Genomic DNA, 72089 nt, shown 5'->3' on the forward strand with positions numbered 1-72089 from the left:
TTAGACTGTAGATAGTTGTTCTCATCGAGGACTATCGTTGGGTTTGCATTCTTCAAACTGTATGTTTATAGTCCTCTTTACTTTTGTTTATTCGGAGGCCCACTTATTATTGTAAATTAAATTAAATACTTTGGCTTACTGTATTACAGTATGTATGAATTTATTTAACTTTTACTCTACAAAAATTATTTACGTATAACTCTAAAAATATTGTTTTATAAGAAAATAGAATATTTTACTTAACATTTCTTTTATTTTGTTATTATATCCAAATAATCGAAATTTCATTTTAAATGAAGATTTTAGACTTTAAAACTCACTTTTGATTATGAATTATATGTTTTGTACTTGCATATTACATTTTAGCTAGTTTCGAAATTTTTGGAAAAAAATGACTAAAATACCCCTGTGAGACGAAAATTATTATTTTATTTGTTTTGAGTTGAAAATAGCTTAAAATCTTCTAAAACATGATTTTCGACAACGGTTACTCACAGGGGAAATGAGATACTGATATAAAGCCTTGCGGAATCTCGATTGGCATTCCGAGAAATGAGTGTCTATCGGGGTACCGCGACGGTTGTCACTGGCTCGAGGGGAGTACCGGGTCATGACAATTCGATTGGTATAAGAGCTTTTGGTTTTAAAGATAAGAGTTTTTGGTTTTAAAGTAGTTTTTTAAAAAAAATTTACAGTATCAGAGTGGCCCCGGATTAAGTTAGGTAAGGTTGAATAGAATGCATGCATCTGCATATAGAGCCTAAGGTTCCCTAAATTTGCTCGTTTTCTCTTATAGATTATTATGCCTCCTTGACGCGGATGCCCACCTCTCACTAGATCGGTTAGGAGGGGAAGAGGTCGTTCCCAACGTCGTCAGCTAGATGCAGTAGGGGAAGAATCAGCTACGTCTACTATTCGGGTAGCACCTGCTGCTGAGCAGGCCGAGACTCCTCCACATCCTCCACATCCTCCATCACCTATTGGTATTCCCGCCATGCCTACTGAGGCAGCACAAGCATTGACAGCTTTCTTTACCACAATGGCTGGTCAAGCTCAGACTGGTTAGGCTCCACCTATAGTGCCTCCAACTACTCTTTCAGTTTAGCTAGTACAAGATGTATCCATTTCCAAGAAGCTGAAGGAGGCTAGACAATTGGGTTGTGTTTCTTTAACGGGTGAGTTGGATGCCACCGTGGCAAAAGACTAGATTAATCAGGTTTCGAAGACACTCTCTAATATGAGGTTGGATGATGATATGAAGCTAATGGTGGCTACGAGATTGCTAGAGAAGAAGGCTCGTACCTGGTGGAATTCAGTGAAGTCCCGTTCCACTACTCCTCAAACATGGTCTGACTTTCTCAAGGAATTCGATGGTCAGTATTTTACTTATTTCCATCAAAAAGAAAAGAAGAGAGAATTTTTGAGCTTGAAACAAGAAAATCTAACGGTAGAGGAGTACGAGACTCGTTTTAACGAGTTGACGTTATATGTGCCAGATTTGGTGAAATCTGTGCAGGATCAGGCCAATTATTTTGAGGAAGGGCTCGTAATGAGATTAAAGAGCGAATGACAGTGATCGGGTAGGGAGCCACATAAAGAGGTGGTACAAATGGTTTTACGGGCTGAGAAGTCACGATTGAGAATAAGAGGATTCAGACCGAGTTTGCAAAAAAGAGAAATCTTGGTATATCTTCTAGTCAGCCAGTAAAAAGAGGCAAAGACTCATCTGCTTCAAAGAGTACTACCTCTGTTTCGGTGACATCTCATCGACCTCCATTTTCACAAACACAGCATAGGCCTCTAAGATTTAATAGATCTGAGATGACTACTTTTGGGAAGAGTTTTGGAGGTTCTGATAAATGTAGGAAGTGTGGGAAGAATCATGTTGAGCAGTGTAAGGCACCAGTACGATGTTATCATTGTGGTCAGTCAGGTCACTTTAGGAGTGATTGCCCACAACTGAGATGGGCTACTGCAATTACTCCATCTCCACCAGCTCGTACGGATATACAGAGGAGAGATCCTTCTGGGTTACCACCGAGGCAGAGAGTGGCTATACAGTCTGGTGTAGAGAGTAAAACCCCGGCATATCCACCTTCGAGACCACAGACTCGTACCTCGACAAGAGTTTTCGCAGTGATAGAAGATGGGGCACAGGTTTGACCTGAAGTAGTGATAGGTACTATGTCTTTATTTGATAAAGATACTGATGTTTTAATAGATTCTGGCTCAAATAAGTCTTATGTGAGCACATCATTTGCATCAATTTCTGATAGAAACCTATCACCGTTAGAGGAAGAATTGTAGTTCACACCCCTTTAGGAGAAAAGCTAGTTAGAAACAGTTGTTATAGAGACTGTGGGGTAAGGGTAGGTGAGAAAGAATTTAGCGGAGACTTGATTCCTCTAGAGATCCAAGATTTTGATTTGATATTGGGCATGGACTGGTTAACTGCACATCGGGCGAATATGAATTATTTTAGGAAAGAAGTTGTTCTTCGAAATTTGGAGGGAGCAGAGATTATATTTGCAAAGGAACGTCGAGTATTACCATCTTGTTTAATCTCGGCCATCAAATCTTTGAAACTAGTGCAAAAAGGGTATCCAGCTTATTTGGCTCACGTGATCGATACTTCAAAGGGGGAACCTAAGTTAGAGGATGTCTCAATAGTAAGTGAGTTTCCTTATGTATTTCTTAATGATTTACCGAGACTATCTCCTGATCGAGAGCTTGAGTTCCCTATTGATTTACTTCCGGGTACTGCACCTATTTCTATCCCTCCGTATCGAATGGCTTGGGTAAAGTTGAAGGAACTGAAAGTCCAGTTGCAAGATATGGTGGATAAGAATTTTATTCGCCCTAGCACTTCTCCTTGGGGAGCACCAATCCTATTTGTAAAGAAAACGGATGGCACGCTTCGATTGTGTATCGATTACCGTCAGCTAAACAGAGTGACCATCAAGAATAAATACCCTTTACCCCGGATTGATGATCTTTTTGATCAATTACGAGGTGCTATGGTGTTCTCTAAGATTGATTTGAGGTCTGGGTATTATCAGTTGAAGATTAATGAGCAAGATGTACCCAAGACTACTTTTAGGATGAGTTATGGGCATTATGAGTTTTTAGTGATGCCGTTTGGTTTGACTAATGCCCCGATAGCTTTTATGGATCTCATGAACAGGGTGTTCCATCTATACTTGGATAAGTTTGTGATAGTAGTCATAGATGACATCCTGGTTTATTCGAAGAATGATGATGAACATGCTACCCATTTGCGCATTGTGTTGCAAACTTTGCGCGAGAGATAACTCTATACTAAGTTCTCTAAATGTGAGTTCTAGTTAAAGGAAGTGGTTTTCTTGGGACATGTTATGTCTAGAGTGGAATTTATGTTGATCCCAAGAAGATTGAGGCCATCTTACAATGGGAGCAACCGAGAACGGTAACTGAGATTCGTAGTTTTCTTGGCTTAGTCGGTTATTATCGGAGATTTGTTCAGAGATTTTCTTTGATAGTAGCTCTTTTGACTCGTTTGACTCATAAAGGAGTTAAGTTTGAGAGGGATAATGTTTGTGGAAATCGATTTCAGAAGCTAAAGAATCGGCTAACCTTCGCTTCTGTTTTAACACTTCCTGTTAATGGAAAAGAATTTGTGGTGTACAGTGATGCATCTAAGTTGAGATTAGGGTGTGTGTTGATGCAGGATGAGAAAGTAATAGCTTATGCTTCCCGACAGTTGAAGAAGCACGAGACGAATTACCCTACTCATGACTTGGAGTTAGCAGTAGTAGTCTTCGCATTGAAGATTTGGAGACATTATTTATATGGTGAGCGTTGTCAGATTTTTACTGATCATAAGAGTTTGAAATATTTGCTCACCTAGAAAGAGCTTAACTTGAGACAAAGACGATGGTTGGAGTTGATTAAGGATTACGACTTGGTAATTGATTATCATCTTGGAAAGGCAAATGCTGTAGCGGATGCTTTAAGTCGTAAATCCTCATCTTCATTAGCAGTACTTCAGAGTTCTTATTTTTCGATGTTACTTGAGATGAAATCTCTAGGGATCCAGTTGAATAATGGTGAGAATAGAACCCTACTTGCTAGTTTCATTGTGAGACCTTCATTGTTGAATCAGATTAGAGAATTGCAGAAATCCGATGATTGGTTGAAGTAGGAAGTTCAAAAGCTGCAAAATGGAGAACCTAGTGAGTTTAGACTTAGTGATGATGGTACTTTGATGCTTAGAGACCGAATTTGTGTCCCTAAGGATGATCAGTTGTGACGAGCTATTTTGGAGGAAGCTCATTTTTTCGCCTATGCTTTACATCCCGGAAGCACCAAGATGTATCGGACTATTAAAGAAAGTTATTGGTGGTCGGGTATGAAACGAGACATAGCAGAGTTTGTAGCGAAATGTCTCACATGCCAACAGATCAAGGTAGAACATAAAAAATCATCAGGTACTCTTCAACCTTTACTGATTCCTGAATAGAAGTGGGAACACGTGACTATGGACTTTGAATTGGGTTTGCCGCAGACACAGAGTGGGAAACATGCTATTTGGGTGATTGTTGATAGATTGACTAAGTCCGCCCATTTCTTGGCTATCCATAGCACGTATTCTATTGAGAAACTAGCGAAACTTTATATAGATGAGATTGTGAGGTTACAAGGAGTTCCAGTTTTTATTGTGTCAGATCGAGACCCTTGATTTACTTCTTGATTTTGGCCTAAATTTTAGGAAACTCTCGGAACTAAATTGAGATTTAGTGCCTTTCATCCGCAGACAGATGGTTAATTTGAGAGAACTATTCAGACTCTAGAAGATATGCTACGAGCTTGTGTCATTGACTTTATTGGGAGTTGGGACAAACATTTGTCATTGGTAGAGTTCGCGTATAATAACAGTTTTCAGTCTAGTATTGGGATGGCACCATACGAGGCTTTGTATGAAAGAAAGTGCCGAACTCTACTCTGTTGGGATGAAGTGGGAGAGAAGAAATTGTTTAATGTGGAATTGATTGATCTGACAAATGACAAGGTCAAGATTATTCGAGAGTGATTAAAGACAGCCCAAGATAAGCAAAAGAGTTATTCTAATAAACGAAGGAAATATTTGGAGTTTGAAGTCGACAATAAAGTTTTTCTTAAGGTTTCTCCTTGGAAAGATAATAATTTGAAAATTTCAAGTATTAAATCTTATTAGATTATACTATTGTGATAATTTGTGGTATTTATTGGATAATGAAAGGTGTGATTCGATTCGCGAAGCGGGGAAAGCTTAATCCGAAATATATTGGACCCTTCCGTATATCGAAAGGATTAGGCCAGTGACTTACAAACTTGAATTATCCCCGGAGTTAGATCGGATTCATAATGTCTTCCACGTCTTGATGTTGAAAAAGTATGTTCCCGATCTTTCCCATATTCTAAAGGCACCTCCAATTGAGTTGCATGAAGATTTGAAGTTTGAGGTACAGCTGGTACGTATTCTAGATCGAAAGGATCGAGTGCTGAGGAACAAGAGCATTCCAATGGTGAAAGTATTGTGGAAGAATGCTCAAATGGAGGAGATGACGTTAGAAGTCGAGCACCAGATGAGAAGCCAATACCCACATCTTTTTGTCGAGTCCAGTAAGTGAAATTTTGAGGTCAAAATTTTATTTAAAGGGGGGTAGTGCTGTAAAGCCTAACCTTATAAAATACTTGTCATGACATGCATGTGATGGATAGCATGTTGCATGCTAAGAAAACCCCGAAAATCGTTAATAGCTAGTAGTGTACTTAATAGTATAACTAAGTTGAACTAACCTTCGAACTAGATCAAATAAAGAATTTAAGGTGAAATGGAGAATTTTAAAGTCCCAAATTGACTTAAAATGGTGATTCGGAATTCGAGGATCGAATTGGAGTCAAATTGGAAATTTCGCTATCTAGGGGTAAAATGGTAATTTTGCCACTCGAAGACAAAATGAGAATTTTTTTGAAAGATTTTGATCATATTTAACTTATTAGAGTAAAATTTGAGGTTGAGAAGTGAAAAATTGTAATCTCGGTATTTTTCAAAGCATAGGGGTAAAATGGTAATTTTGCCACCCCAAGGGCAAAATCGTAATTTTCCACCACTAGGACACTTGTCCAGCACATGGTCTTCCCTTATCCTCATTTTGACCTTTGACTAATCATGTGGTGGAGAATGGCAGCATAATTATTAAAGTATAAAAAAAAATGGACTAATAAGCATGTGACATGTGTCAAGTAAGGATATTTTATTATTTTTCATAAAAATCAGCCCATATGTATCCCATTTTCTTTTCATGTGGTTGGCCATAGTAAGAACAAAGAGAGGAAAGGAAAAACACAAAACCTAGGTGGGAAAATTGGAGAAAAAGTGTGGGATTTTAAGGAATCAAGCAATCAAAGGTAAAATTTCTTGATTTTGACTTGTGATCTACCTTTCCCATGCATTTTTCCTTATTTTCCATGATTAAATTTCATGTTTTCATGGTGAATTCATGGCTGACCAAATTAGTATGGAGAGAGAATGAAGTTGGATTGATTTGATTCTAAGTTATGTTTGTGTTTTTAGTTAGTTTAGCATATTTAGAAACAAAACAACAAGAAAAAAAATTCATTTTCTCCCATTACCCATAAGAGGCTGAATTTTCTAGGGAGAATATTGAGGCTGAAATTGATGATATTTCATGATATTTTGGTAGTATTTGATGTTTGGTGAGGCTAGAAATTAAATGGGAAATTTTGGTGTGAAAATCTGAATTTTTGCTCAATGTATAGACATGTGTGATTATTGACCTGGGACTGATAAATTGAATCTCATTCACAGTCACTGAGGTAATTTAGGTATAATTGGAGTGTAGAAAGTGAAAAGAATTGATTTGGAGTTAAATTGTAGATTTTAGCCAATTAGACCGAGTATAGTGTGACTTAGGTCGAATATTACATTTAAGCGATTAATCGGACATTTTGCATTCCATATCATGCATTAGTAGTCTAAATTAGTTTAATTTCAATTTAGTACCAATGTGGTGAATTTCTCGATTTTGTACTGTGTCAAGGTGGTGAGTCCTCCGATAAAGGCAAGGGAATTGTACCCGAGGACCAATAGTCTGAGTATTTCAAAAATCCCCACTCTAGACATTGTGAGTAACTTTACCATCATTTTAATTATCTAAAGTATGTTTTTATTCGGTTTTGGTGAATTTTATGAAAATGAGTTCAAATGGTAAATTTTTATGTTTTGTAAACAAAATGTGTTTAAATGAAAAGACTTTATAAATTGTCTTGAAACGAAATAACGATTTTGAAAATAAAGTAATTGGAGACCACTGGTATGTTGTAAATTTATGATTGGAAATTGATGGCTTATATTATATTGTTATTGTGTTGGCATGACTGGTTAGGCTGTGTTTTATGAATTATATGAATTGTTTTATTTTACCCTTGCAGGCTGGGTAGTATTATATTAGCCCTGTCATGCTATTAAAATTTTATTATATGGTGGGTTTAGCTTGCTGCAGTGGGCGAATTCTGTGGACCAGCCTATTAGAGCGGCACAGAATCTGGATATAAATATGTACCTCGGTCGGAGAGACGTGTAGGGTATCTCCTGAGGTATGATTAGAGTCCACGTCACGCCGAACCACCTCGTGACGATGAACTTCGCTAACGCCAAGGAACGACTGTGTTTTTCAAACTAAAAATATGTTTTCGTATATACGAAATTTTTACAGCCTTGGCGGACTCGGTAAGATGCCTCGGCCAAGGTATCCTCGAGAATGATTTTGACAAGAGCCAAGTTTTTTTTTAAAATACTCATAAGCCATGTTGACTATTTAAATAAAATGAATACATATGTTATGAAAAACTTATTTGGATGAAATGTTTTAATAGTCTCATTTTACTCGGACTTTAGATCTTTTGAATGATGTTTGTTTACTCATTGGGATTTTATAATCTCACTACCCTCTTTTTCCTCCATTTCAGGTTCAGATTAGACTGTAGATAGTTGATCTCATCGAGGACTACTGTTGGGTTTGCATTCTACAAACTGTAGGTTTATAGTCCTCTTTACTTTTGTTTATTCGGGAACCCACTTATTATTGTAAATTAAATTAAATACTTTGGTTTACTGTATTATAGTATGTATGAATTTATTTAACTTTTACGCTACAAAAATTATTTACGTATAACTCTAAAAATATTGTTTTATAAGAAAATAAAATATTTTACTTAACATTTCTTTTATTTTCTTATTATATCCAAATAATCGAAATTTCATTTTAAATGAAGATTTTAGACTTTAAAACTCACTTTTGATTATAAATTATATGTTTTGTACTTGTATATTACATTTTAGCCGGTTTCGAAATTTTTGAAAAAAAATGACTAAAATACCCTTGTGAGACGAAAATTATTATTTTATTTGTTTTGAGTTGGAAACAGCTTAAAATCTTCTAGAACATGATTTTAGGCAACGGTTACTTACAGGGGAAATGAGATACTAATATTAAGCCTTACGGGGTCCCCGTTAGCATTTCGAGAAGTGAGTGTCTATCGGGGTACTGCGACAGTTGTCATGGGCTCGAGGGGAGTATCGGGTTGTGACAAAAGTGATTTTTGATGATCCTTGTTATTGTAGTTGTGACCCCTCTCTCGAAAAAAATGCTTGTAAAATATTTCAAATAATTGTATATATTAAAATTAAAAAAATTAAAAATTTCGTTGAAAAATATAACAAGTTTAACAAGATAACATACCTATCCCCAATAGGAGTTATACGCAATCTGTCTGATGGATCTACAAGAGTCTGTAATCCTACACTGGGTCCCCTACCTCCTGATCTTGACGATTCCTCATTTGCATTTCCACCTAAATCAAGAGATGAGGATCTTGTAATATCATGTGTAGATGTCTCATTTTCTACTTGCTTTGCAAATGCATTGTACAAAGACTGTGTCTCAAATGGCACATCATTATTATCCTGCTGCACCTATTGTGGAATGGATATATGTAAAACCCGACCCTATAAATATATGTCATGACATACATGCATTGAGTAGCATGTTATTACGCTAGAAAAGCACCTAAGAATAGACGAAACCCGATATTGTACCTAACGGTACACTTAAATTGATTTAGCCTCAAACTAGTTCAAATAGGAATTGTAGGATGAAATTTAATATTTTATAGTTCAGGAATGACTAAAAATGATTGTTCGGAGTTCGAGGGTTCATTCGGGGTAAAATTAGAAATTTTGATATTCAAGGGCAAAATCGTCATTTTGCCACCTAAGATAATAATTTGATCATGGAGTGAAATTTTTTACCAAGATTAACTATTTGGAGTATAATTTAATGATAGGAAGTGAAAAAGTTTAATTCTGATGATTTTTGGAGTGTAAGGGCAAAATCGTAATTTTGCCACCCACGAACAAAATATGAGATTTTGAGAGAATTTAGATCAAATTTGACAAATTGGAGAATGGTATGAGTATAAGGGATGAAAAATATGTCTATGGGCAATTTTTCAATTTTTGGGGCAAAAATGTAATTTTTGACTTTTACGGGGGCAAAAGTGTAAATTTCAAAAATTACTCCACCGAGACTTTGGATGTGTCTAAGAATTTTATCTAAGCTATGAATATATGAGACAAGTGTATGGTGAAAATTTGAAAACAAATGGATGAAATTTTAAAATTGGGCCAATGGGAAAGTGACATGTGGTATTTTTTTAATGATATAATATTATTTTAATGAAAAGTCAGCCCATTTAAACCCATTTTAAGTGCTGGCCGGCCATAAGGAAGAACAAGAGAGGAAATAGAGAGGAAAGGAAGAAAAAAAGAAAAACCAAAGAGAAACAAGAAAATTCAAAGGGAAATTCGCGGTTTTCGATCGTTTACGCGTCTAACGGTAAGATTTTTCGATTTTAACTTGATTTCTACCTTTCCTGTGCCTTTATTTCCATTTAGCATGCTTGAGGAGTGAGATCAAAAAGTGATATCAAGGGCTGGATGAAATTCTAGGGGAGAGAAATTGAAATTTTTAGGTTTTAATTTTTAGTTAAATTGATAGTTTTAGTTAGTTAAATGTGTTTAGAAATTAAATTGGGCAAGAAATCATTAAATTTTCACAATACCCACTCTTGGCTGGATGCTCAATGCTGTACAATGATGATGAATTGATTTTATTCTAAGGGAAATGAAGAGAAAATGATGAAAAATGACTAAATGTGATAGAAAAACAAAGTAGAAAATTTACCGAGTTAATGTCCCATTTTTGGCCGAATTTTTCAAGGAAGGGAGTGAGCTGATTTTGGTGATTGTAGAAGGTTATTGGCTGATGTTTAATGGTTAGAAATGTTGGAGAGAGAATGGGACAATTTAGAGCTAAAATGGAGCGCGTTAGCAATTTATCGGGTAAAGTACCAAAAAAAGGTTAATACCGCATTTAAGCCATTTTAGGCTATTGCATTTCATACCATGCATTAGTATAGGATTTAAGTCAAATATATAGTGATTTAGCATCAATGTGATGAATTGTGTAAATTTTTGCAATGTGTCTAGGAGGAGAGGCTTCCGGAAAAGGCAAGGAAATCATACCCGACGAGTAGTTATCGGGGCACTTAGAAAGCTTTTAGTTTGTACAAACGGTGAGTAAACTTATTATTATTGTAAATTATCTAGAGTTTATTTTTAAATGCCCTTTATGTATTTTATGAAATGAGAACGAGATTAAAACGGGATTTTTGATGTTTTAGGAATAAATGTGACAAATAAAAATATATTGTATTGATTATGAAATTGAGTAATTGGAGGCTGCAAATTGACTTGAAAAATATATATTTTCCTAGGAATGGCTTATGAGAAATGAGTATATGTGGCTATATTCTGTGAGTGCATTGGGAAATTTATGTAAGTTGTTTTTACTATGCAGGCTGGATAAATAAATAAAAGCCACGTTATACTGTCGAAATTTTATTAAAATTGGTGGGTTAGTCACTCCAGTGATGGGTTTTCGTGGACTGCTTATTAGAGGGGCACGGTAAACCCAGTTATATAGTTACTCCGGTTGTAGAGGCGAGGAGGGTAACTCCCGGGGTAGTATTAGAGCTCACTTCACGTCGAACCTCCACGTGAAAGTGTAACTCGGCCAACGCCAAGGAACGGCTGGTTTTAAAAATAAAAATGTGTTTCACGTGTGAATATTTTAACACCCTTGGCGGACTCGGTTAGATGCCTCGGCCAAGGTATCCTCGAGGATTAGTTTTGGCTTGAGCCTTGTTTTAATAAAAGACATAAGCCTTAACAACTGTTTTGGTAAATTACAAATATTTTATGGTTTAAGAAACAAATTGAAAACATTATGAAATGGGTTGAAATTTGTTGTTTAAACTTGCCTCCATTTTACTTGCCTTTAGATATTTATGATAATGTCTGTTTACTCATTGGGATTTTATAATCTCACCACCCTCCTTTCCACCCATTTCAGGTTCAGTATAGACTGTAGATAGCTAATCTCATCGAGGACTACCATTGGATCTGTATTTTCCAAACCGTAGGTTCACAGTCCTCTTTACTTTTGTTTATTCGGGGGCCCTCTTGTTATTGTAAATTAAATTAAATATTTTGGCTTACTGTATTTCAGTATGTATAAATTTATTTAGCTTTTACGCTATAAAAAAATTATTCACGTATAACTCTATAAATATTGTTTTATAAGAAAATAGAATATTTTCCTTAATATTTCTTTTATTTTCTTATTATATTCAAATAACCGTAATTTCGCTTTAAATGAAGATTTTAGACTTTTAAACTCATTTTGAATATGAATTATGTGTTTTGTACTTGTATATTACGTTTTAGCTAGTTTCGAAATTTTTGAGAAAAAATGACCAAAATACCCCTGTGTGCCGAAAATTTTATTTTGATTGTTTTTGATCTAAAATAGTATCTATTCTCTAAAAACTCGATATTTAACAATGATTGCTCACAGGAAAGGAAAGAAACTGATATGTAAGCTTTGCGGGGTTCCGGTTGGCATTCCAGATAATGAGTGTCAATCGGGACGTCACGGTGATTGTCATGGGCCTGAGGCAGGTTTCGGGTCGTGACAATAAATCATCACACGCTTAGGAACTTGTAGGCACAGCCATACTTGCCGATGCATATGAAGACCTAGGTCTCGGTTTTGATTGCTTCCCTTTAACCATCGTTCCAGCAATATTGTATTGTTAAAATCCCATTAGCAATTATTATTAATTTGATTATTATTATAATAGAATAAAAAACATCAATTCACAGCAATGACACATATAATTCTTAATTATTAGAAGCAAAGCATCAATTATATATTAACTAATTTCAACATTTATATATTTATTTTAACTCAAACGTTATAATTTTACATCATGTCAAAATACTTTAATATTATAAAATTAAAGTTAAATAATATCGTTAAAAGAAAATATGAAACCAATATCGTACATGCCTACCGTCATCATTCACTTTCTGAATAATCAAACTCATGTTCTGCATTATTATCACTATCATCATTATAAGTTTCACAATCGTCGTGCTCCACATGGTCTTCATCTTCATCTTCATTATCTTCTCTTTCCATGTCATCTTTTTTATCTTCATCTTTATCGATATCATCTTCTTCATCCTCAATCGATAGATTAACCTCTTCATAATCACCACTCGCTAACTCTGTTAAATCAACTTCTTCTGATTGAGTACTAGTAATTGAATTGGACACATCTTCTTGGTATACTCTTTCATTCAAATCACTTTCATTTTCTTTATCACCACTAATAGGAATTTGAAATATACTCCTAGCTTTTGTTTTAAATATTACCCACCAATCACGTCGATCTCTTCTTCTTGATGGATAACTACTATAATAAACTTGGTGAGCTTGGGCAGCTAAAACAAATGGTTCATTACTAGCCAGTATTGAGTTGTAATTCACATCAACAAGACCATGCAATCGATCTACCTTTATTCCTTTTTCAGTATCAAACTAATGACACTTGAATAGAACAACTCTATTTCCTATACCAAAATACTCCAACTTGATTATATCCACTAAGATGCCATAAAAGTCACGCTCATGATCATTGTAAAAACTCTCTTTTAAGCAAACCCCACTATTTATTGTCTTACGATTTGGGCTGTAATCTAAGGTGTGAAACTTGAAACCATTTACAAAATATCTACTGTAACACCTTATCATACGTCTGGGACCATAAGAGATTTCAATTATACATTGGTCTATTTTCTCATTATGCTTTGCAACCTACGAACATGAGATACAAGAGAAAAAAATAATAAATTACATAATTTATTCGTCAATGATTAATTAAAAGTTCACTTGTATGTTAAAGAAACTTACATAATTTTTAAACCATTTAACGAATCTCGCATCACGTACTTTCTCCAATTCCTCTTCCGAAATTTCCACAACATCTCCCTTCACAATTTCATCAAATATCCTATCATAATATCCACGACTACGTGATTAACTTCAATCTTATTATAGGGTATAAACAAGTTAAAAAAGTAATGGTACTTACTTTATATATGGGAGTATCTTTTCACAATTCATTAAAACATATAACTCAGCAGCATAAAACTCATCCTCATCTAAAAATTGAGATTTATCACATGGACCAAAAGCTCGCCCTAGGTGAGTGAAAATTGAAAGATGAACCATAGGGTCTACTTTTCTCCCATCATCATTACGTGGCACTCTATTTACTCTTGTTTGCGCAACAAGTTCAAAATACCATGAGCAGAACGAGGAAACTTCCTCGATAACATAAGCTTCACATATAGATCCTTCAACAAAGGCACGATTTTTTACTTTCTTCTTCAACTGTTGCAAAAACCTAACAACCACAATATTCATCAATCTTATGATGTAGTTTAAACTCTTCAAAAGAAATATATGAAAACAAATAACAATTATTTTACCTCTCAAATGGATACATCCATCGATACTGGACAAGTCCACCAACCTTGGCCTCGTAAGGTAAATGAATCGACAAATGCTCCATAGAGTCAAAGAAACCCGGAGGAAATATCTTCTCGAGTTTGCATATAGTTTCACATATTTTTCCTTGCAACGTTTCCATATGATCAATAGGTATTTCAGTTGCACACAAATTCCTAAAAAATTGAGATATCTCAACAATTGCATCCCAAATTGTTTGAGGCAGCATATCACGGAATACAATTGGGAGCAATCGTTGCATAAAAACATGACAATCATGACTTTTCATCTCATAAAATTTTTCATCAATCTCATTAACACATTGAGAAATGTTTGACGCAAAACCATTTGGTAATCTCAATTGTTTAACTCAAGCACAACCATTTCTTATTTCCTCCTTATTTAATGTGTACGCAGCCTTAGGCTTGTACAGTTTTTCATTATTTTCCACCAATTCCAATTCTGGCTGCTTGCAATATACCTTCAAATCTTGTCGTGCCTTTATGTTGTCCTTTGTCCTTCCTTTAACTTCCATCACTGTGTTGAGTATATTCTCAAAAAAATTACGTTCAATATGCATAACATTTAAATTGTGATGAATAAAAAGCGTATGCCAATAAGGTAGAGCCCAAAATATACTCTTTTTCACCCAATTATGATAAACACCATATCCTGAACTATTTCGCTCACCACATTTTGTTCCGAATGGGAGATGACGAAGCAAATTCAAATGTGTCAATATTTCTTCGCCTGATAATCGAGGAAATGGTAAGTCATGTTCAACTCTTTTTTTAATAAATTTGTCTCTTTGCCTCCTAAAAGGATGATTAGCTGGCAAAAATTACTGATGACAATAAAAAAAACAAGGTTTCCTACCATGTTCCAATATGAAAAGATTTAGAATGTTCCATGCAATATGGACATGATAATCATCCATGTGTACTCCTCCCTGACAACATACCATAAGCAGGAAAATCATTAATTGTCCACAATAATATTAGCCTCATATGAAAATTTTGTTTCCTATATGCATCATAGGTCACAACACCTTCTCTCCATAATAAAGTCAACTCATCTATCAAAGGCCTCAAGAAAACATCTATATTTTGACTTGGACTTTTCTTACCCGGAATAACCATGTTAAGAAATATATATTGTTGTTTCATACATGTCCATGGGGGTAAATTATACACAGAAAGCATTACTGGCCAAATAGAATAAGGCTTGGCAGTCGATTCAAAAGGGTTGAAATCGGTAGCACTTAACCCAAGTCTTACATTTTGAGGTTCCATTGCAAAGAATTCATGTGTGCGGTTGAAGTGTTGCCAAGCCTCACCATCAATAGGGTGTCTAAGGAGTCCATCATCACTGTGGTGTTACGTATGCCACGTCATATGTTTAGCAGTTTTAGATGATGTCACGACCCGGAACTCCCATCGAGCCCGTGACAACCGCCGCGAAGCCTCGATAGACATTCTTCCCCCGAACGCCTCTCGAGACCTCGCAAGGCTTTTGTACCAGTTTTTCCATTCCTCTCTCTTTTTTTTCCTTTTTTTTTTTTTTGAATAATAAAATAAACTAAAAATATTAATTAAAATAATCTATTTTAATGTAAAACAATATATATATATGTTTATTTTTAAAACATCAAAAAATTAATTTTCTGCACATAAAAACAAAATAAATTTATACATACTATAATATAGAAAACTAGAGTATGCACTTTAAATTACAATGACACGTGAGCCCCCAAATAACTGAGAAGGTTTAAGTCTATAACCTTGCTTTCTAGGATGCAACTCCGAAATTTACTTCTCGATGTAATTGACAGTCTACTGCCTATTCTGAGCCTGAAAAATGTATAGGAAGAAGGGGTGAGATTATAAAATCCCAGTGAGTAGACAAACATCATCAAAATAATCTAAAGCCGAGTAATAGGAGACAATTAAAATAATTCATCTCAACCCATATAAATAATTGGATTTCATCTAATTACTCAACATGGCTTATGCACTTTTTAAAAACTTGGCCCTTGCCAAAAATCCATTCTCGGGGATACCTCGCGAAAGCATCTTACCGAGACCGCCAAGGCTGTTTATTGTCACACACATAAACACATTTCACCTCTGACAACACAGCCGTTCCTTGGCGTTGGCTGAGTCCCACTTTCACGTGGTGGCCAGCGTGAAGTGTACTCAAATCCTACCTCGGGAGTTATCCTACGCGCCTCTCCAATCGAGGTAAGCTCAATAATTGGGAACCGTGCCCCTCTAATTAGGCTGGCCCACGGAACCCCCGTCACTGCAGTGCCCACTTTATAATCCACCAACCAATAAAATCACAATAGTATGACATGGCTCACTTAACACATTCAAGGCAAATAAAGCAGTTCACATATTCTTAAAATCATAAAAATAACCAGTCATACCCACATTTATCATAAGCCATTAATGTAAAATCATGGATAAACAACACAATCATAGTATAGGTCTCCAATTACTCTACTTTTGAAATCATTATTAAATTTTCAAAAATATTATAAAATTATTTTATAAAATCCCATTTTACCATAAAACACAATAATTTTCCAATTAAACCATTTTTTCATAAAATCACACAATTAAATAAATCTACTCTAGATAATTAAGACGATAGTAAGTTTACTCACTGTACTAGGAGTAGATATACTCCTATTCTCGGTCCTCGGGTGTAGTCTTTTACCCGTATCAAATAGCTCACCACCTATCCACAATACATGACACAAAAAATTCAATAATTTGTGTCAAATCAATATATATTATTTCAGGCTCTTATCCATGCGTATGCACTAGATAGGGTGTGAAATGTTTGGACATTCGCTTAATCACAGTGTCCGACCTAACTTGCCTATATACGGTGTAAATTTCTAAAATCTCCAATTCAATTCCGATTCCATCCATTTCAATTTCAATTATCCAATTATATCCACAATACCTCAATGACTATGAATGTGGTCCAATTTATCAGTTCGGATCACAAATTACGCTTTTACCCCTAGTGGGTAGAAATTTCAATTTTTTTGCACCAAAAATTCCCATTTAATTTCCAACCTCATAATTCATCATTTTTCCATCTAATTCTCTTAAAATAAAGTCAACCTCATCCTCACACACCATTGGCTAGATTCGACCTAGAGAAATTCATGGAGAAAATGAATATTTTTCTTGTTGTTTTACTCATAAACATGTTAAACTAACACTAAACACTAACATAGTTCAAAATCAAATTAATCTAACAACTTTCTCTCTCTAAACCCATATCATCAGATTTGAATCCATCATCAAAACACATAATTTAACCATAGAAAATAAGGAGAAATGCATGGAAATGATAAATCTTAAGCTAAGCTTGAAAAATCATACCTTTAAACACTTGATTCCTTGAAAAATCACACTTTTTCTTTGAATTTTCTCACTCTAGGGTTTGTTCTTATTTCTCTCTCTCTCCTGCTGGTTTTGGCTGACCCTCCCAATGAATAATTCTGGAATTTTCAAGCCTTTTAATAGGCTTAATAAAATATTATTATTTTATTTACTTTTTGAATATTTTATTATTTTATTTTTTTCTAGTCATCTTTTTTACTTTATTTTTCTACCACTCAATCCTCTTCACTTATCCATGTCTTCCATGAAATTTCTAGACTTTTCCAAAGTTTTGGTGGGATAAATTTTTAAAAATTACACTTTTGCCCCCGTAAAGTGAAAAATTACATTTTTGCCCCAAAAATTGAAAAATTACCAAAATGCATAATTTTCACTCCTTATACTCATATCATGCTCCATTTAATCAAATTTGATCTAAATTGTCTCGAAAAATTCAATTTCGTCCTCGGGTGGTAAAATTACGATTTTGCCCCTAGATAGTGAAAATTCCGGTTTGACTCTGAATTGATCCTCGAACTCCGAATTACCATTTTGAGTCATCCCTGAACTGTGAAACTCTTAATTTCACCTTAAAATTCCTATTTGAACTAGTTCGAGGCTTAATCGACTCAATGGTACCATTAGGGGCAATATCATCATTTAACGATTTCTCGAACTTCCTAAATATACAAACATTCTATCGAGCATGTAAATGACGTTATAATTATTTTACAAAGCAGGGTTTGACAGATGACATATAAAGCCTTTGAAGCCTCGGCATAAGTGGCAAGTAACGCAAAATCTTGTAAGGAATTTTCTTCTGCCTTCTCACACTTGAAATCTTCTGTTTATACCGAGGATGTCCACATACCTGACAATACTCAAATGTAGCAAATTGCTCATAAAATAATATGCAATTGTTCTTGCAAGCATCAATTTTGATATATCCCAAACCAAGGTTTGCTACCTTCTTCTTCATCCTATAAAAGTCTATAGGTAAATTCTCATCAGATGCAACATATTTTTTATTATCTCCAACAGTCGATCAAAACATGATTCACTCAAATTGTACTCTGCCTTAACTTTTAAAAGTTGAGACACAGCTGAAAGCGTTGTGTACTTTGTGCAACCTACCCACAAAGGTTCCTCTGCATTGCTTAACAAAGAGTAAAAGGTAGATGCATTTGGATTGGGATCTTCTTCCACGAAGCTCGACTTATTTTCAGAACCATGGTTGAAAGCAACTTCGGGACGCATAGCATCCCTAACCATTTTTGTCACGACCCGGAACTCCCATCGGGCCCGTGACAACCGCCGCGACGTCTCGATAAGCACTCATTACCCCGAATGCCGATCGAAACCCCGCAAGGCTTAGCATCAACTTCCGCATCTCCCCGGTGAGCGACAGTTATTAAATCTCGCATTTCAAAAAATCATAAGTTGTTTCCAACTCAAAACAATAAAAATATTATTTTCTAGCTCACTGGGGCATTTTCGTCATTTTCTTTTTTTTTTTTTTTTTGAAATTTCGAAATCCGAAAAAATGTAATATGTAAGTGGAAACACATATTTCATGAATTAAATTAAATTTTGAAGTCTAAAACATTCGTTTAAAGTAAAATTATAGCTATTTGAATATAATAAAAATATTAAATAAAATATTCTATTTTCTTAAAACACAATATTTTCAAAGTCTTCCTAAAATAACTTTTGTAGCGTAAGAGTAAAATAAATTTATTCATATAGTAATAAAGATAATTAAAGTATGAAATTTCGTTTACAGTGACACGTGGGCCCCCAACTAACCAAGAAGGTGTAGAGCTACGAACCCTTACTTCCTATGATGCAACTCCGAGATTAATTCTCGTCTTAATCAACTATCAACAAACTGTCCTGAGCCTGAAAAATGGATAGGAAGAGGGGTGAGATTAAATAATCCCAGTGAGTAAACAATTACCATCAAAAGCATCTAAAGCCGAGTAGATGGAGACAATATAAAAACGTTATATCTCAATAATGTTCATAACTCAAAATTCGTTTCAATCTATACCAAATAATTTCTTTTCATCAAAATTTCCCCGACTTATGAATTTTTTTAAACTTGGCCCCTGCCAATATCATTCTCGCGGGTACCTTCGTCAAGGTATCCCACTGAGACCGCCAAGGCTGTTCAATGACCCATACCCATAAACATGTTTTCACATCTGACACACAGCCGTTCCTTGGCGTTGGCTGAGTCTCACTCTCACGTGGTGGCCCGAACGTGAGGTGCACTCAAATCATACCTCAGGAGATACTTCACCCAACATCTCCCCCCGGAGGTAAGTATATAATTGAGTTACCGTGCCCCTCTCATAGGCAGTCCACGGAAACCCCCACCACTGCAGTGACCGTTTAATATACCACCAGACCCATAAAAATTCCAGTAGCATAATATGGCGAATAAAATGTAATCCAGTCTACCGAGACCAATCCAAAATTGTTCATATATTTCATGCCAACCCCAAAAATTTAGCCATCATGCTACCATAGTGTCATAAGCCCCAATTTCAATAACATATAAAATCATAAATTTCAACACAGTCTCCATATACTCAATTTTCCCCAAACAATATTAGTTTTCAAAACCAGTAAAAATCTCATTTTTTTTATTAAAAAACATTTTAATTGGAAAATATAATATTTTATAATTTAAATTCACCATTCAATAAAAGCATCAAACAAGTATAATAACTCTAGATATTTAAGACGATAAATTGTCCACTCACAGTTCTAGGAGTCGATGTACTCCTAATCCCAGTCTTCAAGCACAATTTTGGTACTTTTACCAGTGTAATTTGCTCACCACCTATCCACAATGTACAATACATAATTCACCACATCAATGCTTGACCATTATAAAATCAATTCAGGCTCGATATATATGCATGATATGACATGCAACTTATCCGACTACCGCTTAAATGCGGTGCTAACCTAATTCGGCCTATTACCCGATTAAATTACTAACGCGTCCAATTTAATCTCAAATTAATTTTTTTCAGTTTCTATACCTCAATTGCACCCAAATTGACTTAAAGTCCCTCGGTGTGGTGCAAATTATCAGTCTTGATAGCAAATTACGAAAATACCCCTAATGGGTAAAAATTCATATTTTTGCTCCAAAAATTTCCATTATTTTTCTAGACTCATAATTCATCATTATTCATCATAATTCCTCAAATAAACATCAAGATCATCAGCCAATATTCCCCTAGAAAATTCAGCCAATAATGGTAATGGAGGAAAATAAATTCTTTTCTTGTTGTTTTGTTCCTAAATATGCTAAACTAACACTAAACACTAACATAGCTCAAAATCAAATTTATCTAACAACTTTCTCTCTCTAAACCCATATGACCAGAATTCAAATCATCCTCAAATCACATGATTCAACCATGAAAAATGATGGAAAAAGCATGGGAAAGGTAAAGCACAAGACAAATTTAAGAAATGTTACCTTTTTTTCACTTGATTTTTGAATTTCCACCTATTTTCCCTTTAAATTTCTTAGCTAGGGTTTTATTTTCTCCTTTCTCTCTCTTGTTTCTTGCTTGGCCGAATGTTGAAGAAGAAGAATGGGTGGGCTGATTTTTTTATGCCTTTTTTATTGTTTAATGAAATAATATTATTTTATTCATATTTTAAATATTTTATTAATTCATTTTTTTTTTCTAGCCATCCATTTGTCCTACTTTTTCCACCATGCATTCCCTTTGACTTATCCAAGTCTTAAGTGAAATTTCCAGATTTTTCCAAAGTGTTGGTGAAGTAATTTTTGATATTTACACTTTTGCCCCCGTAAAAATCAAAAATTACATTTTTGCCCCAAAAACTGAAAAATTGTCCATAGACATATTTTTTATCCCTTATACTCATATCATTTCCCAATTTGTCAAATGTGATCTAAATTCTCTCAAAATCTCAAATTTTATCCGCAGATGGAAAAATTACAATTTTACCCTTATATAGTGAAAATTTCAATTTGACTCCGAATTGATCCTCGAACTCCTAATTACCATTTTGAGTCATCCCTGAACTGTGAAACTCTTAATTTCACCTTAAAATTCCTATTTGAACTAGTTCGAGGCTTAATCGACTTAATGATACCATTAGAGGCAATATCGTCTTTTAACGATTTCTCGAACTTCCTAAATATACAAACATTCTATCGAGCATGTGAATGATATTATAATTATTTTACAAAGCAGGGTTTGACAATTTTAGTATATGGATTTTCTATTTCATCTTCATATGTAGGTTTTCGAAAAGCAGCATCTCCCTCAAATCTAAGGGATGGTTCAACTCTAGATCTACTTCTTGATGATTGTCCAACATGATCTTCCCCATGTAAACCTCAAATTATGTAATCCCCAGTAAAACCCCGGTTTAGGATCTGTTATGTGACTTTATCTTTATCTAAGAACTTGTTGTTACTATATCGTGTGCAAGGGCATCTAATTTTATTCTTCCACATAAATGTAGTCTTCGAACATGCGAAATTAATAAATTCAGTAACTCCATTTACAAATTTAGCTGTAATGAATCCATTTTGTAATCGATGGTACATCCAAGAGCGATCTCCCGACATTCTGTAATCCTAAGTGCCATAGAATATCATTATCAAGACTAATTTGTATTGATGGTAACAAAACAATTTGTTAAACCCTACATTCCAATATATATATATATATATATATATATATATATATATATATATATATATATATTCAAAATTACATTGTAAGATGCAAAGTAGCTCTTATAGTATAACTTATTGCATACATGAATTATCAAAAAACCTAGGAAGATGGTTTATATTTATTAGGATAAAATCAGATTGAACAGCATGAGTATTGTCGACAGGTTAAAATATATGTATTATTATCCGTTGGAAAGGCTAGTATCATTATTTATAAAATTGAATAAAAACAGGGGTGGTTAGTTCTCAAATACTAACATTTAATTGCTTGTGTGTTTCTCTTACTCACCTGCAAAATTAGACCAAAACCCAATCTCGTTTTGAAGTAAATCGAATACTGCTTTGATGCTTCCAAAGCTAACCTTAGCCTTTGACTGAAGTTAAAGCAATGAAACGTTTAGGCTTGTAACCCTAAATAAAACAATTAAAACACAATAACATCATTAAAAATACCTAGGTCGCATCAATTGATAAACAAATATTGATAAAAATCAAATAAACAAGATATACAAAATTAACCCCTAGGGCTAGGGATGTCAACGGGTCGGGTACCCTATAATTTTGAGGTACCCGAACCCTAATCCTATAAAAAATCAACTACCTTAACCCTATTAACTACCCGTATAATTTTAAAATTACTACCTTATAATTACCCTAACCCGTTTAAAAACCCAATTATATTAAAAAATTATTAAAATCTTCTTCATAAAATTTCTCAACATATACCCGAATCTGTATACATATATAATAATATTTCTCTACGTATTTTATAAAATTAAATAATCAAAAACAAAAATCTTAAACATAAACTTAAATAACTAAAAACAAATATCTAGGGAACCAGAAAACAACATTCTCGCCAAAAGTCAAGTCTGAAAGTACTAATTGTAATCTGGGGTAATGGAAAACTCTTGAGTAAACTAATGACAACATCGACATTGGCATGTTCCATTAATTCTCAGGGTATCATTTTTCAGTAACAGACAATACTAATATCATTAAGATATTAACAGACAACAATAGCAACACATCAACTCCAAAAAACTGTATGAAGCAATCAACAAACTAGTATCGTTTTTCAGTAATAGACAGCACTGATTGAAGCAGAAAATCTTGTTTGCATAACAATTATTAAGAATGAACCTAGTTTAACAAAATCCTATATTAAAATCTCAACTGGGGAAGAACAAAGGCGTGGGGCTTGGGGCGACACCGAGGTAGCAAGCAGGGCGTGGCTGTGGTTGGACGGCTGGGGAAAAAAGAAAGATGAACCAATGAAGGAGCCGAGTGTGGTGTGGTAGGCCGGCAGCTAGGGAAGAACAAGGCCGTGGGGCTTGGGGCGACACCGAGGCAGCTAGTAGGGCGTGGCTTGGCGGTTGAGGAGAAAAGAAAGATGAACCGATGAAGGAGCCGAGCGTGGCGTGGTAGGCCGACAGCTAAGGAAGAACAAGGGCGTGGGGCTTGGGGAGACATCGATGCAGCCAGCAGGGCATGGCTGTGGCTGGGCGATTGGAGAGAAAAGAAAGATGAACCGATGAAAGAGCTGAGCTTGGCGTGGTAGGTTTGTAGCTGACGAGCGTGGCGTGGTAGGCCAACAGCTGGGGTTGGGGAAGAACAACAGAAAGACTCGACTGAAGGAGGCAAGGAGCGACTACCGATTAAAAGAAAAGAAAGAAAGAAAGAAGAAGGGTCAGGTGTGGCTAGGGTTTTTATTTTTTATTCATTTTCTCTTTTTTTTAACATCAATTACTATTGCATAAACATTTCACATTTGGATTAATGTCCAAAAAACACATTTTGTTATATAAATTTTATAAGTTTATAAATTATCATTTTTATAATATTAATATAAAATAAAAAATAAATATATTTTAAAAGTATTATAGTGTATATACAAAATAGTAATTATATTTTTTTAAATAAATCAAATTTATATAAAACATAGCTATTAAAAGACCTTATAATTTAATTAATAATCATAATTTTATTGATTATATGAATTTGTCCTTAGTTACATGAAATTTAAAAAAATAGCTAATTTTCAAAACTATTCTAATCTCACAACTTCTTTTTAAATGATTAAGTTTATATATTATAAATTTATATAAGCAAAAGTATATATATTATTTAATAATTAATTTATACAATAGTAATTATATTTTTTATAAACAAACATAATATATAATATAAAGTGTATGTGTTAAAAGACATTACAAGTTTTATATTATAAAGTATATATATTAAAAGTATTATAGTGTATATACAAAATAGTAATTATATTCTTTTTAAATTAACCCAATGTATATAAAGTATAGATATTAAAAGATATTACAATTTAATTAATAATTATAATTTTATTAATTATATGAATTTGCCCTTAGTTACATGAAATTTAAAAAAAATAGTTAAGTTTCAAAACTATTCTAATCTCACAACTTATTTTTATATAATTAACTTAATATATTATTTAGTAATTAATTTATACAATAGTAATTATATTCTTTATAAATAAACATAATATATAATATAAAGTGTATGTATTAAAAGACATCACAAGTTATATACTATAAAATTGTATATATATATATATATATATTGCAATTAATAATTTTACAAGTTATAATATTTATAATATTAACACAAAATAAAATATAAATATATTTATATTTAAAGTATGTATATTAAAAGTATTGTAGTGTATATACAAAATAGTAATTATATTCTTAATAAATGAACCCAATGTACATAAAGACAGTATGGATATTAAAAGACATTACAATTTAATTAATAATCATAATTTTATTAATTAATTTAATTAATTATAATTATTTGCCCTTAGTTACATGAAATTTAAAAAAAAGAACTAAATTTCAAAACTATTCTAATCTCACAACTTCTTTTTAGATAGTTAACTTCATATATTGTAAATTTATATAAACAAAGGTATATATATTATTTAGTAATTCATTTATATAATGGTAATTATATTCTTTATAAATAAACATAATATATAATAAAAAGTGTATGTGTTAAAAGACATTACAAGTTATAGTAACTATAAAGTGTGTATCTATATATATATATATATATATATATATATATATGTATGATTTGGATCCTATTACATTAATAATTATAATCATCTAAATGAAATTTATTATAATCTTACATAAATTATATATTAATATATATATGTAGAACCTTATTTAATATATCTCATATAGATATATATATATTCAGTTATAAAGTTATATCAATTAAAAAATATAACTTGTACTTTAATTTTAATACAATTATATATTGATTTTTTTCTTAAATCATACTTGTTTATCCATATATATATATATATATATATATATATATATATATATATATATAAATTTATATATATTTTCTATAGCTCTCGGTCAGATTTGCATGAATACACAGATATAATAAAATGATATTTTTTAAGCACAAATATTAATAAGTTTAATATAAAACTTCAATCTTAATTTACATATATTAGCTAATTACAATTAAAACGTAAATAAAGTAATATATATTTTTTATATGATTTTTATATCTTATCATGGTTTTTTATAAAATATAAAATTTTACATAGTTATTTTTTTCAATTTGGAATAATATAACATTACCCTAATTTGGTATTATTAATCAATATTGTATGATTCATTAAAGTTAAAAAAATTATACAAAATTATTCAAAGGAAAACATATTTAAACTTTAAAAAAATTTTACTTCAATAACTATGTATTTGCTTTTAGTAATATCTAATTTTTAAAAAATAATTAATAAAATTTATAAAAATTTTAAATTTTATAATTGGAAAAATTATGATTATTTCCAACGGAAAATTCCATTGGAAAGTTTAAAAAGTCATAAACGCTTTGATGCATTAAAAAGTTACTTTCCAACGGAAAATTCCGTTGGAAAGTTACTTTTTTCAATGCATCATTGACTCTTTAACTTTTCCAACGGAATTTGTCATTGGAAATTCTGTTTGAAAAGTTAAAGATTACATAGGAAATGTTTAATGTTCCAACGAAAATTTTCAACAAAAAATTTCGTTGGAAATAATTAACAGTAAAACGTGTGTTCTGAAGATGAAATTTTCAACGGATTTCCAACAGAAAATTCCGTCGAAAATTTCTTTGGAAATTGTCAAGATTACACCCTTTTTTTTTTTGAAGTTTAAAGTTTCAATGGATTTCCAACGAAAAATTTCGTTGAAAATCCATTGGAAATATTAAATAGTAATATATGTGTGTTGTACAAATCAAATTTCCAACTGAATTTTCCGTTGGAAATTTAATTTCCAATTCCAACGGAATTTTCCCTTGGAAATTTAATTTTCCAACGAAAATTTCCATTGAAAAATTTTCAACAGAAATCCGTTGAAAATCCGTCGAAACAAGTATTTAAAAATTTTAATTAAATTTCGTTGAAAATCCATTGCAAATCCGTTGCAAATCCGTTGGAAATACAATGATCTTTTGTAGTGGATGTGATGTAAAAAGTGCAAATTGTACCATTAACTAACGGAAGTGACAGTAAGATGGGCTTATTTGACTTAAAATAAAAATTCAAAGGTTTAATTGAATGTAATAAAATGATAAGAGTTTAAATGACTATTTTTGTATAATTTAGGAGCTTATTTGATATTTAGCCTAAGAAAGACTTATTTTTGACAAAATTCGAATTTATCGAAAATACTTTTTCGATGAAATAATTTCATTAAAAATATTTAAGTCGGTAATACATTTTGTTGGAAATGAAAAATTAAATCATTAAAGGCCCAATCACTATCGATGAAAAATTTCATCAGTAATAGATTTTGTATATTATTAAATTTCATCGAAAATCTATCGAAAATAGTCAATATTGATTTTCTAATATTATATTTTTAATTTGTTTTCTAATTTTTATATTTATTTTAAGTACAGTTAAACCTCTATAAATTAATACTCTTGGGACCTTGAAAATTTATCAATTAATCGAGATATTATTTAATAGATAAATTAATAATTTATTAATTTATACATCAATTAATAAAAAAAATTAATTTATCAAGGTATTCTTTATTTTTTTCAAAATATTGAACTTAATACATGTATTGTGTATAATTTTTTCTTACAATACGAGAACACTATACCAAAAGTTTTTAATGTACTAAGAAAAGTTAGAGATGAGGTCCAAAGAGATATAAATTTTAAGAGGAAACAAATAACATTTGAATCATATTTTATAAAGGCATTATAATTGAGTCAAGTATATATATAATTTTGATGTATAAAGAAATTATTAATTTATATATCAAGTGGGACCTATGTATTTATTTAAAATTTATTATTTTATAAATTTAACGAATTATTTATTTATCACATTAGTCCCAAGTTGAGATCGGCTAAAAATATTATTTAATCGAGATTATTAATTTATCGAATATTAACTTATAAAGGTTATACTGTAATTACATGAAAATAACAATATATCTAAATAGACAAAAATAAATTAAATAGAATTCTCCATTTCATTTATTATAAAGTAATAATTTATAAAAATTAATGTGTTACCCGCTCGTTGCTTAGACAAGATATTGCTATGCTGCGGGCTTTAACTAAAGCAATGCGATGAAGATTTTACATATAAAAATAATAGTACGAAAATGCTTTTAATATAAAATTTTGTAATAAACATATATACAAACAAAAGCATTTCAACCGGTAGCTTGACAAAAATTTCAAAGCGTTTTTTAAGGCTACAAACAAACTTAGAACTCTGATATATGTATATCACTGTTACAAAAAAAAATATTATGAGAGCTATGCGGTGTTTGTTTTGACAAAGTTTTGTTTTACCAAAAAAAAAATATAAGCAGCCTATATGGGGAGTTGACAATAAATAATGTGTCCTGTCATCAACAACCTAAAAAAGTTTAAATAACACTCAATTCATAAATATACATGAACAAAAAGATTTCTTCCAAGGTTGGGAGGTTCTTAACGTCTTTTCTTCGACATCATCCTGCTTAAAAAAAAAAAAGGAAAAGCTGTAAATAGTAAGTTCCAATTTCCATAATATGAAAGATTTGAAATATAGCTTCAAAATAATAATCACAAATACACATGGTAATGTTATCTCTTATTTATTAAGGGTATTTGTTAAGATGATATTTATGAAAGTATAGTTATTAACTTTATTGTGCTCTATTTAGACGAATAAGTTTAATTTAACATTATAGCCTATATAGATATTGCTCATAACTCTATAAATTTAATACGACATAAAATTCTTAATTTGTGCTCTTGTAACACTTTTTAGCAATAAATATATTTATTTATTTTTCTTGTTAAAGGTCAATGACTATTTAACAGCATCCAAATCAATTTAATCTAGAAAGATTAAAGAAGAAGCTTAGCCAATAAATGTCCAACAAAAGACACAAAATAGAAAGATGTTTTTGAAGAAACGACTTCGATTAAAGGGACAAGTAGGTCGAGAGGAGTGAGGAGGTGATAACCGCCGCGACGTCCCGATAGGCACTCATTACCCCGAATGCCGATCGAAACCCCGCAAGGCTTAGCATCAGCTTCTGCATCTCCCCAGTGAGTGACAGTTATTAAATTTCACATTTCAAAAAAAATCATAAGTCATTTTCAAATCAAAACAATAAAATATTACTTTCTGGCTCACAGGGGCATTTTCGTCATTTTTCCTCGAAAATACCAAAACTCGTCAAAAACATGGTGTAAAAGCTAAATATATTCATACATACTTTAAATCAAATAACTGAAGAATAAAATTACTTTTTCAGTGACACGTGGGCCCCCAACTAACTAAGAAGATGTAGGGCTACGAACCCTTACTTCCTATGATGCAACTCCGAGATTAATTCTCGTCTTAATCAACTATCAACAAACTGTCTTGAGCCTGAAAAATGGATAGGAAGAGGGGTGAGATTATGATTACATAATCCCAGTGAGTAAACAATTACCATCAAAAACATCTAAAGCCGAGTAGATGGAGATAATATAAAAACGTTATATCTCAATAATATTCATAACACAAATTTCGTTTCAATCTATACCAAACAATTTATTTTCATCAAAATTTCCCAGCTTATGAATTTCTTAAACTTGGCCCCTGCCAAAATCATTCTCGCAGGTACCTTCGTCAAGGTATCCCATTGAAACCGCCAAGGCTGTTCAATGACCCATACCCATAAACATGTTTTCACATCTAACACACAGCCGTTCCTTGGCGTTGGCTGAGTCTCACTCTCACGTGGTGGCCCGAACGTGAGGTGCACTCAAATCATACCTCAGGAGATACTTCACCCAACATCTCCCCCCGGAGGTAAGTATATAATTGAGTTACCGTGCCCCTCTCATAGGCAGCCCACGGAAACCCCCACCACTGCAGTGACCGTTTAATATACCACCAGACCCATAAAAATTCCAGTAGCATAATATGGCGAATAAAATATAGTCCAGTCTACCAAGACCAATCCAAAACTGTTCATGTATTTCATACCAACCTCAAAAATTTAGCCATCATGCTACCATAGTGTCATAAGCCACAATTTCAATAACATATAAAATCATAAATTTCAACACAGTCTCCATATACTCAATTTTTTCAAAACAATATTAGTTTTCAAAATCAGTATAAATCTCATTTTTTATTAAAAAACATTTTAGTTGGAAAACATAATATTTTATAATTTAAATTCACCATTCAATAAAAGCATCAAACAAGTATAATAACTCTAGATATTTAAGACGATAAATTGTCCACTCACAGTTCTAGGAGTCGACGTACTCCTAATCCCAGTCTTCAAGCACAATTTCTGTACTTTTACCAGTGTAATTTGCTCACCACCTATCCACAATATACAATACATAATTCACCACATCAATGCTTGACCATTATAAAATCAATTCAGGCTCGGTATATATGCATGATATGACATGCAACTTATCCGACTACCGCTTAAATGCGGTGCTAACCTAATTCGGCCTATTACCCGATTAAATTTCTAACGCATCCAATTTAATCTCAAATTAATTTTTTTCAGTTTCTATACCTCAATTGCACCCAAATTGACTTAATGTCCCTCAGTGTGGTGCAAATTATCAGTCCCGATAGCAAATTACGAAAATACCCCTAATGGGTAAAAATTCGTATTTTTACTCCGAAAATTCCCATTATTTTTCTAAACTCATAATTCATCATTATTCATCATAATTCCTCAAATAAACATCAAGATCATCAGCCAATATTCCCCTAAAAAATTCGGCCAATAATGGTAATGGAGGAAAATAAATTCTTTTCTTGTTGTTTTGTTCCTAAATATGCTAAACTAACTTAAAACACTAACATAACTTAAAATCAAATTAATCTAACAAGTTTCTCTCTCCTAACCCATTTTTCCAGAATTGAATTCATCCTCAAATCACATGATTCAACCATGAAAAATGATAAGAAATGCATGGAAATGATAAATCTTAAGCTAAGCTTGAAAAATCATACCTTTAAACACTTGATTCCTTGAAAAATCACACTTTTTCTTTGAATTTTCTCACTCTAGGGTTTGTTCTTATTTCTCTCTCTCTCCTGCTGGTTTTGGCTGACCATCCCAATGAAGAATTCTGGAACTTTCAAGCCTTTTAATAGGCTTAATAAAATATTATTATTTTATTTACCTTTTGAATATTTTATTATTTTATTTTTTTCTAGCCATTTTTTTTACTTTTTTTTTCTACCACTCAATCCTCTTCACTTATCCATGTCCTCCATGAAATTTCTAGACTTTTCCAAAGTTTTGGTGGAGCAAATTTTTAAAAATTACACTTTTTCCCCCGTAAAGTGAAAAATTACATTTTTACCCCAAAAAATGAAATATTGCCCATAGACATATTTTTAATCCCTTATACTCATACAATTCTCCAATTTGTCAAATGTGATCTAAATTCTCTCAAAATCTCAAATTTTATCCGCGAGTGAAAAAATTACAATTTTGCCCCTAGATAGTGAAAATTTCAATTTGACTCCGAATTGATCATCGAACTCCTAATTACCGTTTTGAGTCATCCTTGAACTGTGAAACTCTTAATTTCACCTTAAAATTCCTATTTGAACTAGTTCGAGGCTTAATCGACTTAATGATACCATTATGGGTAATATCGTCTTTTAACGATTTTTCGAACTTTCTAAATATACAAACATTCTATCGAGCATGTGAAAGACATTATAATTATTTTAGAAAGCAGGGTTTGACAGACAATGACCAGCATGGCGACACAACAACAATCTGATGATCAAAATCTTGGCAGAAGGAGGGTGTCATGGTACCAGAGTTCAACCCCAACAACCATCGGGCCAGCAACAAATGAGGGTTGTCGTGTGAAGCAGTGAGCTGGGTGCACGAGGCCCACGTGCCTAGAGGGCACGTGCATGGGGATTGTCTATTAGGGTTGGGATTCTTGTGTAACGCTACTGGGGAATGGCAGCTAGTGTAGATTAGTTGAGTTCTATTAGAAATAGAACTCTTTCCTTATTAGTTATTTATTTTACTTGTTTTTCAAGTAAGATTAGGATTAGGCAATTTCTTTAATGTTGTTGGACCATAATTCTACTATGGTTAGTAGGGGTTATCACACTATAAATAACTCTTTCATGGTCTCTTTATAAGGCCCCAAGTTTGTCGCTAGACAATTAGCATAGGTCATAAGTATTTTGTTTGCCTTTGAGGAATAATATAATAATTGTTTCTATAAATTCCTTTCTTCTTTGTTCTTGCACTACATTGTTTTAAGAGTTAGTGTTTGCATGCTAGGAGAGTCTCGAAAAAATTTATAAAAGTCGGTATTGTACCTAGAGGAACAACAAAGTTGATTTAAGCCTCGAACTATATCAAATAGAGATTTTAGGGTGAAATTGAAAATTTTACAGTCAATGAATGACTTAAAATGGTGATTTGGAGTTCGATGATTAATTTGGAGTCAAACTGGAATTTTCACTATCTAGGGGCTAAATGGTAATTTTGCCACCTGAGGATAAAATTGGAATATTGGAAGAAGTTTTTGATCAAGATTGATCACATTTGACTCATTGGAGTATAATTTGAGGTTGATAAGTGAAAAAAATTATAATCCCGGTACTTTTCGGAGCATAGGGGTAAAATGGTAATTTTACCACTCCAAGGGCAAAATTGTAATTTTACACACCCGACACTTGTCCAGCACATGGATTTTATCCAATATTATCATGGATATTTAAAGGAAATTTACATGGAGGAGAGAGAAAGCTTAATAGTTAAGAAATTAAAAACGGGCCAATGACATGATGCCACGTGTCATGCCTTTATTAATTTATTATTTTTCCTTTTTAAAAGGCACAAAAACCAGCCCATCTTCCACCCCATGGTTGGCCAAACCAGCAAGAAGAGAGAGAAAATAAAAACCAAACCCTAGAGAGAGAAAATCAAAGAAAAAGTGTGAATTTTCAAGGAAATTAAGTGAAAAAGGTAAGATTTTTTCTATTAAGCTTGAGTTTTCTTATTCCCAAGCATTTCTCCTTATTTTCCATGATTAAATTGCATGTTTTCATGGCTGGTCATATGGGTCTAGAGAGAGAAAATTGTTGGATTGATTTGATTTTGATATATGTTGGTGTTTAGTGTTAGTTTAGCATGTTAGTAAACAAAATATGTAGAAAAACATTCATTTTTCCCATTACCTAGCCTTAGCTGAATTTTGAAGTCAATGGTGAGGAAGAATGTGATGTTATTTTAGGTTATTTGATTATGAAATCATGGTTTTTGATATGGAAATTAATGAATTATGGAAAGAAAATCAAGTAGGAAAAATTGTGACAATGATGCACCATTTTGGCCGAATTTTTCCAAGAAGGAATATGAATGTGGCTTTGCTGATTTTTGGGTTATTTGGCTGGACATTGGTGATTTGAAGCATTAGAAAAAGAAATGGGATCAATTGGAGCTAAATTGGATGCGTATTTCAATTTATCGGGTAAAAGACCGAAATAGGTCAATACGGTGTTTAGGCAAAATTTAGACCTTTTGCATTTCATATCACGCATTAGGAGTCTAAATTAGTTTAATTTCAATTTAGTACCAATGTGGTGAATTTCTCGATTTTGTACTGTGTCAAGGTGGTGAGTCCTCCGATAAAGGCAGGGGAATTGCATCTGAGTACCAATAGTTTGAGTATTTTGAAAATCCCCACTCTAGACATTGTGAGTAACCTTACCATCATTTTAATTATCTAAAGTATGTTTTTATTCGGTTTAGGTGAATTTTATGAAAATGAGTTAAAATGGTAAATTTTTATGTTTTGTAAACAAAATGTGTTTAAATGAAAAGACTTTATAAATTGTCTTGAAACGAAATAACGATTTGAAAAATAGAGTAATTGGAGACCACTGGCATGTTGCAAATTTATGATTGGAAATTGATGGCTTATGTTATATTGTTATGTGTTGGCATGACTAGTTGGGCTGTGTTTTATGAATTTTATGAATTATTTTATTTTACCCTTGCAGGCTGGGTAGTATTTTATTAGCCCTGTCAGGCTGTTAAAATTTTATTGTATGGTGGGTTTAGCTTGCTACAGTAGGCGGGTTCTGTGGACCAGCCTATTAGAGGGGCACAAAATTCGGATATATATATGTACCTCGGTTGGAGAGGCACATAGGGTATCTCCTGAGGTATGGTTTGAGTTCACGTCACGCCGAACCACCTCGTGACGATGAACTCCACTAACCCTAAGGAACGGCTGTGTTCTTTTTTTTAAAACTAAAAATATATTTACGTGTATACGAACTTTTTAATAGCCTTGGCGGACTCGGTTAGATGCCTCTACCAAGGTATCCCCGAGAATGATTTTGGCAAGAGCCAAGCTTTTAAAATACTCATAAGCCATGTTGAATATTTAAATGAAATGAATATTTATGTTATAAAATACATATTGAGATTAAATATTTTAATGGTCTCATTTTACTTAGACTTTAGATCTTTTGAATGATGTTTGTTTACTCACTGGGATTATAAAATCTCACCACTCTCCTTTCCCTCCATTTCAGGCTCAGATTAGACTGTAGATAGCTAATCTCATCGAGGACTACCATTGGGTTTGCATTCTTCAAACTGTAGGTTACAGTCCTCTTTACTTTTATTTATTCAGGGGCCCACTTATTATTGTAAATTAAATTAAATACTTTGGCTTACTGTATTACAATATGTATGAATTTATTTAACTTTTATGCTAAAAAAATTATTTATGTATAACTCTAAAAATATTGTTTTATGATAAAATATAATATTTTATTTAATATTTCTTTATTTTCTTATTATACCCAAATAATCGAAATTTCATTTTAAATGAAGATTTTAGACTTTAAAACTCACTTTGGATTATGAATTATATGTTTTGTACTCATATATTACATTTTAGCCGGTTTCGAAATTTTTGGAGAAAAATAACTAAAATACTCCTGTGAAACGAAAATTATTATTTTATTTGTTTTGAGTTGGAAACAGTTTAAAATCTTGTAGAACATGATTTTCAACAACGGTTACTCACGGGGAAAATGAGATACTGATATTAAGCTTTGCGGGGTCCCGGTTGGTATTTCGAGAAATAAGTGTCTATCGGGGTACCGTAACGGTTGTCACCTGCTCGAGGGGAGTACCGGATCGTGACAATTCGATTGGTATAAGAGCATTTGGTTTTAAAGATAAGGGTTTTTAGTTTTAAGTGGTTTTAAAAATTTACAGTATCAGTGTGGCCCCGGGTTAAGATGGGTTAGGTTGAATAGGATGCATGCATCTGTATATAGAGCCTAAAGTTCCTTAAACTTGCTCGTTTTCTCTTATAGATTATTATGCCTCCTCGACGCGGACGCCCACCTTTCACTAGATCGGTTGGGAGGGGAAGAGGTCATTCTCAACGTTGTCAGCTAGATGTAGTAGAAGAGGAATCGACTGCATCCACTATACGGGCATCACTTGCTGCTGAGCGGGTTGAGACTCCTCCACATCCTCCGCCACCTATTGGTATTCCTGCCATGTCTCCTGAGACAGTCTAGGCATTGGCAGCCTTCTTTACCGCTATTGCTGGCCAAGCTCAGGCTGGTCAGGCTCTTCCTATAGTGCCACCAGATGTTCCTGCAGTACCACCACCCCCACCTCCAGTTCCACCGCCAGAATAGGATGTACCTATTTCTAAGAAGTTGAAAGAGGCTAGACAGCTTGGTTGTGTTTCTTTTACGGGTGAGTTAGACCCAACCGTAGCCAAGGATTAGATTAATCAGGTCTCAGAGATATTCTCTGATATGAGATTAGATGACGATATGAAGCTAATGGTGGCTACGAGATTGCTAGAGAAGAGGGCACGTACCTGGTGGAATTCAGTGAAGTCCCGATCTACTACTCCTCAGACTTGGTCTGACTTTCTCAAGGAATTCGATGGTCAGTATTTCACTTACTTTTATCAGAAAGAAAAGAAGAGAGAATTTCTGAGCTTGAAACAAGGAAATTTAACTGTACAGGAGTACGAGACTCATTTTAACGAGCTGATGTTATATGTACCGGATCTGGTGAAATCTGAGCAAGATCAGGCCGATTATTTCAAGGAAAGGCTCCGTAATGAGATCAGGGAACGGATGACAGTGACTGGTAGGGAGCCACATAAGGAGGTTGTACAGATGGCTTTATGGGCTAAGAAGCTCACGATTAAGAATAGGAGGATTCAGACCGAGTTTGCAAAAAGGAGAAATCCGAGTGTATCTTCCCGTCAGCCACCAAAAAGGGGCAAAGACTCATCTGCTTCAGGGAGTACTACTTCTGTTTCAGTGACATCTCCTTGACCTCCATTTTCACAGATACAGCATAGGCCTCTAAGATTTAATAGATCTCAGATGACTACTTCTGGGAAGAGTTCTGGAGGTTCTGATAGATGCAGGAGATGTGAGAAGAATCATGTTGGGCAGTGTAGGGCAGTGTAGGGCACTAGTATGATGTTATCATTGTTGTCAGTCAGGTCACTTTAAGAGTGATTACCCACAATTGAGATGGGCTACTGCAACTGCTCCATCTCCACCAGGTCGTACGAATATACAGAGGAGAAATCCTTCTGGGTTACCACCAAGATAGGGAGCAGCTATACAGTCTGGTGTAGAGAGTAACACCTCGGCATATCCATCTTCAAGACCATAGACTCGTACCTCGACAAGAGTTTTCGTTGTGATGGAAGATGAGGCACGGGTTCGACCTGGAGCAGTGACAAGTACTATGTCTTTATTTGATAAAAATACTTATGTTTTGATAGATTATGGCTCAGATAGATCTTATGTGAGTACGACATTTGCATCAATTGCTGATAAAAACCTGTCACCATTAGAGGGAGAAATTGTAGTGCATACCCCTCTAGGAGAACAGTTGATTAGAAATACTTGTTATAGAGACTGTGGGATAAGGGTAGGTGAGGAACAATTTAAGGGTGACTTAATTCCTCTAGAGATACTGGATTTTGATCTAATATTGGGTATGGACTGGTTAACTGCACATCGGCGAATGTGGATTATTTTAGGAAATAAGTTGTTCTTCGAAATTCGGAAAGAGCAGAGATTGTATTTGCAGGGGAACGTCGAGTATTACCGTCTTGTGTAATCTCGACCATCAAAGCTTTGAAATTAGTGCAAAAAAGGTATCTAGCTTATTTGGCACACATGATTGATACTTCAAAAGGGGAACCTAAGTTAGAGGATGTCCCAATAGTAAGTGAGTTTTCTGATGTATTTCCTGATGAGTTACCGGGACTACCTCCTGATCAAGAGCTTGAGTTCTCTATTGATTTACTTCAAGTACTGCACCTATTTCCATCCCTCCATATAGAATGGCTCCGGCAGAGTTGAAGGAACTGAAGGTCCAGCTGCAAGATTTGGTGGATAAAGGTTTCATTCGCCCTAGCATTTCTCCTTGGGGAGCACTAGTCCTATTTGTAAAGAAAAAGGATGGCACTCTTCGGTTATGTATTGATTATCGTCAGCTGAACCGAGTGACCATCAAGAATAAATACCCTTTACCCCAGATCGATGATCTTTTTGATCAATTACGAGGTGCTATGGTGTTTTCAAAGATTGATTTGAGGTCTAGGTATTATCAGTTGAAGATTAAGGAGCAGGATGTACCCAAGACTGCTTTTAAGACCCGTTATGGGCATTATGAGTTTCTAGTGATGCCGTTTGGTTTGACTAATGCCCCGACAGCTTTTATGGATCTTATGAACAGGGTGTTTCATCCATACTTAGATAAGTTTGTGATAGTGTTCATAGATGACATCCTGGTTTATTCGAAGAATGATGATGAACATGCTGCCCATTTGCGCATTGTGTTGCAAACTTTGCGCGAGAGACAACTCTATGCCAAGTTCTCTAAATGTGAGTTCTGGTTAAAAGAAGTGGTTTTCTTGGGACATGTGGTGTCCGGAGCTGGAATTTATGTCGATCCCAAGAAGATTGAGGCAATTTTACAATGGGAGCAACCAAGAACGGTAACAGAGATTCGTAGTTTTCTTGGCTTAGCTGGTTATTATCGGAGGTTTGTTTAAGGATTTTCATTGATAGCAGCTCCTCTGACTCGTTTGACTCGTAAAGGAGTTAAGTTTGAGTGGGATGACGTTTGTGAGAATCGATTTCAGGAGCTAAAGAACTGGTTAACCTCCGTTCCCGTTTTAACACTTTTTGTTAATGGAAAAGAATTTGTGGTGTACAGTGATGCATCTAAGTTGGGATTAGGGTGTGTGTTGATGTAGGCTGAGAAAGTGATAGCTTATGCTTCCCAGCAGTTGAAGAAGCACGAGACGAATTACCCTACTCATGACTTGGAGTTAGCAGCAGTAGTCTTCGCATTGAAGATTTGGAGACATTATTTATATGGTGAGCATTGTCGGATTTTTACTGATCATAAGAGTTTGAAATACTTGCTCACCCAGAAAGAGCTTAACTTGAGACAGAGACGATGGTTGGAGTTGATTAAGGATTACGACTTGGTGATTGATTATCATCTGGGGAAGGTAAATGTGGTAGCGGATGCCTTAAGTCGTAAATCTTCATCGTCATTAGCAACACTTCAGAGTTTTTATCTTCTGATGTTACTTGAGATGAAATCTATAGGGATCAGTTGAATAATGGTGAGGATGGAACCCTACTTGCTAGTTTCGTTGTGAGACCTTCATTGTTGAATCAGATCAGAGAATTGCAAAAATATGATCATTGGTTGAAACAAGAAGTTCAAAAGCTGCAAGATTGAGAAACCAGTGAGTTTAGACTCAACGATGTTGGTACCTTGATGCTTAAAGACCGAATTTGTGTCCTTAAGGATGATCAGTTGAGACGAGCTATTTTGGAGGAAGCTCATTCTTCCGCCTACGATTTACATCCTGGAAGCACCAAGATGTATTGGACTATTAAGAAAAGTTATTGGTTGTCGAGTATGAAATGAGACATAGCAGAGTTTGTAGCAAAATGTCTCACATGCCAACAAATCAAGGTAGAGCATCAAAAACCGTCAGGTACTCTTCAGCCTTTACCGATTCCTGAATGAAAGTGGGAACACGTGACTATGGATTTGTATTGGTTTGCCGCGGACAAAGAATGGGAAGGATGCTATTTGGGTGATTGTGGATAGACTGACTAAGTCCGCTCATTTCTTGGCTATCCATAGCACGTATTCTATTGAGAAACTGACGAAACTTTATACAGATGAGATTGTGAGACTACATGGAGTTCCAGTTTCTATTGTATCAGATCGAGACCCTCGGTTTACTTCTCGATTTTGGCTGAAATTTCAGGAAGCTCTCGAAAATAAATTGAGATTTAGTACTGCCTTTCATCCGCAGACTAATGGTCAATCTGAAAGAACTATTCAAACCTTGGAGGATATGTTACGGGCTTATGTCATTGACTTTATTGGGAGTTGGGACAAACACTTGCCATTGGTAGAGTTCGTGTATAATAACAGTTTTCAATCTAGTATTGGAATGGCACCATACGAGGTTTTGTATGGAAGGAAGTGTCGAACTCCACTCTGTTGGGATGAAGTGGGAGAAAGGAAATTGGTTAATGTGGAATTGATTAATCTGACAAATGACAAGGTCAAGGTTATCCGAGAGCGGTTAAAGACAGCTCAAGATAGGCAGAAGAATTATTCTGATAGACGAAGGAAAGATTTGGAGTTTGAAGTGGATGATAAAGTTTTTCTTAAGGTTTCTCCTTAGAAAGGTAATAATTTGAAAATTCCAAGTATTAAATCTTATTTGATTATACTATTATGATAATTTGTGGTATTTATTGGATAATGAAAGGTGTGATTCGATTCGCGAAGAGGGGAAAGCTTAATCCGAGATATATTGGACCCTTTCGTATCATTGAAAGGATTGGGCCAGTGGCTTACTGTCACGACCCGGAACTCCCATCGAGCCCGTGACAACCGCCGCGACGTCCCGATAGGCACTCATTACCCCGAATGCCGATCGAAACCCCGCAAGGCTTAGCATCAGCTTCTGCATCTCCCCAGTGAGTGACAGTTATTAAATTTCACATTTCAAAAAAAATCATAAGTCATTTCCAAATCAAAACAATAAAATATTACTTTCTGGCTCACAGGGGCATTTTCGTCATTTTTCTTCGAAAATACCAAAACTCGTCAAAAACATGGTGTAAAAGCTAAATATATTCATACATACTTTAAATCAAATAACTGAAGAATAAAATTACTTTTTCAGTGACACGTGGGCCCTCAACTGACTAAGAAGATGTAGGGCTATGGACCCTTACTTCCTATGATGCAACTCCGAGATTAATTCTCGTCTTAATCAACTATCAACAAACTGTCCTGAGCCTGAAAAATGGATAGGAAGAGGGGTGAGATTAAATAATCCCAGTGAGTAAACAATTACCATCAAAAGCATCTAAAGCCGAGTAGATGGAGACAATATAAAAACGTTATATCTCAATAATGTTCATAACACAAAATTCGTTTCAATCTATACCAAATAATTTCTTTTCATCAAAATTTCCCCGACTTATGAATTTCTTAAACTTGGCCCCTGCCAGAATCATTCTCACGGGTACCTTCGTCAAGGTATCCCACTGAGACCGCCAAGGCTGTTCAATGACTCATACCCATAAACATGTTTTCACATCTAACACACAGCCGTTCCTTGGCGTTGGCTGAGTCTCACTCTCACGTGGTGGCCCGAACGTGAGGTGCACTCAAATCATACCTCAGGAGATACTTCACCCAACATCTCCCCCCGGAGGTAAGTATATAATTGAGTTACCGTGCCCCTCTCATAGGCAGTCCACGGAAACCCCCACCACTGCAGTGACCGTTTAATATACCACCAGACCCATAAAAATTTCAGTAGCATAATATGGCGACTAAAATGTAATCCAGTCTACCAAGATCAATCCAAAACTGTTCATGTATTTCATGCCAACCTCAAAAATTTAGCCATCATGCTACCATAGTGTCATAAGCCACAATTTCAATAACATATAAAATCATAAATTTCAACACAGTCTCCATATACTCAATTTTCCCAAAACAATATTAGTTTTCAAAACCAGTATAAATCTCATTTTTTATTAAAAAACATTTTAATTGGAAAACATAATATTTTATAATTTAAATTCACCATTCAATAAAAGCATCAAACAAGTATAATAACTCTAGATATTTAAGACGATAAATTGTCCACTCACAGTTCTAGGAGTCGATGTACTCCTAATCCCAGTCTTCAAGCACAATTTTGGTACTTTTACCAGTGTAATTTGCTCACCACCTATCCACAATGTACAATACATAATTCACCACATTAATGCTTGACCATTATAAAATCAATTCAGGCTCGGTATATATATGCATGATATGACATGCAACTTATCCGACTACCGCTTAAATGCGGTGCCGACCTAATTCGGCCTATTACCCGATTAAATTACTAACGCGTCCAATTTAATCTCAAATTAATTTTTTTTCAGTTTCTATACCTCAATTGCACCCAAATTGACTTAAAGTCCCTCGGTGTGGTGCAAATTATCAGTCCTTATAGCAAATTACGAAAATACCCCTAATGGGTAAAAATTCATATTTTTGCTCCAAAAATTTCCATTATTTTTCTAGACTCATAATTCATCATTATTCATCATAATTTCTCAAATAAACATCAAGATCATCAGCCAATATTCCCCTAGAAAATTCAGCCAATAATGGTAATGGAGGAAAATAAATTCTTTTCTTGTTGTTTTGTTCCTAAATATGCTAAACTAACACTAAACACTAACATAGCTCAAAATCAAATTTATCTAACAACTTTCTCTCTCTAAACCCATATGACCAGAATTCAAATCATCCTCAAATCACATGATTCAACCATGAAAAATGATGAAAAATGCATGGGAAAGGTAAAGCACAAGACAAATTTAAGAAATGTTACCTTTTTTCACTTGATTTTTGAATTTCCACCTATTTTCCCTTTAAATTTCCTAGCTAGGGTTTTATTTTCTCCTTTCTCTCTCTTGTTTCTTGCTTGGCCGAATGTTGAAGAAGAAGAATGGGTGGGCTGATTTTTTTATGCCTTTTTTATTGTTTAATGAAATAATATTATTTTATTCATATTTTAAATATTTTATTAATTCATTTTTTTTTCTAGCCATCCATTTGTCCTACTTTTTCCACCATGCATTCCCTTTGACTTATCCAAGTCTTAAGTGAAATTTCCAGATTTTTCCAAAGTTTTGGTGAAGTAATTTTTGATATTTACACTTTTGCCCCCGTAAAAATCAAAAATTACATTTTTGCCCCAAAAACTGAAAAATTGTCCATAGACATATTTTTTATCCCTTATACTCATATCATTCCCCAATTTATCAAATGTGATCTAAATTCTCTCAAAATCTCAAATTTTATCCGCAGATGGAAAAATTACAATTTTACCCTTATATAGTGAAAATTTCAATTTGACTCCGAATTGATCCTCGAACTCCTAATTACCATTTTGAGTCATCCTTGAACTGTGAAACTCTTAATTTCACCTCAAAATTCCTATTTGAACTAGTTCGAGGCTTAATCGACTTAATGATACCATTAGAGGCAATATCGTCTTTTAACGATTTCTCGAACTTCCTAAATATACAAACATTCTATCGAGCATGTGAATGATATTATAATTATTTTACAAAGCAGGGTTTGACACTTACAGACTTGAATTATCCCCAGAGTTAGATTGAATTCATAATGTCTTCCACGTCTCGATGTTGAAAAAGCATGTTCCTGATCCCTCTCACATTCTAGAGACACCTCCCATTGAGTTGCATGAGGATTTAAAGTTCAAGGTGCAGCCTGTACGTATTCTAGATCGAAAGGATCGAGTGCTAAGGAACAAGAGCATTCCAATGGTGAAAGTATTGCGGAAAAAATGCTCGAATGGAAGAGATGAGGTGGGAAGTCAAGCGACAGATGAGAAACCAATATCCACATCTTTTCTTCGAACCTGGTAAGTGAAAATTTTGAGGTCAAAATTTTATTTTAAGGGGGGTAGTATTGTAAAGCCTGATAAAATACTTGTCATGATATACATGTGATGGATAGCATGTTTGCATGCTATGAGAGTCCCAAAAAAATTTACAAAAGTCGGTATTGTACCTAGAGGAACAACAAAGTTGATTTAAGCCTCGAACTAGATCAAATAGAGATTTTAGAGTGAAATTGAAAATTTTACAGTCAATGAATGACTTAAAATGGTGATTCGGAGTTCGAGGATTAATTTGGAGTCAAACCGAAATTGTCACTATCCAGGGGTAAAATGGTAATTTTGCCACCTGAGGATAAAATTGGAATATTGGAAGAAGTTTTTGATCAAGATTGATCATATTTGACTCATTGGAGTATAATTTGAGGTTGATAAGTGAAAAAAATTGTAATCCCGGTATTTTTCGGAGCATAGGGGTAAAATGGTAATTTTACCACCCTAGGGGAAAGATTGTAATTTTACACACCCAACACTTGTCCAGCACATGGATTTTATCCAATATTATCATGGATATTTGAAGGAAATTTAAATGGAGGAGAGAGAAAGCTTAATAGTTAAGAAATTAAAAACGAGCCAATGACATGATGCCACGTGTCATGCCTTTATTAATTTATTATTTTTTCTTTTTAAAAGGCACAAAAACCAGCCCATCTTCCACCCCATGGTCGGCCAAACCAGCAAGAAGAAAGAGAAAACAAAAACCAAACCCTAGAGAGAGAAAATCAAAGAAAAAGTGTGAATTTTCAAGGAAATTAAGTGAAAAAGGTAAGATTTTTTCTATTAAGCTTGAGTTTTCTTATTCCCAAGCATTTCTCCTTATTTTCCATGATTAAATTGCATGTTTTCATGGCTGGTCTAGAGAGAGAAAATTGTTGGATTGATTTGATTTTGATATATGTTGGTGTTTAGTGTTAGTTTAGCATGTTAGTAAACAAAATATGTAGAAAAACATTCATTTTTCCCATTACCTAGCCTTAGCTGAATTTTGAAGTCAATGGTGAGGAAGAATGTGATGTTATTTTAGGTTATTTGATTATGAAATCATGGTTTTTGATATGGAAATTAATGAATTATGGAAAGAAAATCAAGTAGGAAAAATTGTGACAATGATGCACCATTTTGGCCGAATTTTTCCAAGAAGGAATATGAATGTGGCTTTGCTGATTTTTGGGTTATTTGGCTGGAAATTGGTGATTTGAAGCATTAGAAAAAGAAATGGGATCAATTGGAGCTAAATTGGATGCGTATTTCAATTTATCGGGTAAAAGATCGAAATAGGTCAATACGGTGTTTAGGCAAAATTTAGACCTTTTGCATTCCATATCACGCATTAGCAGTCTAAATTAGTTTAATTTCAATTTGGTACCAATGTGGTGAATTTCTCGATTTTGTACTGTGTCAAGGTGGTGAGTCCTCCGATAAAGGCAAGGGAATTGCATCCGAGTACCAATAGTCTGAGTATTTTGAAAATCCCCACTCTAGACATTGTGAGTAACCTTACCATCATTTTAATTATCTAAAGTATGTTTTTATTCGGTTTTGGTGAATTTTATGAAAATGAGTTAAAATGGTAAATTTTTATGTTTTGTAAACAAAATGTGTTTAAATGAAAAGACTTTATAAATTGTCTTGAAACGAAATAACGATTTGAAAAATAGAGTAATTGGAGACCACTGGCATGTTGCAAATTTATGATTGAAAATTGATGGCTTATTTTATATTGTTATGTGTTGGCATGACTGGTTGGGCTGTGTTTTTTGAATTGTATGAATTATTTTATTTTACCTTTGCAGGCTGGGTAGTATTATATTAGCTCTGTCATGCTATTAAAATTTTATTGTATGGTGGATTTAGCTTGCTGCAGTAGGCGGGTTCTGTAGACCAGCCTATTAGAGGGGCACAAAATCTGGATATATATATGTACCTCAGTTGGTGAGACGCGTAAGGTATCTCCTGAGGTATGGTTAGAGTTCACGTCACGCGGAACCACCTCGTGACGATGAACTCCGCTAACGCCAAGGAACGGCTGTGTTCTTTTTTTTAAAACTAAAAATATATTTTCGTGTATACGAACTTTTTAATAGCCTTGGCGGACTCGGTTAGATGCCTCGACCAAGGTATCCCCGAGAATGATTTTGGCAAGAGCCAAGCTTTTAAAATACTCATAAGCCATGTTGAATATTTAAATGAAATGAATATTGATGTTATAAAATACATATTGAGATGAAATATTTTAATTGTCTCCTTTTACTCGGACTTTAGATCTTTTGAATGATGTTTGTTTACTCACTGGGATTATAAAATCTCACCACTCTCCTTTCCCTCCATTTCAGGCTCAAATTAGACTGTAGATAGCTGATCTCATCGAGGACTACTGTTGGGTTTGCATTCTTCAAACTGTAGGTTATAGTCCTCTTTACTTTTGTTTATTCGGGGGCCCACTTATTATTGTAAATTAAATTAAATACTTTGATTTACTGTATTACAGTATGTATGAATTTATTTAACTTTTATGCTACAAAAATTATTTATATATAACTCTAAAAATATTGTTTTATGATCAAATAGAATATTTTATTTAATATTTCTTTATTTTCTTATTATACTCAAATAATCGAAATTTCATTTTAAATGAAGATTTTAGACTTTAAAACTCACTTTGGATTATGAATTATATGTTTTGTACTCTTATATTACATTTTAGCCTGTTTCAAAATTTTTGGAGAAAAATGACTAAAATACCCCTGTGATACGAAAATTATTATTTTATTTGTTTTAAGTTGGAAACAGTTTAAAATCTTGTAGAACATGATTTTCAGCAACGGTTACTCACGGGGGAAATGAGATACTGATATTAAGCCTTGCGGGGTCCCGATTGGCATTCCGAAAAATGAATGTCTATTGGGGTACCGTGACGGTTGTCACCAACTCAAGGGGAGTACCGGGTCATGACAGTTAGGTTTACTTAGCTTTCACTAACAGGGGCATGGGCGGTTTAATAACTTTAAACACCTAAAGCTAATTATTCAAATGAGATTTTTTTATTGAAATTAAGAAAAAAATTATTAAAATTTTACTCTTCTAACTTTTTGTGATACAAAATTTCTAATTAAATTTTTATAATCAAGTTCTTCTAATATTTCTTTTTCATTTGATAATATAGCCAGTCCATTTAATCTTTCTTAAGACATTATTGATTTTAAATAAGATTTTTTTTTTTAATTTTAGTTTTGAAAAACTTCTTTTTACTGAAGCAACAGTTACTGGAATTGTTAATATTATTCTAAAAGCGATAAATGCATTTGGAAAAGAATTGAGTCTTCTTATACGATTAACTTGGACTGTTATCTTCCATTTTTATAATTTCTTTTAAAATTTTTAGCTTTAAAATTAAATCTAAACCATCAATATCAAAATAGTTGTTATATTTTAAGAAACATTCAAGATTAAGGCAATATTCTTTCAAACTATTATTATCTAGTGACTTCAACTTTTTACTGCTAAATAGAATACAAAAAATACTTTCATATATCTTAAATTGGTCAAATTTATTTTGGCGTGAAAAAAATTGCTTGATCTAATATGTATAAAAAGTAATCAATTTTAAATGATTATTCAAGAGATCTTGTTATTTCATTATCAACACTCTCATCAAATTGTTTTTTTCTACGAATGATACGTATATCATGAAATGTAGGTTCTATTTTCATTTTAGATGCAATTTCTTTAGAAGAAATCATGGGAGATGCAAATCCATCTTCTCTATATTTTTCAAAAAAAAGAAAAAAGACCTTTTAATTGTTTTATAGCAACATCAATACACATATCTTTTGATTGAAAATGTTTTCTAATAGAGTTAACAACAAACAGTATGTCATACCAAATAGTCATGCCCAACAAAAACTCAAAAATTTCAATCTCATATGTTACTAAGCAATTAGTTGCACATTTAGTTTTAAGATCTTCACTAACTTTTGCTAATTTCAATAAAGCATCTCTTATTTGTGGAGCCTGGAATCTTATTGCTTTAACACTTTCAATACGACTTTTTCAACGTGTTTGTGATAATGATTTAAGAGTGAGACTAAATATATTGTCTTGTAAAATTTTTCATTGTTTGGTAGAAGAAGAAAATAATGAATATATACATTATACCACTCCAAAAAATGATGTATCTTTAATACAAGAATTTGCCATGTCATAAAGGACTAAATTTAGATTGTGAAAACCACATGGTGTATAAAAAGATCTAGGATTTATGTCTAAAAGTTATGAAATATAACTTGAAAGAACAACTAAGAGTGAAAGTATTTAGAAGACGTAAAAAGATCTTATTCTATAATATATTTACAAATAAAGTGAGAGGCCTTTTTATATGCTAATAACCCCATAAATCCTAATTTTCATCTAATTCATTTTATATCCAAATCCAGATATACATAATCAAATATAAGAGTTCAAATTAGATTACCCATTTTGTGTTTGGTTTGTTGTGTTGTTTAACTTAGTCTGAACTTCTTGGATCATAACATAATGGACATTCACACATATATTCATAACACTCCATCTTAAATGTTCATTGTATTAAGAATATGCGTCATTAAAATCTTACTAGGAAAAAACCTCATGGGAAAAAAATTCGAATGAAGGAAAAGGACTTTGATATAGCTTATTAAGAATGTTCATTTTAAGATTACGTTTTTGAAATATTACCTCATTAAAAACCTTATCAAGGAAAACTCAGTGAGAAATACTTTGATGAAGGAAAAGAATATAATACGTATTTTACTCCCCCTGATGACTGATTATTTAAAATTTTTAAAATGGCGTATTTCAATATTTTGTACTAACTTTTCAAATTTTGTAATAGAAAGAGCTTTGGTGAATAAATCTGCTAGATTGTCACTTGAATGAATTTGTTGAACACTAATATCACCATTTTCTTAGAGATCATGATTGAAGAAGAATTTTGGCGAAATATGTTTTGTTTTATCGCCTTTAATGTATCATTCCTTTATTTGGGCTATACAAGCTGTATTATCCTCATAAAACGTTGTTGAATTTTTTTTTGATTGACAAGCCACACGTTTCTTGAATATGTTGTGTTACAGATCTTAACTAGATACATTCATGACTTGTATCATGAATTGCTAAAATTTCTGCATGGTTAGAAGAAGTAGGAACTATAGTTTGTTTTACAAAATGCCATGAAATAGCCGTACCTCCATATGTGAATAAGAAACTTGTTTGAGATCGAGCTTTGTGTGGATTAGATAAATATCCTCCATCTACATAATCAATTAAATTTGATTTTGATACATTTGAGTAATATAAGCCCATGTCTATTGTTCCTTGGAGATATCGAAGTATATGTTTAATTCCATTCCAATGTCTTCGAGTTAGAGAAATATTATATCTTGCTAATAAATTTACAGCAAATGATATATCAGGTCATGTATTGCTAGTAAGATATCTTAGTGCTCTGATTGCACTAAGATATGGTACTTTAGGACTAAGAACTTCTTTATTATCCTCGCAAGGTCGAAAATGGTCTTTTTTTATATCTAGTGACCTTACAACTATTAGTGAACTCAATGGATGTGCTTTGTCCATATAGAACTGTTTTAGTGCTTTTGTTATATAATTTGATCGATGGACAAAAAATTCATTTGTCAAGTGTTCAATCTGAAGACCTAAACAAAACTTTGTTTTTCTTAGGTCTTTCATCTCAAATTCTTTTTTTAAGTAATCCACAACTTTTGATAACCCTTCAAAAGTTTTAATAATATTTGGGACATCAACATAAACAACAATTATCACAAATTCAGATCCGAATCTTTTTATAAAAAACATAGACATATAGGATTTTTTTTTATAGAATTCTTTCAACATATATTCACTAAGGTAATTCATTAAGGTAATTATACTACATGCATCCAAATTGCTTTTAATCCATATAAATATTTATTTAATTTGATCAAATAAATTACTTGACAATTTTGTGCTTCAAGTAACTTAAATTCTTCAAGGACTCTCATATAGATATCGATATCAAGTGAGCCATATAAATAGGCTGTAGCTATATTCATTAGACATATTTCAATCTTTTCATGTAATGTCAAACTAATTAAATATAAAAATGAAATTGCATCCACCATAAGAGAATATGTCTCTTCATGATCAATACCATGTCCTTGGGTAAAACCTTATGTGACAAGCAAATATCCGAACTTAAAACCCCAAGGTCATTTCCTATTGATCTCATACCTTAAATAACTCATATAATTCAATTCCTCATACATATATCTTCAAATATGCATAAAATTAAATCAAATTCTCAATCTATAAGATTAATTCATCATTTTCATCAATATTCACCTTAATGGCATGCTTAGATGTCAAAGTGTCAAACATCTACACAATTCCATTAAGGATATTTATTTACACCCACATTCATAGTCATTTCCCCTAGACATATTCGTATTCATCAAACCTTAAATAACTCCTCAAATCACTCGGCCGACATCACATATAGGCCATATAAAAAATCGGGGTGTTACAATAGACTTCTTGCGTATTCTTTGGAAGAAATTGAAGTTAAGGAAGAAAGGGCAAATGAGGAAAAAAATTGAAAAGTGGATATTATAAATTTTTAAAAAAGATAATTGATTTTATATATAGAAAAAAATAGTTGTTGGGGATTATTAAATACATATTACTTTTAGTTAATTGGAAATAAGAGAAATAGTTGAGAATTAATAGCATTATAGGAATTGAAAAGTAATAAAAAATTGAGATTTATTAGGCACATAATTAGGAAAGTGAAAGGATATGTCATTTTATTAATTATATTGACTTTTTCATATTTTTAATGGGAAATGAGATAAATAGTTGAGAATTAATAAGGAAGTGAAAAGTGAGAGAAAATAGATATTTATTAGGCACTTATTTTAAAAAGTGAGAGAATATGTAGATATTTTATTAATTATCATAATTTTTGTATATTTTTAATATAATTAATTATATTATTATAAAATTATGAGACCTATGAAATATTTGAGTTTATGAAAAATTGAGACCTAAAGTAAGGGCTTTGGTGGCTTTTTGTTATAGTTGGCCCTAAACAGGGTTAAGGCTATGTGGTTGCAGGGTAAATTTTCATGTCCGTGATAGTTGGTATTGGAGCCAACATCAATTTCAAGGAAAGTTGGTATTAGATCTACCAAGGTGTGAAAACCCCAACTTACATAGGAAAGTAAATTAAGAAAATTTTTAGGTGAGATAATAACTTAAGTTTTCAAGAATGATTTTAAGTGTTTTTAAACTTAGAAAAATGCACTATGTGTTCTTAAATGACTTTAATGGAAAGTTTAGGCTCAAAGAGGACCAAAAGATTTGGGTTTTAGTTTAGAAATAGCATTTTGAACCAAACGTATCGATACTTCTTCTAAAGGTATCGATACCTGAAACCCAGAAAAGAATTTTAATGAACAAGTCTCAATACTTGCTCATGTGGTATTGAAACATGTGATTTTTATAAAAAAGTATGGATAACTTCATCTAAAGTATCGATTCATAGGGGATTTTGAGAAAAACCATTATGTTTCAAAAGTATCGATACCTGGTCCTAAGGTATTATCACTTTAATTAGATTTCAAAAATAAAAAGGATAAAAGGGAATTTTCTCACCTCAATATAAATAAGACACATTTTTTGAGGGATTTTCTTACCTAGTTGTTTTTTTTTCAAATTTCTCTCAATTCGCGATCATTCTAATTCATTTTTATCAAGAATAATCATTTTTGGAAGATTGAAGTTTGGTTTTGGAGTTTCATAAACAAAGGTCTTATTTTTTCAACTTTCAAATCTTTAATCCAAGATTTCCAGGATTGAAATATATTGTTTATATGTCTAGATTTCTATTGAATCTTAAAGCTCAATAGTTTTAGATGAATTCGATTAGTTTTGAAAAGGCTTAGAAGGATTATTAGATGATTCCCAGTCTAGCTACTGATTATAGTGATTGATAAATGCCTTAGGTGCTATCTAAACTCCAAGGAACTCATCAGAGTGAAGTTTTGATATTCATAGAGGTCGAGTCTTTGAATAAGTAAGTGGATGCATCACTTTCAAATTATTTTAGTATGTAAAGCTAAAAGTATGATTTGATGTGTTACTTGGTTGACATTATCCTATTACTATTTTTAAAGGTGAAAAATATGTTTGTGGTTGAACCCATGTTTTGAAAATGTTTTCAAACTTATATATATAAATAAATATTCTACTATTTATTGGTCCCAATTAAATATGCTAGAGGGGGTGAATAGCACAATTTGGCTCTTTCAAAAATTGTCTCTAAGTGTAGACAAATGCAAGATAAAAGAAAGTATGAAAATAAAACAAAAATAAAGTAAATAAGATAGCATAATTTATAGTGGTTCGATCCAAGACCTACATCCACTACCTTGATTATCCAACCAAGGATTTTCCAACCAATCCACTAAAAACAGGTGAAATTCACAAGCTTTCACCAAGCTTTATAATATCTTTTACCAGGCTTAGCCAAAACCTTTCACAATGGTTTTTACAAGGATCAACCAAAACCCAAAGTGGTTTTTCAAAGGCTCCACCACAACCTTTCACAATGGTTTTTCATGGGCTCAACCAAAACCCAAAGTGGTTTTTCAAAGGCTCAACCACAACCTTTCACAATGGTTTTTCACGGGCTCAAACAAAACCCAACACCTAACTTTTCAAGGCTAAGTTAGAACCTTAACACATTCAAGCAATCCTAGCTTGAAACAAACACTTAGAGTGACTCTTTCACTCTAAGAATACAAGAAGAGAAGTAAAAGAAAGTACCTATGATCACAAGGTTGATCTAAATGGTACAAGGTTGAGTGCAGAATACAAATACAAGATATTGGTGTTTAAGTGCAGAAAGGTATAGAGGAGATTTTCTGGTTTTTCAGCTCTATATGACTCAAATCTCTTCCAAAACTTCCAAAAACTAATTTCTAACCGTTGGAAGACCCTTTTATACTTGAAGAAACAACTCTGATGGCAGTTTATGGCCATTGAAAACAATTGAGAGTTGGTTTTAGCCGTTAATCTATCTTCTAGTGCTCTGATTCAAATTGTAAAAAGAGAGCTCTTAGTCGACTAACTTTCTTCTTAGTCGACTAAGTTGGTTCTGTCTTCTGATCACAAATTCTGGCAGAGAGCATTTAGTCGACTAATTCATATCTTGGTCGACTAAGTTAGTTCTGTCTTGAAGTCCAGATTTTGGCAGTAGCTTCTTAGTCTACTAACTCTTATCTTGATCGACTAAGTTGCTTCTGTTTCTTAGTATTCTTCAGCCCGCTATTTCTCCAATTTAAATTTTAGTCAACCAACATTCTTCATTATTCAACTAAAGACCTTCCTTATTGTTGATCAATTGTTTTTCTTCATTTTCATGATTTTTGATATACACATTTGAAAGGTTGATTCATTATTTCCATATGACTTTTTGTCCTACACACTTAGGTAGAAATGTTAGATACAAATGAATGGGAATGTTTTATTATCATCAAAAACCAATAGAGCCAACACTATTTATTAGTTTTCAATAAGGGGGGACAAGTTCTTTCAATTGTTTTGAACCAAACCACCGCTTCGATGAGATATGCATGAGTTGTATGAAATATGATATGTTACAATATATGCGATGTTATTTGCACATACTATATGAGATAAGAATGAGCACATGATGTATGTTATGTTGCAATGTACATGATGTTGTTTCCACATACTATATAAGATGAGAATGAGTACATGATGTGTGCTATGTTTCAATGTATGTGATAAGGATTTTACATACTATATTAGATAATAATGAGCACCTAATGTATGCGATGTTGCAATGTATATGATGACGATTCCACATGCTATATAAGATGAGTATGAGTACATGTTTAAGATACCATAGACATGACAAAGGTTGAATGAGAATGATGAATTGTACAATGAGTTTGTAATAATTGATAGACTAGAATAAGATGAAAAGTTACCTAGGTTAATAGGGGTTATACCATTCACAATTATGAGCACCAAGGTAATAGGGGCTATACCATTACCATCTTTTAGTGACAATAGGAGTGACATCGTGATTCCATTCCCAAGTGTGCCACACTTTGCCCAGGTTAATAGGGTTTGTATGATTAGAAAAATCTCAGGGTAATGGTTGACATATCATTACCGATATTATGTCTTATATGAGATGGACATTCTCACTAGTCCTTAGCTTGTTCATCAACTTGATTAAATTGTAAGTTGCTAAGTTATTCAAATGCATGTTATGTTAGAGAAGCTTAGAATGAGGTTTCTTAGCCAATTATGGATGAAAGTTAAAATGTAAGACTGATCTTCAATATAAATAGTCAAATGAGAATGATAAGACCTAAAAAAAGCCCAAATTATAGGTTTTCATGAATGAAGCATCGGCACTTTACGAAAAAATATTGATATTTGTTAAATAAATGGCTTGGTAAGCATTTTGTCCAAAAAAGTATCAATACCTCCCTTAAAGGTATCGATAGCTCAACTCTATAATGGTAAATTTAGCCTTTTCTTGATGTGTTCTCAATGCTTTTACACTTAAGCTTTATTCCAAATATTTATATGACTTCTAAAGATTTTTTTGGAAAGTATTCAAAGGTTTGATTTATATCTATGTTCAATGATTTGAGGGTTAACATGTTCGATTCAAGTGATTTTAAAGTGCATTCAAAGGCTTGGTTTACATTGACTTTCAACAATTTAATGAATGAACATTTGGAGTACATACAAGCATGCTTATTCAAAGATTTAATCATGCAAAAGCTTTAACCTCTTGGCTTGTTCTCTTCCCCGTATCCACTCATGGAGTCTTTATGACTTATACTTTAGTTTCTCATATTTTTGTTGTAGATCAGTAGTGATAGCTCTTTTACTAGCAACCAATATCATAGAGATGTGATACGTTCCTTTTCTTTCAATTGGTGATCTAGCAGCTACTTGCAACCTAGAGGTTGTGTCATGTTTCGTGGATGAGTCAGTCTTTATTTATGTTTATGTAATGGATGTTGAACATGTTATGGATTTGTAGTCTTCATGGCATTGTGCATATTTTGCTGATTTACGTTTTCATGGCCAAAGGCCCAAATGAGCACCAAAGTGCAAGTACAAGTTTAAAAAGATGATTTTTAAAGAATGTTTTGAAATACTAGGATATATGTTTCTAAGTGTTCCCACATGTTATGAGGCATCATTCCATAATGATGTGAAGGCGAAATAGACAATTTGTTATTTATGAGATGAATGATTAATGCTTTGCATGATTTTATGATTTATGAATAAATGTAAGAGACTTGCTGCATAAACCCTTAGAATCAGGTCGTGACACAGGGTGAAGAATGAAAATGACATCAATAGTTGACCAGACTGCGTCAGACCAGGGGTTTTGAGGGTCTATAGGTGTAGCGAAGCATGGCAAGTCTAAGAACGTCTTGTCCACACTTAATGGATAAGTATCTCATATGGAGATGACCATTACGGTAGTGTAGGACATCTTTGAGGGGGTCAAGACCAACATTGAGCAACTGAGGTCCAACAGCAACAAGCTTCGCATGAAGTTGCACTAATCGGTGGATATGCTAAACCATCGAGATGTAGGGCTAGTGGAGTTTATGGTAGCTATGCAACATGAAATTTGGTGAATTGGGGAGTATGTCCAAAATCTTGAGAAGATGGTGTTGCATATAACAAACGAGCATAGGCAAGAAATGCCATGCGACAATGCAACTGAGTGGGGCCAACTTGGTTAACCAAGCATCAACAAGGGAGTGCACATCCATGAGTCGAGCTTGTTACCAAAACGATGGATCCATCTTGTGTTCCATATGGGCACAATGCAAGCATACCATGGGAGACTAGACAACCAAGCTAGAGTTTCATGGTATGGGACTCAAGTGCGGGTCAAGGCAAAGTGAAGGGAGACAGAGTTCATGTTCAAAGTAGTAGTATGACCAGAGTTCGTGTGGGGGTTGGGCAAATCTGGGGAGTACAGGCCAAAAGCCAATATCAGATGGTGTTGACAGACTAAGCATTGATATTTGAGTACAAGGCAAAGGTGCTCAAGGTGAGCATAAGCATGATCAGGAGTGTCGAGACAATGTGATGCAAAGTTTGAGCACACTAGAGATAGCAGTGTGTACCAGAGTCGATAATGGATTTGAAGGTGAAATGCAAGCCCAAGATCCGCGTTGACTAACTCCACCAATGTTGGAGGTGTTCATGAAACAACCGATGAGGAACTACCTTAAATGAACCCATACAGCTGATGTTTGTGACGATATGCGAGGTGTAAGACACGCTTGTGCCATTCCAAGGCTATGAAGGGAAATCGAAGCTAGTTGGGGGCTAGTAGTAGACTTGTGGTGGAATGGTTCCACGCTGCAACGAGGGCGTTGTCGAAGTCAAGTGCGAAAGAATGTTACATCACAATAGTTCAACCTTGACAACCATCAGGCTAGTAGAGAATAGGGGTTACCGTGCAAGTAGGATGTTAGCAAGATTGGGCCACCCAAGCAAGGTGTAGAGAGATAAGTTGTGTAGAGTAACAAGTTAGGGGCGTGAGGCCCACACACATAAGGGTTTGCACATGATGGTTTCTCTAAAGTTCTTTCTTCTTTATTCTTACTTCCTGTTGTTGATTTTGCACATGCAAGTATACATATCAAACAAGTAATATAGTGATGAAGTAAAGTATCGTTCCCACAAAGATTTGTTCCTAAATTTTTAGTAAGCACTAAAATCTTATAACAAATCAATCTTATTCAAGTAATCGAAATTTGTAGAAAATTAATCAAAACGAAATTAAAATAAACACTAAATTAACTAATTGAAATTAAAATTACTTGAGAAAAGCAATATAAAATCTAACTTACACTAGAAAAATAGGTTAAAAAGGTTAAAATTTGATCATAAACTCAAGGGTCTAACTATTAAAGTCTTCAAAATGTGCTCAAAATAACTTTATATAATAGAGTTATTACTTCCCTATTGTGTTAAGAGTTAGGTTTACTTAGCCTTCATTAACAAGGTTAAGGCTACCTAGTTCTAGGCTAAAGTTCTAAGTCCACGATAGAAGGAGTCAATTCTAGAGAGAGGAGGTTGGGTTTCTAAAGAGTGAGAGAACGAGAAAAAAATGAGTTAGGTGTTCATGTACAAGGATCAGAACAACGCCATTTTGAAGGAGCACATTAAGCCTCAAAACGATGTTGTTTTCGCATCAAAGTGAAATAAAGCAAAAAAAAGTCTTTCAAGCTAGAACCAATAGACTTGACTCAATAATCCAAAAAAATACCATATTCTAGATTTTAACAATTTCATTATTGGAGACAGCCTTATTTCAAGCATAAAAAAAAACTCAATTGCAGAACAAGGAGCAAACCATGTAATTCCCCATACCTTACACCACATAAACTAGATTTTCTAGCTTTTGATGCAAGCGAAAAATAGATGATTAATTGATTCGATCTCCTTATGGCATAATAAGCAGATAACAACATTTTTGGAGATAATACCTTTTCTAAGTAAATCTTCCTTGACAATAAGTTTTCCATTCATAATAAACCAACACAAAATTTCAACTTTTGGGAAGAAGGGCGAGCAACCACACCAATTGTTGTTCCATAAAGCTTTGTTAACCCATTCGTAACTATAAACAAATCAACAAAAGTCTTTGGCAGTATAATTTTCACTGTGAGAGAATTTCCAAATCAACTTATTCTTCATAATGGAGCAAAAAAAGAACTCAACAAGAAAGTGATTAAAACGTTGCCATTGGCTGTCTTCCCAATTAAAGGTTCTTCTCCTTAGTTTAGCATCCTATTTCTAATCATTGTTCTCCCATTTGCCAAAATCATTAATATTTCCATCTTTATTGATGGCTAAGGCAAAAATATGCAAAAACAAATCTTTTTACGATGATTCATTGGACCACCAATCATGCCCAAAGAAAAAAACCTTGCCAGCTCCAACGAAGAAACCTAGACCTGCAGAAATAGTATCAAAGTAATGGTTAGAGGGGGAAAGGGGATAGTGATATTTTTCTGTAAGCTCAACACTTTTTAATTCCTAACTTTTGACATAAGCTCAAAAAGATTCTTTCCATTTATCTCAACCATAACGTGCTTCCATAGTTTTCAATTTTAGACCCATATCTCCATACCCATTTATTGAGTAAGGCTTTGTTTTTAAGCATAAGGTTAGTAATACCCAGTCCACAAACTATGAGCTTACAGATAGACTCATTCTTTTTCCCATCAAGTTCTCCCCATAAGAATTGCCTTTGAATTTTATCGAGCTCGTTCGTAACTATCATCGATAATTGGAACAAAGGCATGTAATAAACTAACAAACTTAAAAGGACAAATCTGATCCAAGTAAGACGACCACTAGAAGTAAGTAACTTGGATTTCCACCCAACCAATCTAGTTTTAACTCGGTTAAGCATTGGAAGCCACATATTCACAAAATTAGCCCTAGCACCAAGCGAGAGTCCTCAGTACGTAGTTGGCAAACATTTAACCTTATAGAAAAATCTAGAAGGCCAAGAATTCAAAGTAGAATCATCAACACCAATTCCATACAAAAAACTTTTTTGAAAGTTGATTTTAAGACCAACCATGACTTCAAAGCATCTTAAAAACCCTCTTAATGTTGGCAATGTCCTCAAAATTAGGTTTGAAAAAGATAAGAGTATCATTTGCGTATTACAGATGGGAAATAGAAAATCCATTCCTCCCAATGATAACACCTTTAAACATTTTAAGATCAACCGCCTTGTTCATAAGAATACCAAAAACTTCAAAAACTAAATTAAAAAGAAAAGCCTCAACCCTCTACCCATCTTAAATTGTCAAGAGGAGAACCATTGACAAGAACTGAAACAGTTGTTGAAAAAACACAAAAACAAATCCAGTTTCTCCATCTTTCCCCAAAATTCATTTTCTTCATAACAAGATCCATGAACCCCCAATCAATACTATCAAATGTTTTTTCAAAATCAACTTTAAAAATGAGGCCTCCATTACTATTTTTTTCGCATGCTTTCCACTATTTCATTAGCAATCAAAGCACAATCGAGGATTTGTCTGCCTTTGATGAAAGTGAATTGATTTGACCAATAACCTCCACAACCACCCTTCTTAAGCGATTAGCTAAAACTTTAGTAACAATCTTGTATAACAATTTAGAGAAATAAAATTACATATGGAATTAGAATTTATTTAATAAGGCTAAAAGATGACACATGATTAATTAAGTGTTGTTTCTAATAAGTATGTGAGGGTGTTAATACCTTTCTTACATATAACCGTAATCCCAAATCCAGTTTGTTTCATAGACCGGAATCAATCATTTTTAATGAAATTAAGTCAAGCATAGGAAATCATTAGGAAAGATAGATTCACTTAGGTGATCCACTTAAATAAAAAAATTAATGGTGACTCTTCTTTTGCATCGAACGGTTGAGTTTTCGAACTCAGGTTATGACACTTATCTCTTTTTAGGGCCCGCACTTTGAATATATTCAGTCTTCCTTCTTGCTACCCCTACTCCTCCCAATTCATTCTTTTGCAACTTGCAACATTAATCCTCTTCCCATATACCCAAAGGATCTTTTACATTAAGAATTAAAAGAAAATTTTTAGTTTCCATTTCCCTTTATTTAATCTACATCATCAAGGTAGACAAATACACACCTTATTCACGTTAATTAGTAATTATGAATGACTTCAATTTGCTATCATATCATGCTTGAGCCTCATCGATAAGACCAAGTCCCTCTATCCATCATTTCGTATACGTTCGAGAGTCAATGTTGTCCTATGGCTTCGATACCATAAATTTTTACAAATTAACTACTACAATATATCTATTGATGGAACGGTCTTCACGCATGAAAACCCTATATAGTATATAGTTTTGTTATCCTGTGTTTGCATTATAAATCATAGTGGAGGACAAACAAAAAGTCAAAGCTGCTTATCCCCATGCAGCTTTTATGCTTATTTTGAGTGCGCGAGCCAGGGGCTACCCATATCCTCCAAGAAACAAGAAAGAAGCAATATTGCACCCATACTCCCAACAACGAAAGAGAACTGAGAGAGCAAACCATCAAAAGGAGCAGATTTGGGACTCATTTTGGTTGGTTAGTCACTGTACAAACAGAAGTTATATTAGCTGCCCCACGCATGCTGCTATATGAGGGTGTTCTTCCTGTTAAGGATACAGTGTATAGTTTCTGAATCAAAACTTTAAAGTGCATGTGTGTTTTAAATATATATTTGCCTATCTATTATATGGAAACAGTTGAGCCTAATAATATATACTAATAGTGAAATTCGAGTTAATTATCATGTCTTGAAAGATTAAATTTTGTAAGGCAAATGATATTGAAGAGACGTTATTAACAATTCTCGTCCGATCTTAATTACAATCAAACAAGAAAGCATTTCGGTTTTGCTTTAAATATTTTGCAATTAACCCTAGTATTGTCTCTGAAGTAATCTGTTTTTTTTTTTTTTTTTTGTAATTAACCCCAGTATTTTTTCTGAAGTATCTTAAACTTAAACTGGTAACTATATAAAATGATTGCTGCTTAAGATTTTGCTGAATATTTTAACTAATAAGACATACCTATTTGAGAGAAAGAGCTCTTTTAGCCCTTAATTTGACTTAATTAATTATGTAACAATTAGCATTCAACTAATTAATTGGCATAAAAAAGCTTGGCAAGTTTAATATCTTGAAATTGGTGAGTTCATCACGTTTGCACGTTGAGAGGCTAGTTGAGTTCAAGAGTACTTCTCTTATTATATTATTAGATCCTTTTAATTAGCATAGCTTGGCACAGAGATTATCTAGTCATTCAACTTCAACTAGGTTCTTAGCTAGTAACGAAGCCCTAAGATTAAAAAGGACAAAGGGAAATGCAAAGGGATAAGAAAAAGATAGAGAAGCACCCTATTACAAAACGACTGAACCCTAATAAATTTGATTAGCCTTAACTCTATTGCATAAGTAAACTGCGGATTATGGCAGCTTGGGCGCTGTCAGTTGTTGCTAGTAGCTCAGATAGTCTCTCGCTAAGATCATCAACCTCTCTATGCAAGCTTCTAATGTAGTTGCAAGTCTCTTGTAAGACTTTGGCAGCTGAAACCTGTCAAGAATATTATTAAATCTTAGTTAATTAGCAAAACAAACGAAAACAGGAGCTGGGTTTTCCTTAATTAATCACTCGTAAATTTAAGCAAGACTATATATATTAATATATGCAGTGCAAAGGAAAAGAAAGAAGTCTTTAAATAGCAGGAATTAATGAATATATATGAACAAAATTAACTTCTTCATGTTAAACTTTCACTGGATAAATCACTATATAATTTTGTTTCTATTTTCGAAATCTTCCTTAAAATTAACCAAATTGCACCTCCTACTCTTCTCTTCAACATTGCTGGCAAAGTGGCATAAAGAAAACCTGGAGAAACTACAAACTTGATAGTAATTTATTCTTCCGCACGATTAAATAAAATATATATGCATGGGAAATTGTTATAATTGATATACCAAAATTAAGTCATATTCTTCAGTTACTTCCAAACGCCCTGTTTGGTAAACAAGGTTTCTTCAGTTATATTCCAAACGCCGTATTTTTAAGAAATAGGTAAACAAGGTTTGGTCCTTTCTCCTTAATTAGAGAATGAAAATCCTTTTTCCGGTCCTAATAGGAAGCTGGGTGAACTAAAGGTAATTAATTAAATTAAATTATACATATAACTTATGCATATAGATATCAAGGACAAATTAAGAAAACCTCTAGAAGGGGGTTGAAAATACCTTATCGGAGTGTCTGTTACGAATCTCAGGAAGAAGTTGCTGCAATTTGGTAACAAGATCATCGATCTGATCATCGGTTATTCTTGAACTTCCTGATTGCCTTGATCTTGACCTTCTGCTAGACATCTTAGGATATATAGCTGATGAAATTACTTGACACACAGACAAATATATATATATATGTTTATATATATTGCTAGGATTGAAGAAGATGTGAATATTGTATATCTCTTAGGGTGGAATACAACTTAAAAGGAGATGAGCAGAGGAACACAAAGTAGTGGTGTTGAGGGAGAGTGAGGGAGACAAGGTATGGAGGAAGAGATAGTTGTGTGCTTTGAGGAAAGGAGAGAGAAAGCAGAAGAAAGAAAATACACACAAGTAAGTAGGAAACAAGTGGTGTTGGTGTTGGGGAGTGGAGAGAAGACAATCGCATGGGAGAAAGGAGTTGCTAAAGCTGTATTTAAATAGGGTTTTGGAGAGAGAAAGAATCAACTCCCTCTGGATACGCCATACTGTCTTCCTTTGGGTCTGTTCCCAATTTGATTCATTTTCATCTAAAAAACTGCTCTTTCTTTCACTCACAAAGAGAGAGAGAAAGAGAAAGAGAAAGAGAGAGTTGCTTGGTTCTAAGCCAGCTGATCAGTGCTTGTCAGTCCACACGCAATACCATGTAAGTTTATTATTTTCATCACTGTTAAACCTGGTTTCCTTGAGATGTCAAAACAAAACAATTAAGCTAGCTAATCAGTTACACATGATTATGTAATTCAATAATGTTTAGTTTAATTTTTTATAAAGGAATATTTAATCTTGAACTATGAGAAGATATATTCAAAAAAAAAAGAAAAAGCTTTCATTTGTGTAATTTATGAATTTTCTTCTATGATAAGGTTATCCCAGGAAGAAATAGGACTTCAGATTGGATCTCAGCTTTGCAAACACTTTGGATTTGTGGATTGAAGTTTTAATAATACGTCTTAAAACAAATAACAAGGAAGGGAAAAATATTTAAGAAAAATAAGCAAGAACATGTAAAGAAGAGTAGAGTAAGTGAAGAGGGTAGGGTTGGTTATGAGGTTGACTGGTCAATAAGTCTAGGAAAAGCAGCACACACACACCATGTTCTTTGCCCCAACCGGATGCACCTCACCGCACGTGTTATCTTGGAGACCCAAACCCTTCACACCGACCCTTTTCCGGGGCACTAGGTCTTTATATTCTCAACCTTCTCTCACCACAAAACCAAAACTATGGTTTTAATTTATCCAATTTTTTAATGATTTTGTGGTTCTCGTAGTTCCAATTCCCTGCATTGTGCGGTGAATGGCGGTTAAACCAATATTTCAGATATCTTCATCTTTTAGGCACTTGAATTTTAAATACTATGTGTCTCGTTTTGTTTGTTTCTGTTTGATTTTTTTATTAAATAATTTAATTTTCATCATTACTTTATAAAATATTTTATAAAATTAAAATTTCAAAAAATATATTTTTGTTATGAAAAATAATTTTAAAAAAATAAAGATAACTGAAAGAATAATTAAAAAGAATAAACAAAGTATTTAGGGAGAGAAAAGAGATCTTATTGAAGTGTGTGTTTACAAATAAATTGAGGGAGCTTATTTATAAGTAAATAACCCCCTTATCTTGATAGAATATACAAGATAAAGATAACACTTAGAGATTAGATGGATTAAATCCTAATCCAATCTAATTTACATCAAATCTTGATATAGATAGAATAAATGGATATTCACAAAAATATTCATAACACTCCCCCTTGAATATTTATTGTATTAAGCATATGCCTCATTAAAACCTTACAAGGAAAAAACCTCATGAGAAAAAATCTAAATGAAGGAAAAATAGTACATAATTCTTGTCAAGAATACGTTTATGAAATACTGTTTTATTAAAAACCTTATCAAGAAAAACACAATGGGAAAAACCTTGATGAAGGAAAAGAGTAGAATACGTATTTTACTCTATTTGACAATTGCATTATTTAAGATCTTTAAAATGGCGCATCCCAATCTTTTGTATCAACTTTTCAAATGTTGCAATAAGAAGGGCTTTAGTAAACAAATCTGCTAGATTGTCACTTGAACGAATTTGTTGAACACTAATATCATCCTTTTCTTGAAGGTCATGAGTGAAGAAGAATTTTGACGAAATATGTTTTGTTCGATCGCCTTTAATGTATCCTTCCTTTAACTTTGCTATGCAAGCAATATTATCCTCGTATAATGTTGTTGGAATTTCTTTCTTGGTTGACAAACTACATATTTCTCGAATATGTTGAGTTACAGATCTTAACCAGACACATTCACGACTTGCTTCATGAATTGCTAAAATTTCTGCATCATTAGAAGAAGTAGCAACTATAGTTTGCTTTATAGAATACCATGAAATAGTCGTTCCTCCATATATGAATAAGTAACGTATCTAGGATCGAGCTTTATGTGGATCTGATAAAAATCCTACATCTACATAACCAATTAAATCTAATTTTAATGCATTTGAATAATATAAGCCCATATTCATTGTTCCTCGAAGATATCGAAGTATATGTTTAATTTCATTCTAATGTCTTCGAGTTGGAGAAGAACTATATTTTGCTAATAAATTCACAGCAACTGAAATATCAAGTCATGTATTGCTAACAAGATACATTAATGCTCCAATTGCACTAAGATATGGTACTTCAGGACGAAGAATTCTTCATTATCCTCATGAGGTCGGAAAGGGTTTTTTTTTCACATCTAATGATCTTTCAACCATTGGTGAACTCAATGGATCTGCTTTATTCATATAAAATCGTTTTAGCACTTTCGCTATATAATTAGATTGATGGACAAAAATTCCATTTGTCAAGTGTTCAATCTGAAGACCCAAACAGAACTTTACTTTTCTTAGGTCTTTCATCTCAAATTCTTTCTTTAAGTAATCCACGGCTTTCCATAACTCTTCAGGAGTTCCAATAATGCTTAGATCATTAACATAAACAGTAATTATCACAAATTCAGATTTGAATCTTTTTATAAAAACACATGGGCATATTGGATCATTTTTATAGCCTTCTTTTGACAAATATTCACTAAGGCGATTATACCACATGCGTTTGGATTATTTTAATTCGTATAAAGATTTATTTAATTTGATCAAATAAATCTCCCGAGATTTCAAATTTTGTACTTCAAGTAACTTAAATCCTTCAGGGATTTTCATATAGATATCATTATCAAGTGAGCCATATAAATAGGTTGTAACTACATTCATCAAACGCATTTCAAGCTTTTCATGTATTGGCAGACTAATTAAGTATCAAAATGTAATTGCATCCATCATAGGAATATATGTCTCTTCATAATCAATATTAGGCTTTTGGGTAAAACCTTGTACTACAAGTCGTGCTTTATATCTCACAATCTCATCTTTCTCATTTCATTTTCGCACAAATACCAATTTATATCCCACTGGTTTTATGCCATTTGGCGTACAGACTACAAGTCCAAAAACTTCACATTTTGCAAGTGAATTTAATTCCACTTTGATTGCATCTTTCCACATTGACCAATCATTTCTATATCTACATTCTTCAACAGATGTAGGCTCAAGATCCTCATTTTCTTTCATAATATTGAGTGCTACATTATATGTAAAAATATTGTCTACGTTTATTTCATTTCGATTCCATCTTTTTCCAGTCATGACATAATTTATTGAGATCTCTTCATTTTCACTAATTTCAGGTACCTGAATTTCTTTTGAAATTATGTAAGGGGTCTCTTCTGGAGTTTTTGTTTCCTCTTCTTAACCATCTTGAATATTTGCTCTTTTTTTTTTTTGAGGATTTTTATCTTTGGAACCGATTGGTCTTCCACGCTTATGGTGTGTCTTAGACTCATTAGCAACAACAAATTATCCTACATCAATTTTGATTGGAGCATTTGCAGCTGGTATATGAGATTTAGTTACTCTTTGTAGGTCAGTAAATGTGTTTGGCAACTGATTTGCTATTTTTTGTAAATGAATTATCTTTTGAACTTCTTATTCACATTTATTTGAGTGAGGATCAAAACTAGATAATGATAATGTATTTCAAGATATTTCCTTTTCCAGCTGCCTATTTTCTCCCCCTAATGTTGGAAAAATTGTTTCATCAAAATGATAATCAGCAAACCTTACAGTGAATAAATCTCCTGTTGAGGGTTCTAGATATTTAATTATTGATGGAGATTCATATCCAACATATATTCCTAAACTCCTTTGAGGACCCATTTTTGTGCGTTGTGGTGGAGCAATTAGAACATATACCGCACATCCAAAAATTCTTAAATGGGAAATATTTGGTTCCTGACCATAAACCAATTGTATAGAGGAGAATTTATGATAACTTGTTGGCCTGATGCGTACAAGTGTTGTTGCATGCAAAATGGCATGTCCCCAAGCAGAAATTGAGAGTTTAGATTTCATAAGTAATGGCCTTGCAATCAGTTTAAGGCGTTTGATAAACGATTCTACTAGACCATTTTGTGTATGAATATGACTAACAGATTGTTCAACATTTATTCCAATAGACATGCAATATTTAGTAAAAGCTTGAGATGTAAATTCACTAGCATTTTTAAGGCGAATTTTCTTGATTGCATAATCAGAAAAATGTGCTCACAAACGAATTATTTGTGCAAGTAATCTTGCAAATGCCAAATTGCGAGTTGATAACAAGCACACATATGACCATCTTGTTGATGCATCAATTAAAACCATAAAATATCTGAATGGTCCACATGATGGATGTATGGGTCCACATATATCACCCTAAATACGTTTCAAAAATATAAGGGATTCAATCCCAACTTTTGCTGATGATGGTCTTATAATTAATTTACCTTGAAAGCATGCAGCATATGAGAATTCATTATATTGAAAATCTTTTGGTTTTTCAATGGATGATCACATGAATTTTCAATAATTTTTCGCATCATTATTGATCCGGGATGGCCTAATCGGTCATGCCAAACATTAAAATTATCAATAAACTTCTGGTTTACATAAGTTTCAATCATTTTAATTTTTGTGTAGTACATTCCAGAGGACAAAAAGGGTAATTTTTCCAATACACATTTTTTACCCAATATAATAGATGTAATATAAAGAAATTCAGTGCCTCTTTCATTTGTTGTCTCAATATGATATTCATTCAAATGAATATCTTTAAAACTTAATAAGTTTATTTGAGACTTTGTAGAAAATAATGCATCTTTTACTATGAACTTTGTTCCTCCAGGTAGTGAAATATTGGCTTTTCCAAAGCCTTCAATTAATCTTGTACTACCAGATATTGTATTGACATTAGCTTCGTCCCTTGTCAAGTGGGAAAAATATTTCTTGTCTTTAAATATAGTCTGCGTTGTAGCACTATCTATTAGACAAATATCTTCATCATTGATCTTGGATCTAACTAGATGAATATCCATATTTTTTTCAAGAAAATAAATATATATAGTAAGAAACTTATATAAGAGAACATTAAATATAAACTTTGTTATTAAAATACAAAAAAAAAACTTCCTAATAGACAGATTAAAACACATTAACTTCTTAATAGAATCATACTAAACATACCAAGTTCCTAATAGAGTTGTATTAAAATACATCAACAAATAATTTAAGAAATTTCATTATTGGGATTTCCATCACCAATCAAATAATCAATCCGTCCTTCAAGGTGGGCAAAAAAAAAAATCAGCAACATCCAAGTGTGTTATATCAACTTGGCTATCATCTTCAACAAAATTTGCTTCGATATTTTTTCCTTTATCTTTTAATGATGCTTAATAAAGTTCAACAAGATGTTTTGGTGTACGATAAGTAAGTGACCAATGGCCTTTCATGCCACATCGATAACAAACATTTTCTATATTCCTTTTACTTTGTCTACCTTTGTCTTTTTCATGTATCTCTTCACTATTCATCCACTTCTGGTGGGTATTCTTATTGTCAGAATAATAATTTGTGTAACCACCATGACTGCGATAATTGTGACGACCTTTTCCACGTCCATGATTATGACCATGATTACTACCACGACCACGGTCAGAATTTCTAAATGATGTCGCATTCACTTCAAGGAATAGAGCAGAACCAGTTGGTCGAAATTCATGATTTTTCATCAATAGCTAGTTATTTTCCTCAGCCACAAGGAGACATGAAATCAATTCAGAGTATTTCTTAAAGCCTTTTTCATGATATTGCTGCTGTAGGAGCATGTTTGAGGCGTGAAAAGTAGAAAATGTTTTTTCTAATAAATCAGCATCAGTCACCTTTTCTCTACACAATTTTAGTTTAGAACTAATTCTGTATAATGCTGAGTTATACTCACTTACAGTTTTAAAATCTTGCAATCGCAGATGCATCCAATCATAGTGAGCTTTTGGCAGAATTACTATTTTTTTGTGGTCATATCTCTCATTTGGACTTTTCCAAAGATCAACTGGGTCTTTTATTGTGAGTTACTCAATTTTTAATCCTTCATGAAGATGGTGGCGAAGGAAAATCATTACTTTTGCCTTATCCTGATTGGATGCTTGATTTTCTTCATTGATTGTGTCTCCAAGACCCATAGCATCTAAATGAATTTCAGCATCTAGAATCCAAGATAGATAGTTCTTACCAATAATATCAAGAGCTACAAATTCAAGCTTTGTAAGATTTGACATTATGATAGCTTAAAAGAAAAATGTAAATGTTAGTATTACACAATATATCGTAATTGGCAAGCAAAACAATAAATTGACTAATGAAAAATAATTAATATAAAATTAAAAATTGACTTATTATGAATTGGTAAAATTTGGGCAAAACACTAAAATGATAATAGACAAAAATCACCTGAAGAAAAATTAAACTTTGACTTTGTGAAGCTTGAGTGTGAGAGATTAGAGAATCATGCTGATAACGTGTTATGAAAAATAACTAAAAGGAACAAATAAAGATAACTAAAAGAACAATTAAAGAGAATAAAGAAAGCATTTATGCGGAGAAAAGAGATCTTATTGAAGTGTGTATTTACAAATGAACTGTGGGGGCCTATTTATAGGCAAATAACCCCCTTATCTTTATAGAATTTACAAGACAAAGATAACACTTAGAGATTAGATGGATTAAATCATAATCCAATTTAATTTACATCAAATTTAGATATAGATAACATAAATGGATATTCACAAAAATATTCATAACAATTTTGAAAACTTTAAAATTCAAAATTTTCAAATATTATTTTTAAATTTTTTTTATAATTTTATTGAATATGTTTGACAAAAAAATAAATAAACAAAAAATATAATAGGATGGAAGGAGTCGTAGTATTGAATTTTTTTATGCTTTTTGTATTAACAAAATATAGCATCAATTTTATAGAAAAAAATCAAATTTTAATATAAAATACATTAAAATTAACCTTTTTTTTTCTTAAACTCCATAAACGTAAAAGATGGACAAATTAATGAGTCAAAGGGAGTACTAATTGATTCATTTGTGTGTTCATCTTCTATTGGGTGTGTGCGTGTTATATGTTTAATGTTATTTCATTGTGATTGTGATTTTACTTGCACATATAATTTCTTAAAAAATTAAAATTTTTAGATAAATTGGATGGCAATTTTTTGTTGATGATTTGAAATTTAAGATGCATGGTTTTAAAGAATTACCAAAAAAGAAAAAAGATAACGACTTTCATCGCAAAAGAGAAAATTTTATTTATTACCTAAGGTGTATTTTAATCAATATATAAAGGAATTCAAAATGCTGTCAAGTAGATTGTATAATAAGTTTCTTTCTTTATTTAAATCTTTAGAAGCTATTAGTTAAAAAGATTGCTTAAGAAAAAGTTAAAGCCTTTTTGTCCACGAAGCTTGATACAATGAAAAAAAAAATATAAAAGAATAATTAAGTTTCCGAGAGGGTATTTATCATGATAAAGTTTGTTCCCTCAAGAAAATGTTTAAGGTTAAATATTAGAATGAAAAAGACAGAAATTAATAGTTTAATTATTAAGAGCCTATTTGGCCTAATTTCTTTTTAGCTTAAAAGCTATTATGAAGTTTTTATGAAAAATCTATTTGGTAAATTTACTTTTATAAGCTCTTTTTTGTAGATAAGTTGTTGGGAAAATCAACTTATATAAACGTTAATTTCAGTTAAAATTATCATAAAAAGTATTTAATAAATAACTTTTTATTAATCATGAATTCCTTTAATCACCATAGAAAAAAGTTAACTTTCTTTTTTTATTTATTTAAAACAAAATTTTGAGAATATAAAAAGTATTTTTTATAACATAAAATTTATAATTAATAATAAATCATGTAAAAATGGAAACGGATAATGTTGAAATTATCTTTAATAGATGAGAACATTTTGAAAAAGAAAGAATTTTTTTTTTAAAATTGACGTGTTTTTAAAAGAAAAAAAAAAAAGAAAGCTCATCTCTGAAGCTTTTCCTGAAAGCTTTTTTTTTTTCAATTTTGTTCTTTAAAAAAGGTTATTTTTTTTAAAGAACTTTTCAAAATCTTTGTTTGCCCTGACTTTTTCTTTTAAGAGATAGATAAGTTAAAAAAAAAATTAGACCAAACAAACCGTAAGTGTTTTTCTCCCTTCTTCCCCATTGTTGTTGGTTAGGGCAAGGCAAGGGATTCGTGGGACAAGCCCTTATCATTGAGAATTAATTAATTTGGGAAATTCTAGGATTGCTACTTTAATTAGTTGTCATTATAGGGTTAGTTATTACTTTTTTGATTGCAGTATCTAATTGGCTTGACAATAAGAATATCTTCATGAACTGTAACTGTCTATTAATTCTTTGATGCCAACCTGTTTATATCTATGAACATTAATTAATTAAATATTTCATTAAACTCTCTTAATTAATTAAGGCAGCAGTACCTCCATGATTTACTCTATATTAACTAATCAAAATATTGCTAATAATTTAATACTAAGCACGTTGGCAGATTAATCAGCAAGAGTTTTGTACCATCTTTTAGGATGCAATTATGTTTAGTGAGAATTATAAATTTTAAACATATGTAAGATTGATCCAATCTTGAATAAACCTCGTTATGCTTTGCCTGCGTGGAAATAATTTTTCCATAAACACGTGCTTGTGACCCGCCAATAATCGTAAAGGGTAGAGATTCGATTAATTTAATTTAGAAAAATCAAATTATTAATTTGGCTATGCATATCTAAGTTTATACGTATATATCTACATTTAATTAATTCCCTTTTTCATTCCAATCAGGAAAAATAAATAAGTACTTAAGGTTTGAAACCTTTTGGTAATCAAATATTTTAAGCTCGGTTTCTTTGGTACTCTTTTTACTTGCTTATATATATATATATAAATATATTATATACTACAAAGCAAGATTCTTTCTCAATCAATGAATAAAAATAAACAAAAGAGAAACCGAGGCTACGTCTTTAATGATTAAAGGATCTGATCAGTCTCAGATGTTAAATAGTAGCGTGCAGATATGGAGGGGATAGAGAGGCGTTCAGCGTGCATCTCGGCGCACATGAGCTTGATCCAATGGCCAGCGAGGACTGCGCTCAGGGTCACGAGGACCCTCCATTTCTTTATTTCTTTCAAACCCAGTGTTTCTTCTCTGTTAGAAATAGAATATTGAGTTTAGACTAAATTTTTGAGACTCCAAGAAAGATGTAGAGCGATCTTCTTACTTCTTAGCATATGCACCTCTGTGCAGTTTTGCTTATATATTTTATTATAGACTCAATTGTCTTAAATGTAACATGCATTTCTTGGATGTGGCAGATATTAATGAAAGATCTCTTTTTCTGTCTTTTGTCTTAATTTCTTTCATCTTTAAGTCGGTGAAGGGATGGGAGACCTCAGAATGGTGATCAGCTCACTCATTGATAAAGCCACCTCTTAACCGTCGAAATTAACTGATTGACACGTGAGCCTTAGAAACGTGGGATCCTTAGCTAGAGAGTTAGGCCACTAGCTACCAGAATTTTGTTTGCCTCGGAGAGATTTTGGTCAACCGACAAGACGACCTTTATTGTGGCAACCCATATGGTGTCAAAAACTAGAAAATTCGTGGAAGAATTTATCTTCTAAAAGCTTGCGTCGACCAAGTCTTTGATTAGCTATCTTTTCATTAACTCACAACGATATTGCTTTTCTATGAAATGTTGATTAATTACCTTCAAGGCTAAGCATTTGAAAACTTGTCATCGTTTTCAATATTACTTCAATATTGTGACTAAGATAAACTACCAAAGGAGCTAGGAAAACAGGCTTAGTTTATCTTAGCCCTTTGTGATAATGCCTGAGTAGTTTAATAAGATCTACTAAATAAGTAAGTAAATCAATGAACATAATCGATAGACACACTCGACGGTAGACTATACAAACCTGAAACCTAGTTATGATCTTTGTCAACAACCTTCACTAAAGAGTTGGATGGAGACGGCTGAGGAGAATATGTCAGGATTTTGGGGAAGTGCTAGATGTTTTCACCACAAAAAAGAGTTCTAAACGTGGGAAATGTATTAGGTTTGTCAGGTTTCGGAATGTTCATGAAGCACAGAGGGCTATATGGAGACTTAACGGTTTTTGGTTACTAAATAACAGGATTGGAGTGAATATGGCTAGATTTAATCCAAGAAGTGCATATTGGAAAACGATAACGATTGGGGTGGAAGGAGGTAGGATAAAGGTGAGAACTTTCAAAATGGAAAAACAATTGACAAAGTTCCTGCCAAAATGCAAGAACTAGAAAAATAGAATATTTTGGGTGCTATGGTAGGGACAGATGTCAACTACAAGGGTGGATGCTCATGTAAGGGGATTGAAAAGATGTCGAGCCTTTATTGAAGGTGAGTTCATGAAGATTTGGAACCCGAATGTGTAAGGGGTTTGGTGAAGACTAAACTAGGTGAATGCATTGAAATTAAAAAGATTGCATCCAATTTCTTCTTAATTTCTTTCCTAGATGAGATTTTGAAGGAAAAATTAAAGGTAGATAATTGGAGAGGGCTGTCAAAATTCTTTGAGGAGATTGATAATTGGTCTTATAATTTAGGTTTTAAAACAAGGACTTGTTGGGTATCATGTATGGGGGTACCTTTACATCTATGGAATTTGAAAACATTCCAAAGTATTGGTAATGCTTAGAGCTATACTATGAAAATAGGGGAAGAGACCTCAAAGTTTAATTCTTTTGACAGAGATATTTTAGATTCTAATCATTGATGTGAAACCCATACGTGAAAAGATAGTGTTGGAAGAGGAAAACTCTATTTTTCATGTTTGGGTCTCTAAATTTCTAGCTTATAATATCC

At 33.0% G+C, this 72089-nt stretch overlaps 1 protein-coding gene, 2 long non-coding RNA genes and 1 pseudogene across 4 annotated transcripts; all 4 read right to left on the reverse strand.

The window, feature by feature from the left end:
• Nucleotides 1-12524: 12524 nt before the first annotated feature.
• On the reverse strand, nt 12525-15496 carry LOC148763701 (uncharacterized; annotated as a pseudogene).
• A 291-nt stretch (nt 15497-15787) lies between these two features.
• On the reverse strand, nt 15788-21062 carry LOC148763702 (uncharacterized). 2 transcript variants are annotated; one of them, XR_016025425.1, is made up of 3 exons: nt 20922-21062; nt 16690-16763; nt 15788-15871 (listed from the first exon to the last, which is right to left on the reverse strand). It is a non-coding gene; the product is annotated as an uncharacterized LOC148763702 (long non-coding RNA). The 2 variants fall into 2 exon arrangements; XR_016025424.1 differs by lacking the exon at nt 20922-21062 and adding an exon at nt 17423-17524.
• Nucleotides 21063-39977: 18915 nt separating this feature from the next.
• On the reverse strand, nt 39978-42041 carry LOC148763703 (uncharacterized). Its single transcript, XR_016025426.1, has 3 exons — nt 41691-42041; nt 40957-41036; nt 39978-40090 (listed from the first exon to the last, which is right to left on the reverse strand). It is a non-coding gene; the product is annotated as an uncharacterized LOC148763703 (long non-coding RNA).
• A 17642-nt stretch (nt 42042-59683) lies between these two features.
• LOC18604638 (transcription factor ILI6-like) lies at nt 59684-61292 on the reverse strand. The gene is made up of 2 exons (XM_007037220.3): nt 60711-61292; nt 59684-60033 (listed from the first exon to the last, which is right to left on the reverse strand). Exons 1-2 carry the CDS (start codon nt 60834-60836, stop codon nt 59884-59886), a joined length of 276 nt encoding a protein of 91 aa, XP_007037282.1. The 5' UTR covers nt 60837-61292; the 3' UTR covers nt 59684-59883.
• Between the last annotated feature and the right edge of the window lie 10797 nt (nt 61293-72089).

The sequence above is a fragment of the Theobroma cacao genome, chromosome 3, assembly GCF_053813885.1.
Source record: "Theobroma cacao isolate CCN51 chromosome 3, ASM5381388v1, whole genome shotgun sequence".
Taxonomy (NCBI): Eukaryota; Viridiplantae; Streptophyta; class Magnoliopsida; order Malvales; family Malvaceae; genus Theobroma; species Theobroma cacao.

Excerpts from the sequence above, each read along its gene's own strand:
- LOC18604638 (XM_007037220.3), bottom strand. The coding sequence starts at position 60,836 with ATGTCTAGCAGAAGGTCAAGATCAAGGCAATCAGGAAGTTCAAGAATA. Across the intron at positions 60,034-60,710 it reads GTAACAGACACTCCGATAAG|GTTTCAGCTGCCAAAGTCTT; the intron begins GTATTTTCAACC and ends TATTCTTGACAG.